This window comes from Arachis ipaensis, chromosome B1 (assembly GCF_059453495.1).
Source record: "Arachis ipaensis isolate K30076 ecotype BB chromosome B1, ASM5945349v1, whole genome shotgun sequence".
NCBI classification, from domain to species: domain Eukaryota; kingdom Viridiplantae; phylum Streptophyta; class Magnoliopsida; order Fabales; family Fabaceae; genus Arachis; species Arachis ipaensis.
In genome coordinates this window covers 46,422,330-46,494,418 of record NC_142436.1, presented here as the reverse complement: position 1 = coordinate 46,494,418, position 72,089 = coordinate 46,422,330, and the positions used below count along the sequence as shown (strand labels likewise).

The 72,089-nt window shown below is 35.1% G+C and overlaps 2 protein-coding genes, 1 non-coding gene and 1 pseudogene across 5 annotated transcripts; 2 read left to right on the top strand and 2 right to left on the bottom strand.

Annotated features, from left to right (window-relative positions):
- The first annotated feature begins 25,231 nt into the window (after positions 1-25,231).
- On the top strand, positions 25,232-31,930 carry LOC107629702 (asparagine synthetase [glutamine-hydrolyzing] 2-like). 2 transcript variants are annotated; one of them, XM_088501403.1, is made up of 15 exons: positions 25,232-25,684; positions 26,191-26,251; positions 26,504-26,641; positions 27,164-27,259; positions 27,386-27,527; positions 28,155-28,250; positions 28,355-28,446; positions 29,149-29,310; positions 29,423-29,503; positions 29,606-29,827; positions 29,969-30,103; positions 30,409-30,489; positions 30,579-30,665; positions 30,779-30,886; positions 31,272-31,930. In XM_088501403.1, the coding sequence occupies exons 5-15, from the start codon at positions 27,416-27,418 to the stop codon at positions 31,470-31,472; spliced, it is 1,377 nt and encodes a 458-aa protein (XP_088357529.1). In that variant the 5' UTR covers positions 25,232-25,684; positions 26,191-26,251; positions 26,504-26,641; positions 27,164-27,259; positions 27,386-27,415; the 3' UTR covers positions 31,473-31,930. The 2 variants fall into 2 exon arrangements, with proteins under 2 accessions (XP_088357529.1, XP_016188052.2); XM_016332566.3 differs by having other exon boundaries at positions 25,366-25,684; positions 26,167-26,251.
- Positions 31,931-32,983: 1,053 nt separating this feature from the next.
- Positions 32,984-35,284, bottom strand: LOC107629710 (uncharacterized; annotated as a pseudogene). Its single transcript, XR_015902336.1, has 5 exons — positions 35,037-35,284; positions 34,330-34,831; positions 33,833-33,910; positions 33,688-33,749; positions 32,984-33,059 (listed from the first exon to the last, which is right to left on the bottom strand). The product of XR_015902336.1 is annotated as an uncharacterized LOC107629710 (transcript).
- A 151-nt stretch (positions 35,285-35,435) lies between these two features.
- TRNAR-ACG (transfer RNA arginine (anticodon ACG)) lies at positions 35,436-35,508 on the top strand. The gene has a single exon. It is a non-coding gene; the product is annotated as a tRNA-Arg (tRNA).
- A 24,956-nt stretch (positions 35,509-60,464) lies between these two features.
- Positions 60,465-61,234, bottom strand: LOC107606243 (uridylate kinase PUMPKIN, chloroplastic-like). The gene is made up of 3 exons (XM_016308273.3): positions 61,095-61,234; positions 60,919-60,972; positions 60,465-60,567 (listed from the first exon to the last, which is right to left on the bottom strand). The coding sequence occupies exons 1-3, from the start codon at positions 61,215-61,217 to the stop codon at positions 60,472-60,474; spliced, it is 273 nt and encodes a 90-aa protein (XP_016163759.1). The 5' UTR covers positions 61,218-61,234; the 3' UTR covers positions 60,465-60,471.
- Between the last annotated feature and the right edge of the window lie 10,855 nt (positions 61,235-72,089).

Sequence of the window (72,089 nt, the reverse complement as noted above, 5' to 3'; positions counted from 1 at the left end):
CGCAACCCCTATCCTAAACACACACACATGGTTCTCTGAAAGAAAGGAAAAGAAAGAAAGAAACAAACAAATAAAGAGAAGGGGAAAGCAGAATCAGGGAAGAGGAAAAGAGGGGGAGATTCTGCCTGTTGCTGCCGTTGGAGAACAGAACTGTTGCGGAGGGAGCGCCAGGGGAGGAGGGGCTCGCCGTCGCCACTGCACCTTGATGCATGCGCCGCCGCTGTCGTCCAGGGAGCTGCCACCTCTGTTCGTCGTCGCCATTCGTCCTCACCACGTCGCCGCCATCCTTGAGTTCACGAAGAGAGAGATTGACGGGAGGAAGTGGCGCGCACGGGAGAGGAAGAAACTGCCTCACCGGAGTCTGGTCGCCGCTGCCGCTTGAGGTGGCTGCCAGGGCCGCTGCCAAACTGGTTTAAAGCCCGCCGCTGTTTCATTTTGCTAGTTCAGTAAGTATTCTTGTTTCGAAAGCCCTGCGTTAGTGTTCTATTTTGTGTAATAAAGTATTTGCAATGTTAATGGTTTTAGGAGTTAGAATCCAAGTTTTCTTATGGCATTTGAAGCTGTTTCTGCTTTTGAAAGAGCAAGCGGAGCCGAGATTTTGGTTGCCGTCAATTTGGGTTGAGGCGAAAGGAACTCTGTGAGGCGTTTGGGCTATGGTTTCATGTATCGAGGTAGGGGCCTTTTTCATAAAACTAAACTTATTCATCTGGAATTGTTATATATGGATACTGATGTGAGAAATGTACCTTTGGTGATTGTATAAGTCTTGTGTATTATTTGATTGTCTTGGATGGATGTGAATGCTTGTTTGACTGGATTATTGTTGGGTCTTGTTAAATGGACTATTTTGAAGTGTTTCTTTAAAGTTGTTTCTTTAAATTTTTGGAATCGAGTTTAATCCGTTGGAAATTGATTTGAGTTTGAATTGGTTTTCTGGAAATATGAAAATGGTACGCACTTTTGGATCCAGCTTAATTTTGAACTGATTTTGGGTTTTGGACCGTTGAAAAGGATTGTGGAATGGTTTGGTTGGGACCCAAAAAGGGTGGCAAAGTCTAAGTTTTAGGGGAGGTGCTGCCAAAATTTCTATAAAAATCTTAGACTTTGCTTGAAAAGTTATTTAGAAAGGTTTGGATTTGAGAAATTGTATTATTTTATTTATTAAGAAAATAGTTATGTTTTCGAGTTTAATTTTATTTAAGTAAACTATATGTCTTGATTCGATTTATTTAGAAAGGAATTATTTTACCATTTTGAATCACTGAAGGAAAGTATTATGTTCTAATATTGATTTTTAATATAAAAAGGGATTTTGCTTTTAGTTAGACTTAAGAATTTCGTTCAAAGGAGCTTTTAGTGATTTTAAAGAAAATTAGACTTTTGATTAAATAATTGCATTTGTGACATTTTGGGAGAAGTCAGAGAATTGGTTTTAAGGAGGAACCTGAAAGTGGCTTTGATTTAAATGGATTGGCTCCGTTTCAAGTGAATTGGTTTTGGATTGGGTTGGGACTTGTGGCTCTATATGATTCGGTTTTATAATAAATTCTGTTTCTATTTACTTAAACCAAGAATCTATGATTTCAAGAGTTTCAATAAACTTTTAAGAGATTGAGATAGGTTGTCCTTCCCTAAAGTCTTGAGACTCTGCTGAGAAATTTCTATTACCAAATTCTGTTGTTGGATGATTGATTTTTGGATCTTTCAAAAGAGATTTTTAATTTGGCTTAATTGCTGAATCGTTTGGAAGCCTTAGAAGGATATTATGGAAATGTGGCTTGTTTTCAAAGAGGAAATTTTCTTTTGAGAAAGATGGCTTATAAGGTAGAAGTGATTTGAGAAATGTGGATTTTTGAAGTTAAGACTGGGATGAATTGAATTTGATTTCAAAGAAAAGTGATTTGAGAAAAGCGATTTATGGCTTGAATGATGATTTTATGAGTTTTATGATGTTGGATGGTGGAAGTGCTATTATGTTATGAGCCGGAATGGCTGTATATGATAATGAATTATGGCTGATTGTGGATTATGTTATGAGTCGGAATGGCTATATATGATAATGAATTATGGCTGATTGTGGAATATGTATGAGCCGGATGGCTAAGTATGAATATGGATGATTATTGAGCTAATAAAGTGATTGTTGAACTTCCAATTAGTTGAGATACGAGTTTTCCTGGGTAAAAGCAGTGGCTAGCCACGACGTGCTCCAAGTTGAGACTCGATACTCTGCTGACCCTATGTCGTAAGTGTGGCCGGACACTGTGAAAGTTCCGGATGAGCTCGCCCCCGTGGATAAACACCAGTGTGGGTGTTGTGTGATTATGATTATGATTGTAAATAACTCGAGTTGGGGATGCACGACAGATGGACAATCCAATGGTTAGCTACTAGGACTTGTCAGGTTGGCTTTATAACCGACAGATGAGACTCATCAGCCACTAGGACAGACATTCATCATATGCATCTATGTGACATTTTTTGAGTGTGCATATTGTACTTGGTTTGCCTATGTGATTAATTATGTTTAATTGCTAATTGCCCTACTTGAAGTAACTGCTTGATTGTGCTTGAACCTTTTACTTGTGTTTGTGACTGAAAAATTGGTTGTATTGTGGTAGATTGGCTGCTGTTTGGATTGTCTGGGACTAGGGCCGTGGTTGATTATGAGATTGGCCGAAGGTTGTGTTTGGTTTTGTGTTCTTGGTTTAGAAAAGTATAAAAAACTAAACTTGTTCAGCATAGACTTAATGAACCTATGCTTGGAACAGCTTGGTCGTTCATACTGTGTAAGGAAAACTTTCAAAAAGGCTTTTGGTTTATTTTATTAAGGAATTAACAGTTTTCTCTTTCAGAGAGGATTTTGGATTTTTGATATTAAACCTTTGGTTTTGGAAAGAAGCATAAGACGGTTATTAATCACTGTAACTGTTTTACCTTCACGTATCCTATTATAGTAATTCTCAAAAACCCTCTACTGAGAACCCTTTCGAGGATGATGTTCTCACCCCCTTACAAATTTTCCTTTTTAGAATATGGACGCAGAAGTCATGAAGAGTTTACCTAGTTGTTGTTGTCGTGATGTTTTGTATTGCGTTAGTTATTATTTATTATTCCCTCGCCTTTATCTTTCACAATCTGTAAGAGGGATAGGATTTTGACATGAAATGCTTGTAAATTAATATATATATATATATATATATATATATATATATATATATATATATATGTATGTATGTATGTATGTAAGTATGTATTCTTTTTGAGTTTTGTAAGTTGTATTGTATGTATGGATATATGTTACCTATCAAAAAGTATTTTGGAGCGGTAATACGGTTTAAAGATTTAAACAGGCTCATATTTTACTATTAAATACTCTGAAAGTCGTCGTAACACCAGAGCTATCAGAGTGGCGCAGCCGGAAGCGTAAGCTTTGATAGTTAGGGTGTTACACAACACATGCATTAAACTTAAGGTTCATTCAGGCATTATATCAAACACATAGTATGCAGTACACATATTCAACAATTTCAAGCCAAAAATTCAAGAATCAACAATCCATAAATAAAAAATTGAACACTTGCAATCAACAACAACTAATTAAGCAAAACGTTAGCTAGATTATCATAATTAAATAAAGAAAATGAAAATTAAGCAAGCAAGTAAACAAAACAAGGAAGAGTAAAAAGAGAGAAGTAGAAGAAGAAAGAAGAAGAAAAGAGAAGGAAGAAGGAGAGAGAGGGGTGGGGGCACAGTGGTGGCGGCTCCGGCGGCAGGGTTGCCGGAAGGATGGGTGGGGTGGGTTGTGGCAGATGAAGAAGAAGAAGATTGGCTTGGGGGTGAGGCTGGCGCGACTGGGTTCTGATTCTAATTATTGCCCAGAATGCGACCTGTGCGTACGCACAATATAGTGTGCGCACGTGCAAAAGGGAAAAACAAAAGGGGATGCGAACGCACAAGGTGTGCGAGCGCTCCTAGCAGGAAGGGTGTCAAGAAGTGTGCGTGCGCACAGGGCTGTGCGCACGCACAGAAGACTCTTTCTTTTATATAAAACAAGGCAAAAGGATCATGTGTGGGTACGCACAAAGCAGTGTGCGTACGCACAGAATGAAAAATTGCTGGGGTGCGCTCGCACAAGGAGCTGCGAGCGCTATGAACAGAGCGTGTGTAAACAAGTGTGCGTATGCACAAGTGTCGAAAATCAAGAGAAGTGTGCGTGCGCACAGGGTTGTGTGTACGCACAATGCTCTATTTCTGCAACATTTTTAATGTCTCTAAGGCACCAAACATGATATCAATCAAAGGTTTTCAACCCCAAAATATATCATTCTTTAAAAACACATGATCAAACTAAAATGAAACTAAATTAAACCTAGAATCCAATCAAACTAAGCTAATCAAAGAGACAAAATTTCAATAAGCAAAAGGTAAAAGAAGAGAAAGGTTGGAAAGATGTTACCATGGTGGGGTGTCTCCCACCTAGCACTTTGGTTTAAAGTCCTTAAGTTGGACTTTTGGTTGAAGCTCACATCAAGGAGGCTTGTGCTTCCATCTATCCTTGAGTTACCAACCATGTTTTCTCTTCCAAAATCCTCCATGATCCCAAACAAAGTACATTAAGCTTACAAGCAACCTCAAGCAAGCAATTGGGATCCAAAATCGTTGATCATTGGAACTTATACTGGGATCCCATACTTTAGTTTCCCTATCATCCTCTTGTTGATTCTTGCTTTTGCACTTGGATGAACAACCTCCCCAAGCACCTTTGAAGCACCCAAATAAACCTTGGAATCCTCCTAATTGAGCCTTACACCACTTATACCTTGAACTCCTTTGGCAACCAACACCCATGTCTTCATTGTTGAACACCTCAAGAAAGATCTTAAGTTGGTGATCCGTTTCCAAGAAAGCAAATTGATGTGGGCCTATGAAGCTCATTGAAGAAATTGTTACCCACTCAAATTGCCCTTGGAATAGAATTGATCTCTTGGACTCTTGCATGAATACCTTCACTTCTTGGGTGACCACCTCTTCCTCACCACCTTTTTCTAGCTCTTCCTCACCAACCTCATCTAAGTTTTCTCTACTATCATTCAATCCAAACTTAGGAGGTTGTGTGAGGTCTACTTCCATATCTCTCTCAAACTCAAAGGAGAAGGATTCTTCAAGATCGTTGAGGAGATTGACCAAGGTGGACAAAAAATCATGGATGATGGAATCCACTTCTTGACCAAATTACCTCAATTCTCCATTCACCTCTTCCGGTTCAATTGTTTTACCTTTCTCCTCTTACGACTCAAGCTTTAACTCCACTCCTTCTACCTTGGACTCCATGTTCTCCTCCTCACTACACTCCTTAGTTGATCCTCCACATTTCTCAAGGAAAATGTCTTGATTGCTTGAGTGTAGTAAGGCTAAGCGGTTCACCGCTTCGGCTATAATAGCCATGAATTCCCCTTGCTTCTTTCGGAACCCTTCTTGCTCTTGGAAGAATGCTTGAAGGTCTTGTTGCTCTTGGGACAAGGGTTGAAAAACTTCACAATTAGGCGAAAAAGAAGGTTCAATGGTGGGGAGAATGGTTGTATAGTTGGAAGGTATGTTAGGTGGGTGAGGGTATTGAGGTGGTGTGTAAGGAGGTGATGGTTCATATGGTTGGTGGCAAGGTGTATAGACATTTTGATTCCATGGAGGTGGATGGTGTGGTGCTTGAAGGTTTGGTGTTTGAGGGTTGTGTATAGACTTTTTGATTCCATGCTATCATTCATACCTTTGGGTTTGGTATGCACATAGGGGAGGGTTGGGCTCGTTATAGCATGGGGGAAATGGTTGCCATGAGTGTTGCTCATACGTAATTGGTTCCTCCCTCAATTGATTCTCCCACTCCAATATGCAATTTCAATTTGAATTCATCATACCTTACAATACAATCACAACCAAACTCCAAGCAACAAGGGTGATAACTCATAGAGAAAGTAGAAAATAAAAGCAAAAGACATTAATAAACAAGAAAAACAAACACCTAATTATTGTTGGTTTTGAATTTCACAAAATAGAATCTCTTCGTTGCAAGCATAGCCGAAATAACCGAGAGTAATTAAACCTCGGATCGTTCTCTCTCGGAATGCAATTAAGATGTCACACTCTTAGTTGTGAGGAAAATGGAATTTTCAATCAAGGAACGAAAGATTAAAAGAACTAAAAAATAAAAGAACTAAGAAATGATCAAAAGGGGAATTAATGCAATTAAAAGAGAAATAAGGTCAAAACTAGTGAAAATGCTATAAATGCATACAAAGCCTTGACTTGGGAATGAGAATTAAGGAATCCTATCATCGTCATAACCACAAATATGACAACTATGATGAATCAATCTCGCTTCGTCAATCCCTAATATCGAGGAGTAAGTCAAGCAAGCATACTTGACCTTAATCCATAAGTCCTAGCTAACTTACTAATTTCTTAGTAAAAAGCTAGCGTCAATGGAAACAAGAGCCAACTAACTACCCAAGAATTACCACTAAATGTTGGACATTACGACTTTAATATCCTAAGAACTCATTTCCCAAGCCAAGGTGTGGAAATCTACTCACAATTACCAAGTGGCATTTTCACAAACACTTGGTGGGCATAAAACCAAAACATAGGAAATTGCAAAGCAAAATAAAAATTATAACCAAACTATTCACAAAATCAACAATAAATATGTAATCAAGCAAATAGAAATCATAAAATATTAAATTCATCAATCAAAACTTCAAAAAACCAAAAATTGCATATATTAACAAAGTAACTTGAACCATAGGAAAATGTAACAAAAGTAGTGAGATTAAAGAGGAAATTAAGGAGTACTTACAATGAGATAAGCAAAATCCAAAATCAAATTTGAAACTATAAAATGCTACAATAGAAATTAAGTAAACTCTAAGAGAGAATTTCTATACTACACTACTCCTACTCCTAATAATGCTTTCTATGTAATCTAACCTAATGAAAACCTAATGCCTTCATATGTGATGTTTTCCCCTTCATATAGCACTTCAAACCAGCCTTCAGCCTTCCAAAAATGGGCCAAGAGGGCCCCAAAATCGCGAGTCACGTGACATTTTAATGAAGTCACGCGCTGGGGCTTGTGCGTACGCACAGAGGATTGTGCGTACGCACACTTGCTGATTGCTTCACTTGTGCGTACGCACAGAAGGTTGTGTGTACGCACACTTGGCTGTGTGCTTCTCCTTTGTCTTCTTCATGTGTTCTCCTTTCTTACATGCTTTCTTCCACTTCTCCCAAACCATTCTTGCCTAATGTACCTGAAATCACTCACAAAACATATCACGGCATCAAATAGAATAAAAGTGAAATTAAAATGCTCAATTTAAGCACAAAAACGCATGTTTTCACATTTATATCCAAATTAGGGAGAAATCACAAAAGTATGCTATTTTGGTGATTAAGTGTGAGTTTATATGATGAAATTCATCTAATTTAAGCCAAAATTTACCGTCAAATATGGACTCATCAGCTGCCGTCTACCTCGACATTTGGTGGTAGGCTCAGGTCCAGACCAGTCGCCATGTGGGATTACTCTCTTGTGGCCGGCGATGGTCGGTCTCTCATCTGTGGCCATCCAGAGTACCCCCTACCTCTGTAGCCAACTCAGTGATCAAGCATGAAAAGGCTAAGTTGCCAATATAGTGAGCCCGCCCCATGTTTCATCTGATATGCCTTGGAAGATACAGTTGTTTACCTTCCAGGACACACCAGACTAAGACCGCCATATCAGAAGTAATCTTGGTCTCATGGGTGCTCGGCATCACATAATTGGACAGAATTTGTTGCCAAATACGAGCCTCATCAGTCAGAGTGTGGACTGAGATACCCTGAGGAGTCGTCTTATCAGCTTCAAACATCCACGAACTCTCAGGTTTGGCAATCACAACCAATACCTTGTCCCAGTCAAAAGTTTTCAGTTTCCTTTCACTTTCTGCCTCTTCATATGCATCCTTCTCAATGACCTCTTTAGTGATCTGAATCTTCTTGCCTCGAAAGTGAACTGCATCGAGGGCCCCAGTGTAGTAGTTTGCATAGAATTTTGGGACCCACAATGCATTCATCGTAGGAAGTTCCATTCCTAGGAAACCCCAACCCCGCTGAGCGATTATGTCATCAGTGTACTTGCTTAGCTCATCTGGGATTTGGAGCTTCCTCTCGACATGCAAGTTCCTCTCTAAGAACTTAGGAAACCTTTGCTCCGAGTACAGGCAGCTAAACTTGTACGGATTAGTGGGAAGTGTATTCTAATCAACTCTGTCTCTCCCACTAATCCGTCTCTCATAGAATGCAGCATTTGTTGCCTTAGCGGACTATGAGGTCCGTTTCCTTTTTTTAGACCCTATGGCCTTGCCCTTTCCTTTTTTGTGAGCCATCCTGAAAAACAACAGAGGAAATGGGAATATGAAACATGATCCTAGGGCACACAAAGCAGGGATATGTAACAAACAGGCAAGAAGCAAAAAACTGAATTACATCACAGCATATATATGAAGTGAATGGATAATATAAAATTGAATGAAAGCATGCATGAAATTCAAGGTAAAAGTAAACAGAAGTAACTTCCAATCAATCAAATAAATCCAAGATATCTAACTTGCTTGTTTATCACAAATAAAAAAAAAAAAAGAAATAAGTGTTGTTGCTATGCACGAAGAAAAGGAAAACAGTTAGTTGAAAAAGAAAAGAAAAGTCAAAGGTTATGTGCATAGTAAAAACGTTCCTTAGTTCTGAAAAGTTTCAAAACAAGCAAGCTCATATTCAGTTCTCAACAATGCAATATGCCAAAACAGGTGATGTTAATGTATGTTTAGAGCACATATTCAGCAATTTAGGTTCATCACATCATTAAAGTATAGCATAGCCCTTGGTAATGAAATAGTCAAGAATAATATTGAACACAGCAAGTATAGTATTTCAAATGCCAAAAGACTTTCCAATACCAAATTCACAAGCTTGGTGTCAAAAGGTGAGTGTAATGCTTAAGACAACTCAAACCAAGACAATGTATAATGAAAACAAAGTGGTGAGTTACATAAGACTTATATGTCTCAAACTTGTAGAATTTTGTAAAGGAAACCTCCTTCAATCAAATTTTATGAATTTTTGGTCAACTAGAAATCAATCCAGCCCGTTTCAATGCATAGGAGTGAATTAAAATGGAACCAGGTATGGAAGTCAAAAGTGGACCAAAATTGTTCATTAAAAAGCTCACTGAGGTAGATTTGAAATAAGTTGGGCAACAAAGTCTTATTGACACAGAAAACCGTCAATAAGGCTTAGTTACACCAAATCACAGAACGCAGCTTAAAGAAATAAAACAGCATAAACCTCATCTTTCAGCAATAAAATAGTGAAGTAATTAGCCGGATGATTGAATAATTGAGCTTAGCGACGTTTCAAAGCAAAAGTGACATGATGCCAATCCCAATTACTCAATTGCATCAAGAATGAACAATTACAACCAAACCAAATAACTTCTGGTAGCATTTTAGCAGTAAACTAATACAATTCTCAAATTTACTCAATAAAAAAATTTACAAATGAATCCAACAGACAACAAACACAATTTACAATTCAGTTCATAGGAAATAAGCAACCAAGCAAAGTTGAGTGAGTAAACAGCAGCATTTCACAATTCAATCAATAACTAAGAAATTTATCATCACTCAACAAGTAGTATTCAGAAAATGATTCATTCCAAACAGCAGCAGCAAAGTTAACAAAGTTAACAGACCTAGCAATCCACTACAAACTAAATTCTAACTACCTGACCACCTAAATCAACTAAACATGCATAATCTAACAAACTCTAATTAGCAAAATTAACCAACTGACAAAACTAACAAACGAAATTAAGCTAAACAGAAATTAAAATGAAAATGGAAAAACCTGCAATCAGAGTGGTGAACTGGGATGAAAAGGGGAGGGATGGTAGAAGTGAAATGGCTGGAATAGTAGTGCCACGGCATCAAATTCCCCAATCCAGAGGCGGCACTGGTAGCAGAAGGTGGAGGGAGAGGAGAACAGGGCAAAGCACTGTTTTGTTTGTGCTGAAATGGGGAAAGGAGGAGAATGGGGGAGGATGAAGAAGAAGAATGGGTTAATGGAAGAGGGGAGAAATGTAGGTGGTTGCGGTTGCGTGGGTGGCCGCCGGTGGCTGCCCGCTGTGTTGTGGTAGTGACGGCAAGGAAGAGGGAGGGGTATGAAACAGCGGAAGGAAAAGGAATGGAAGGATGAGAAAGAAAGAAGAGAGAAGGAAGAAGAATGGCTGACGGCGCTGACAGTGAGGTGGTCGCCGGTGATTAGGGCTTCGCGCATAAAGAGGGGATGGAATTTGAATTCGTGCGTACGCATGAAATACCTATGCGTACACGATTTGGGAATAATTGGGCTTGTGCGTACGCACCACCGGGAGATGGGCCAATTTTTTGGTTATGCATACCCACTATTGACTATGCGTACGCATAATTCTAAATTCAACTATGCAATTCAAAATCAAAATTAAATTAGAAGCAAAATTCATAATCCAAAATCAAAGTCTAAAAATTATGCAATTTTACGATGCAATTCAACTATGTAACTATGCACATTCTAAAACAGATCAAAATCCAAAAATTGACTAGATTTCTAACATCCAAAAATTTATTCAATTATTCTATTCAAACTAAAATCTATCAAATCAATCTAACAATTAAGAGATATATTCACAAGAATGAAATAAAGAAGGGAAGTTGGAAGGTTTTACCATAGTGGAGTATCTCCCACCTAACACTTTTATTTAAAGTCTTTGAGTTGGACTTATTTTAGGAGATCTTTTGTCAATGTGGCTTATGCTTCCATTCCTCCTTGAATCTCTACTCATGTTTGCATTCCTACTGTCCTTTGGGATCCCAAATAAAGCACATAAAGCTCTCAAGAAATTCCAAACAAGTGACAAGACCCCAAAAAGTGTTGATTGTTGAAGTGAATTTTAGAGTCTCAAATCTTGTTTTTGCACCCATCTACTAATTGATCACGATGATTCCATCTGGGCGAAAAGGTTACAGAATCCTCATTCAAGCACCCAAACAACTTCCTAGATCCTTCTAATTTAGCACTACACCAACCATGGAGACCAAACCTTGAAGTTTCAACCTCAATGAACCTTGATTTACAATACCAACCACTAACCATCTCCCTTTTTCTCAGAGCCACAAAGAGCGCTAAGTTGACCATCCGTCTCGATCAAACCATATTCAAGCGGAATAAGAAAGCTATGGGATATGAAGTTTATCTACTTGAATGAAAGAATAGATGGTGATTCATTAGGGAGAGATATCTCCAACGGTCTTGACAATGCAATCTCTACTCCCATTCATCCTTTTTGAGGAACTTCAACCACTTGATAAGCTTCTTCGAATTCAACCTCTTCCTCACCAATTTCTTCTAACTCTTTGCCATCACTTAAGTCATAAATCGGAGATTTAGTGAAATCTACATCAACATCCAATTCCAATTCAACAGGAGAAAATTCAATAGATTCAAGAAAATCAAGCGTTGATGCAAAATCTTCATCACTAATAGAACTTCTTGCTTGCTCTATTTCTTCCATTTCTTCATTAACAATATGCCTTGAGGTAGTGTACTATCCTTCTCAACATCAATTTCAAACTTCATGGAAGAAAGCTCTACAACTTTGGATTCCTCTTTACATTCAACATCTCCTAAGTCTTCGACCACTTCTTCTTCAATAATTTCCGCTTCCTCCACTTGTTCCAATACACAAATCCACTCCTCATTCTTCACTTGAGTTTCTAACCTCTCTTTCATACTACGCTCTTCAATTGATTCTCTACATTTGGCAATGGGAGTGCTTTGAGTGCATAGGTGTCATGAGGCTAAGTTGCTTACTACCTTGGTTAAGGCAGTCATGAATTTTTCGTGCCTCCTTTGAGCTTCACGTTGTTCTTGAAGAAATGAAATAAGAGTGTCATCCATGAGTGTTTGAGGTGGGGAGGAGAGTTCATTATTTGGGAGAAAAGGTTCATAGTTAGAAAGTAGTTCATATTGGTGGGAGTATTAAGGTAGTGTATATAGAATTGGTGGTTCTTGGGGGTATTGATGTTGGAATGGGAGTGATTCTATAGGTCTTTGTTCATAATGGTCACAAGGGTGAGGCATATAAGGTTGGTGACATGGTGGATGTGGGTTATGGGAAGGTGTTTAGTAGGATGGGGCTTGTGAGTAAGGTTGTGGCCTATGTTGAAGATGTGCACATTGGTGTGCATTATGGGGTAGATCGTAGCTATATTAAACCGGAAGAGGTTTCCGCCAAGAAGGTTGTCCATATGCTTGAGGTTCCTCCCATCTTTGATTTTCCAATCCTTGATGCAAATCCTCATTGAAATTCCTATTTCCTACAAGATAGTTATAACCAAACTCATAGCCAAAAGGGTGAGAATTCATAGTAACAAGGGAAAATCAAAACAAAAGCTAATAAGAAACAAAGTAAACAAACTCCTAAAACTAGCAAAAACTAGCAAACAAACAAAAAGTAAACTATTCACAATATTAACATATATACAGTAACCGATAACAAGCACACATTGCAAGTCTCCAGCAACGGCGCCAAAAACTTGACGGAGAGAAATCGTCGATTCAGAATTTTCACCAAAATAATCACGTTGCAAGTATAGTTCCAAATCGACAGATAACTCTCAATCAAAGTTTAATTTATTTGTCACTTAGGTCAAACCAATAAAAATACAGAGAGTATTAGATCTCGGGTCGTCTCTCAAAGGAATTGCAGGGAAGTATGCATATTATTGGTTATGAGAAATTGGGAGTTTGATAGTAAAAAACAAAAAATATAAATAACAAGAAATTAAAGAGCCAAATAATAACTAAATACCAAAAGCAATTAAATTAAAACAATTAAAGAGATCAACTAAAAAAGATCTTGGGAAGGGTTGTAAATCAATTATCACTATCTTTATTACTAACCACAACATGATTATCATAAAGAGCACTCCCACTTTGTCATCCCCTACATCGGAGGAAAGTCAATTGGCTTAATTAATCCTAATCCATAAGTCTTAGCCAACTCACTAATTAATTTAGTGAAAGGCTAGAGTCAATGGAGACAAGACCAATTAAGATCTCCAAATTATCAATCAACTTGGACATTAATAACTCAATATCACCTAAGTTACCAACCTAAATCAAGAATACAAAAATCTACTCTAAAATCAAAGGAGACATTTCATCAAATACTTAGTATGCATAAAAGGAAAAATAACATAAATTGCAATAATGATAAAACTTAAAGCTACCAAAACATAAAAACATAAAAACATTAATTATCATTAATAGAACTCAAAAGTAACAAGAAGGTTCATAAGCTAAAAGTGACATAAATGAGAATTTATCAAAATAAACTAAGAGAATCAAGGCAATTAAACAAGGAAAGGCAATTGAAACTAGATTGAAACAAGAATTAAAACCTAAATCTAAGAGGGAATTAACTAAATCTATCCTAATTCTAGAGAGAAGATAGAGCTTCTCTCTCTAGAATATAACCTAAAACATGTTGTAAACTCAATCTAATTGCTCTCCCCTTGTTTCTTCTTAAAATTAGCTTCAAATACCTTAGAAATGAGTTAGATTGGGCTTTGAGAGGCTAGAAATCGTGACCCACGTGTTTGCATTAAATGAACTCACGTGATTGCATTTGTGCGTACGCATGGTACACATGCCTGACCATGCGTACGCATGGTTGTAAAAATTGCAAACGTGCGTACGCATGAATGCTTGTGCGTACACATGATTGTAAAATGTTCCAAACTCCATTTTCTCATGAATTCTTTACTTTTGCATACTTTTTGTAACACCCTACCACACAGAACTTTACGCTTAAGCCGTAAAACAGAGGTGGTGTGGTATTACGACCTCTAAAATAAAACATATATACGTATAATAATTGAAAGAATATAATATTCGAGGAGTCTTGAAGGATAGTTAAAGCAAAATCGTGAAATTAAAAGTGCAACATTCGGAAATAACATTTACTTGCGTACGAAGAAAGCATAGGTACATATATATATATATATATATATATATATATAAAGAACAGAGTGTTAAGGAATACAAAATAATCAAGCTCCGAACTTAGCCTGCGAAGTTAAGACTGGCCGAAGAATATTTACATAGATACATATAAAATCTGAGTCCCAAAATATTCAAAAGAAATCTTAGTTCTCCATAAAACCTCTATGAGGTGCAAAAGTAAAACATATATATAAGAAGAGTTTTATACATATAGATATCTCTAAACAGAACAAAATATACATCCCAAAAGTCCCACTTCGCTACATAGAACTCCAGACGCCTAGCGAGGTGCCTCTCAACCTGCATCTAAAAAATACAAATATCCGTATGGAATGAGAACCAGGGGTTCTTAGCATGATAAAGGTGCCCACATATATAAGATATAAGGTCCCGGAATAACTAGAGAGAATCCTAGAACTCCAATATTCAGATTATAAAACTTAAAGATTTAAAATGGAAACCATAAACAAGGGTGGTTCTCTAAGGTTCTTAAACTTAACCAAACTCTAACCAAACCCTTAATCCTCTGCCTTCCTCCAAACTTCAAACTCTGGGGGAACCACACAGATAAACAAACAGACAAAGGCAAACACAATTAGAGTACAAGTAATGTAGGTAGCATGTATAGCAATTAGGCATACTAATTCACAAAGGAACTCCCAATTAATGCACAAACAAGCAAATCAAACATATGTATATGATGTATGCCTGCCCTGTGGCTGATGAGTCTCATCTGTCGATTATAAAGCTAACTCGACATGTCCAGTTACTAAACCCTGGACAGTGTAACTCCCTACCACACAGAGCTACCTAGGATGTAAAACAGAGGTTGAGAGGCGTTATGACCTCTAAAAGTAAAATTATATATAATATAGGGGAGGGATTGTTTTATCTAGGAGCCTTTGAAGAAAAGTTTAAAACAAAGTGTTAAACAGAAAAGCACATCACTCACGTAAGCGATAAACATAAAACCGACGTGATACGAGTGAAAAGACATATACATAGGAAAGGAATTTCAAAGATACAGATAACAAAGCTCCTTATCCAGCTCGCGAAGTTAAAAATGGCCATGGGTATATAAACGTACATAAATACATACATACATACATACATACATGCATGTGAAATCCAAAAGACCCAAAATACTGTTTACAGAACCTGTTTCTCCAAGTCAACCTCTAAGAGGGACAAAACATGATATATATATATACAGTGGAGATATATAACTATGTACATATGCATCTAAAACCAAAATAAAACCCCAAAACGGGTAGAGTTCTTGCTTGTAGACAGCTTCGAGTATGCCTCAGCGAGGTACCCCCACGTCCTGTATCTGAAAACCACAAAATATGTATGAGATGAGAACCGGAGGTTCTCAGCATAGTAACGGTTCCCACATAACTAACATATAAGGTCCCAGAAAAGCCGAAGGCGATCCTAGAACTTCTGACAAGAGATTCAGACTTAAAACTAAAATTGATAATCATAAATAAGGTGAGGCATCTAAAGATTCTTGATTCTATCTCAATTCTAACTTAATCCCTAAATTCATCGCCTTCCCTCCAATCCTTCGAAACTGGTGGAACTGCCTTTGTCACTCCTCCTCCAGACAAGAGGCATCTCAATTACACAGACAAACAATGGATACAAGGAAAACACAGGTAGTTTACATATACAGCAAATAGAACATAGAGCAGTTAAGCATGAATATCAAATAGCCAAATACAAGAATGCAAACCAAAGCAAATAACCAAATGCATATGATGTATGCCTGTCCTATGGCTGATGATATCATCTATCGATTATATAGCCAACCCGACATGTCCTGGTAGCTAACCATGGACAGAAACACTCATTGCGAAGCAAGTGGGTTTGAGCTACAACCCCCTTGCTATTAGCCACTTAACCCAGAGCAAGTGGAATAACCACTACTACTGCTACTACCCAGGCGGGTGTTTAAAATCTCAACCTGGAGCAAGCGAGACGAACCACAATCCTTGTTACTTGTCCAGGTATCTCAAATATACATTCATTCAGTCTAAAACAATCATCATTATTATCAAATCTCAAACATTGACTCGGAGCAAGCGAGACGAACCACAATTCTTGCTACTACCCAGGTATCTCAATGAAGAATTTATCCAATCTCAGTTCAATCATTAATCATCGTATCATTATACATCATGAATTTAGCCACCACTCACAGGATACATAACACTACAGCACTTCCTTAATCATCATCATCATCTACTTTACCTTTTTCTTCATCAACAAGTTACCTTCCTCACAGTCCTAATTATACTCCACTACCCACAATCCACCTACCAGGCTTTAAACAAGAGTTACAAGGATTTTGAAAGCTAGAGGAACGCTTTTAAAAACAAAAATTAATATTTTGGAAAAATAGGGGTCTGCATACGCGGCCCCTTTCCCATATGCAACCCCTCGAAAATCCACTTTCCTCACGTTGCATGTTAGCCTTCGCATATGCAACCCCTCGAAAATCCACTTCTCGTGCATGTGTATACCTGCTCACGTACACGAGACACCAAACCCGTAGAGAATGGCCGCGTCGCATGCGAGGGTCGTGTACGCGAATTCTGCAGGAGAGGCAAAAATGTTTAAGTGCTGCAGAATTTTAATTTTGCACACCGAACTTTCAACAGACATAAATTTTTTGTTTTAAAATATTTTTCATCCATTCTTCGAACGAAGTGTAAATATCTCAGACCAAATTTTCATTCTAGACAAGTTTTATAAAAATCGGAGGTTCGAAGGTCAAGTTATAGCTCGTTAAAATTGGTCAAAAATTTAAGATTTCATTAAAATTCCAAACCTCAACTTTCAAAACATACCAATTTTAAACTTTTCAAAACCAAATCAAATCTTACCATAACAGCCTCAAACCCTCCCAAATCATAATTCAATCCTCCTTATTCACCCCACAATCTATCAATTCACCACTTCCATCAATTTCAATTCAAATAATTCAAGTTTAAAACAATATTTCAACATACATAATCAATTATCTCTATCAAATACAATATCAACATCACAACCAATATGGCACCAACAATAACCTCAAATTTAATAATTCCTCATGTATATCAACCAATCTCAATCATCAACAACATCAATATTTCAATCCTATCTTACAGTTAACTAGAATAAGTTTTCACGACACATTATATTTTAGCTATGAGAAACCGAAACCATACCTTGGCCGATTCTTCCCTAAACTCGGAATGCCTCAAATATCCACCATTAACAAATATCCACAGCCCCAAATTTCAAGCTCAAGCTCCCAATTTGCCAATTTGCCTCCAATATTACCAAATTGTTTCCAAATACATAATTCAATCTAAATTTTCATGCACCAACACTAGAATTACCTTAGGATTCACAAATTAAATAATTTGACAAGGGTTAGGATTTTCTTACCATTACCCACGAGTCAAATGGACAAAATCTGGTGATTATCCACCGCTAGAGTTCACATAACCTATCAAAACACCAAAATCCTCAACATCCAAAACCCAAAAATCACGAATTGAAGAGGGAAGAACTGAACACGAAATTAGTGTTAAAATTCATATTTTAATTATTTCTACTTCTTTAAACTATAAAATTTAAGTTTCTAATTTCTTTAAATAATAATTAATTTATTGGTTAATTATTTACTAATTACCCGGGGTTTACAGACAGTCCCTCGTGCATGCATCTCCAAGAGTCTATGTATAGCTTTTTCTCATTCATAAATAAATTCTGCTCATTGGAGGACTTTTCGGGGCGTTAAAGTGTCCGGCCACCTCTTGCGATGTAGGGTCAACAGAGTATCGAGTCTTAATACATAGCACTTGAAGGACTTGTGTCAATCAAGAGAGACTTAAAGCTTGAAGATTAGTAAAGCGTGCCCTTGGCGTGTTGAACACTAAGAGTGCTCACCCCCAAGACCTCATTAAGGAATGGCATGTTATATGCCAGAATGAAGAAACGTGTGTCTTAAACACGCCAGAGAAGAAGCAAGTCATCAAGGAGGGGCGTGTTACACGCCAACATCATGAAGAGTGTATGTCAAATACACCAGGAAGGAAGCCTTCAAATTCACACTATTGAAGCGTGTGACACGCCCCAACTATGAAGCATGTTCACCACACGCGCCTTTAATAACTTCATCCCCTAGAAGCCCCAAATACATGGCGTGTGACACGCTAGGAGTATTGATGCGTGAGCATCTTTCTTATCTTTTCCTAGTGAATTTTCATTTAAAATTGTAAGTTTAATCAAGATTTAAGTATTTTTGAGCCACTATGAATGCTACTTTAAGTCGTGTACAATTTGGTTTATTTCAGGTAGCATTCGGACGGATTTGACAGGGTCTATATAGAAGAAAAAGAAGAAAGTGGATGATGCTGTGAACCCTGACCTTCTTGCACTCCAACGGACATAACTTGAGTTACAGAGGTCCAATTGATGCCGTTTTAGTGGCATTGGAAAGCTAACTTCCACAGCTTTCCAACGATATATAATAGTTTATACTTTTTTGATGAGTTTGGAAAACTCCAACTTAAAATTAATGATGATCAAACATTATTAACTGCAAAATTATTAATTTGATCTTCAATTCACATTTACTAATTAATAATTTTGTTGTGCAGATTCTGCTGTTGGGCCGAAAAATTGGCTAGCCCAACATGAAGTCAAACATTTAGCTTTGCCCAAATTTTACAATATAATGTGTGGCTGAATCATTGTTTTGTTTATTGGGCCAGATTCATCTAAACAAGCCCAAGAACTATTATTTGCTACAAGACCAAAAAGGTTGGTCCGAAAGCAAAGAAAAGAAAATGGGGCATAATACTTTCTTTACTCATTTAACTTAATGAAATCCATTTCCTTTAATAAAAATGCTACATGCTCCAACGGATTCCACACCCTTTGCTTGATGGAATTCAAATTTTTATTAAGAATAGTTAATGCAGACATTGGAACAATGAGAGAGAAATTAGCAATTGATTTGATTGTCCTCATCAATGCTACACGCTACCTAAAGCAAAAAAAAAGGGAAGTAAATTAATTCATTTTAATTTCTTTATTCAAATCCACTAAAGTTCTCTCTCTTCTCTCTCATCCCTCTTCTTCATTCGGTCACTTCACAGAGAAAGCATGGAAGTTATGGCAAGCTACTGAAAAGAAGAAGAAGTAAGTAACAAGACCATTGTAATGATGGCAAGAAAAAAAACAAAAAGTATGTTGTGGCTGAGATCTTCACCAAAGGAGGTAAGATTTGGTGAAGTAAGCTCATGCTCTCCATACCAAAAATGGAAGAAGAAGATTTCGGTAAGAGGAAGAAGATCTCAGAGGCATGACTCGTCTCTGCTTTGTGTTCACTCATCACAGAAGGTAGCTAGGAAGGCTACGTGAAAGAGGAAGCAAAAGTGGAGCAGGAGGAGCTGTCATACATCAAGAAGCATCAAGGGCTAGGGATCCTTCTTAGAGTGCAAGTCAAGATGAATGGCTCGGATTGGTGAAGCTTGGTGTAAAGGGAAGACACAGAGGTAATTGCATGTTGGGTTTTACATTCAATTTCCTCTCCTCTCTCTCTGGCCGAACCGGTTTTGGTTTGAAAAAGAAGAAGTTTAGCTTGGTTCAACAGTTTCAACCGTGAACGCTTCTCCTTTTATAAATAAGGGAGAACATTCAGGGTTTGAAGCAAGGAAAAGAATGAGCACAGAGTTCCTATAGCTCCCCAAGCTAACAGAAGTTCTTCTCCTTTAATGTTCTTCATTTTGTATTTTTCTATTTAATTTTGTCTGTCTTGAGTCTTATGGAAAAAGGCAAACAGTGAGGTTTGTAAGAAAAAGCCATAGAGCGAAAAAAGACAGAGTATACAAAATTAAAAGAAAAAGCCATAGATGTCCTAGAGGTCCTTTGTACATCTGTATTGTGTTTCATGATTCTGTGAGAATTCCCTTGCAAGTTGGGTTAGCACTTAGCAGTTGAAAGCTTGGTAGTGATAAAGTCAAGTTCAGGATTGGGGTATTAGATTTTGGACTTGTTCCGGATAGGAAAGGTAGTTCCTAAGGAGAATTGGTGTATGTAATCATGAAGATTATAGTGAAATTCCATCATTGTTGTGATGGAGACTGGATGTAGGCTGCATTGCACTTGGCAGCTGAACCAGGATATATCGTGGTGTGATTCTCTCCCTTTCTTCTACTCCATTTCTGTTTCTGCTGCATAGGAGATAAAACCGAAAAATATCTCGTGCCGGGTTACGAGATAAAAAGAAAAAGTCTCGTGGCTGGGTACGAGACAAAAATAAAAAAGTCTCCAGAAGTTGTTTCAAAGACCAGCAAGTTTAATAAGCGAAAAAGGGGCTAAGATTCAACACCCCCCTTCTCTTAGCCACTGAAAACCATCATTTTTTTCTAGAATCATTGCCTTGGTGGTGCCAAACTTGGGATTTTCTAAGTTTGGCATCACACTCACTCTAATCTCCAAGAACTCACTGCCTTGATGGCGCCAAACTTGGGATTCTCCAAGTTTGGCACCAAGATGAAGAACAAGGAAGATGGCATTGCGTTGAAGTGGCGCCAAACTTGGGATTCTCCAAGTTTGGCGCCAACCTTAAGGAATTTGGTGGTCCCCACATCCTTCAGGAGCCAGCTCGAAGATCTTTTATATTTTGATTAAACTTTATTTTGTTTTACAAATAGAAAAAGATATTATTTAGTTTTAGAAAATATATTTTCCATTTATTAGGTTAGATATAAAAGGAAAAAGATTCAGCCCTTCGGGCTCTCTTCTCTTTTATGCACCTCATTCTACAGTTTACAATTTTTTTGAATCCTAGTTTTCTCTCTAAGCCATGAGCAACTAAACCTCCACAGTTAAGGTTTCAGAGTTGTTTATCTTCTGGATTTCTATTTCTTACCAACTATTTTAATCATGCAAGATTTAATTCATGGCAAACCATAAGTGACTAAACCCTAATTCCTTAGTAATTTACCCAGTGTACTTGCCGGTTAGTTTGTGGACAATTGAATTCCGCACCAAGTATGAAGCGTGTTACACACACACGCCTTCGATTTTGAGCATCTCACTAGAGCTTCAATTCACACTAAAGGAGTGGCGCGGCATGTTACACGCCAAACATCATGAAGCGTGTATGGCACACACGCCAGTGACCTTGGCCACTTTCTAAAGCTCCAATTTTCATCAAATGTGTGGCCTGTGACACGCCACAAATGAAAAGAGTGTCCCTCATACACGCCCTCAAGCTTCCAAATTAGCCCAGCTATAAAGCGTGCAACACGCCTCAATTAGGAAGCATGCTTTAGACACATGCCAGCGGTTTCAATTCAGCTCCTGGAAGCTCTAATTCACACCAATATTGAAGCGTGTAACCCGCCACAAAGGTGAAGAGTGTATGACACACATGCCTTCACCTCCTGGAGCTCCATATTGGCCCAAATGTAAAGCGCGTAACACGCTAAATTACTGAAGATTGCATGGCCAAACACGCCCTCAACTTGTCACTTCCTGGACTCTTCAATTTGGTCTAAAAAACTCACATCGAGTTCACTCCAACTTTCATGCAAGCAAAGTCCACAACTGAAAATCAATCAAGGCCACAAAGGACCCATTAGCAAGCAAGAATCATCTAGAGATAGTTAGTTAGAATTTGATGTAATTTGAATTTAATTTGAATTTAATTTGAATTTAGTTTGCATTTGAATTGGAGAGTAATATAAAAGCTATAGAAAACACTTTGTTAGGGGGCTTTACTTCATACAATTTTCTTCTTCTTTTTGAATTATAGCTTTGTAGCATGAGTCACTAATTTCTCTCCATTAAAGGGAGGAGCTCTGTTGAATCATAATGAATTGATGTTATCTTTCTCTTCTTCTTGATTCATGCATTGCTGTTTTAAGAGAGAGTTTTGTTCTTCATAACAAAGATTCAAATCTATTGAAAAATAGTTTGAATCTCACTTGAATCTATGATTAACTTGAAAAATGATCATAGTAATTGGACTTGAAACTTCTCTCTCACAATTCTTATGATTTTAGATCTAGAATTTGATAAGTGACATTGAATCAATCTTAATCTAGATCTTAAGAATTGTGTGGTTTTGAATCAGAGATCACACTTCACCTCTTTTCATGAGTAATTGATCAAGAAATTGACAATTGATTAAGTCAAGAGAAATTGAATCACCAAGAAATCGGGGTTCAATTACTTACGATTTGCTAGAGATCTAGCTTGCATGATTGAGAAGAAAGTGAGAATATTTAATCATGAAGATTCAACATCTCCAATCCTTAATGTTTTAATTCGAATTACTCTCTCCGTCATTTCATTGCTTTCTAATTCAAGTCACTTAATAACTCTCTTTTTATTCCAGCAATTTACTACTTTTCTTTAATATTTGTCATTTGATTTCCCATTTTTAATTCTCCGCTTTCACTTAATAACTTTCAGTTTAATTCTTGTTATTTACAGCTTCCTCTAATTCTTGTCAATTAATTGTTTCCTTTTAATTTCTAGCATTCATTTAATTACTCTTATTTTACTGCTTCAATTTACTGCTTCATTTACTTATGCTCATTTATTTGCCTTAGTTTAATTTCATCAGTATTGCTTTCATTCTAAATTTTGAATCTCAACCTATAGTTTGAATCGTTTAACTAGAATAGTCAATTAATCATGTTACTTGATCCGTAAATCCTCGTGGGAACAATAACCCACTCACCGTAGTATTACTTGATATGATTCGGTGCACTTGACGAATTATGAGGTTGCTATAGCTCGCATCAGTGAGCCAGTCGAATACCTGATCGAGTCGCTCCCAAATTTGAAACCAAGCCAACGCTCTGCCTTCTAAGCTGACAGCCACTAAATCCATCTTTTATTCCTCTGGGATGTCATAGATCTGGAAGAACCTCTCCGCCCGAAAAATTCACTGAATAACATCTTCGGTGCCTGAAAAACGCAGAAAATTGACCTTCATGTGCCACTGCAAAAAATCCTCAAGCCCCTGGGGCGAGTTGGACTTGTATCAACACCAATGACTGTGTAATAGCAGTGAGTTGCTCCTCGGCTAAACGGTTAATAGCCGCCTGCATTGATTGCATTCTCGTGTTCTCAGCCATTCTCTCGGCAAGAGCACCAATTGATACATAGGTGTTACTGCTTACTTAGGGAATAAATCAAAATGAAAAATAATTATATATAGTAAAAGCAATAACGGGTTCTAAGGTTCAATGCGTAAGGATGGAAATATATCAAGTATAATAAGAAGAAAATGAAAAGACAAAAAATAAATAAATAAATAAAGAGTACATAGAAAGTATAGAAAATAAACAGAAAAAAATAAAAAATAACAAGAAGAAGAAGACTCACATTCCATAATACTTTTTGTTTTGCCCTTTTCTCACTATTTTTACTCTTTCTCCCATTAATTAGTGATTCTTCAGGATTATGTCTCTTCTCAGTTTTCACTATGACCCATTTTCTAATCGTTTTGTCTTTAGGTAGCGTTTGGTGGAGAGACAGAGACGGAAAGACTGAGACTGAGAGACAGAGACTAAGAGACAGAGATTGAGTATTCTGTTTGGTGCAAAATGGGAGACAGGAATTGAACAAGAATGAAACTCTAATTTAATTTGCACAAAGGGTAAAATTGAAATTAATTAATTAAAATAAAAATATTTTAGGTATAAAATGTTATTAAAGTTTCAGTCTCCATCTCTAAAAATTTCAGTCCCTGTGTCCCTACTGTTTGGAGGTACTGAAATACTGAAATTTTAGAGACAGAGACAGAAATTTTAGTACCAGTCTCTGAACTAACAAACACGATACTAAGTCTCAGTCTCTCAGTCTTTATCTCAGTACCTCAAAACAAACGCTACCTTAATAATAATAATAATAATTCAATTTTATTAATAAATATTTTAAATAAAACTAAAATAAAAAAAACATATGCTAAAAATTAGTAATAATAATTCTGTTTTTAAAATAAATTATTGAAATTCAAGACAAAAATCTAAAAATATGTACTAACAATTCATAATAATTCAATTTTACTAATAAATATTTTAAATAAAACTAAAATAAATAAAAAAATAAATTAAAAATAGTTGCAACTTCTAATATTTTATATAAAATACCAAAATATCTAAAACTAATTCTACTCATTAATAATAAAAAATATTTTATGTAAAATAACAAAATATTTAAAACTAAATACTAATCATTAGTAATAAAAGCTAATCATGTGTGACATGTGGAAAACAAAATTACAGACGGTAATGTCGTTTTTCGTCTAATAAGTTGACGTTTTACAACGTTAAGATTGCTGCATCTCACACCCGCGTAATATATGTTTTATGGATAATTTTGGGTGAGTTTTACACCACTTTGGGCCCAATATATGCATATAAAAAAATATTGGATAGTCATCAGAATTTATCATTTTTGATTATCAATTAGCAATTAATATTTAAAAATATGAAATAAAATATATTGTTAAATTACTAGATTAAGTATTTATTTAAGTGCTATTAAATTGATAAAAAAAAATTTTTCAATAAAAAATCTTTTTATTTTTTAATTTTTTAACGTATTTAATAAATTTTTAGTACTAAGAATAAAGACACTAGAAAAATAAAAAACATTTAAAAAGTTATAATTTATATCTTTTTAAAAAGATCTTTTTCTTAAAAAAATATTTTTACATAACAAATAAATAAAAAAATATTTTTATATTATTATATTTAAACATAATTGATAAAAAATATTTTTATATAAAATATTTAAATTTAAAATTATTTTTATTTTTTATAAAATTTTTTAAAAAAATAACTTAAATTTTTTTTATAAACTCACTTAAACAAATCCTAAAATATTTATAAATTAAATTAATAATTAAGCAACGGCCAAAATCAAATAATTTTTGATAGTCCGTAACATTTATAAAATAAAATTCATATATATACCGTGTGCAGTGTCTTAGGATTTTCCCACCAAATTTGACTCTATAATAAAAGGTAAAGCATAAAGCATATAACAAAACCAAAAACGAATATTTGGAGCTGGAGTGGAATTTGGTTTTGACACCAATCTTTATTCGCCGAATTAAATTGTTAAAACCTTCAAAAAATTGGTGTCCTCTTTTTTTTTTAAAGGTTATTTTAGTAATTTTACAGAAGATATAAATACAAATTAGGTTTCACACGAACACTGAACCCAGTTACCCGGCCTCACCCTGACCCTGAGCTCCCTCCTCCCTGACCCTGAGCGGCTGGGCTCCCTGCTTCCCTCTTCACTCTCCTCTCTCAAGCTCTCTCGCATTTTCAGAGCACCGGCGGCGGCAGCGGGATTCCCTCACACATACGCGGCGGCACTCGTCTCTCCTCTCTCACAGCTCTGCCTCTCTGCGGCGGCAAGTCTCCCCACATTCGCGGCGGCGCGCTCGTCTCTCCTCTCTCACGGATCATCTCTAGCTCTCTCGGCGGCGGCAAGCTCCTCCTCTTGGTAACTGGTACGCTATTTGTTTATTTTGTTTATTTTTGTGTTTGTGGGAGGGATGTTTAATAATTGTGTTTGATTATGTATTTGATTACTGATTCTGTTTGATTACTGTTATTCATTTTGTTTGAACATTTTCTTACTGTTATGTTGTAATTGATTTAGCTATTGATGATGTAGTTAGTAGTTACCGTCGCCGAAGATTCAATAAATCAGATACCCACTTTTTCAATTTTTGCTATTATTGTATTATTTTAAATGAGTATCTTCCGAAATCACATGTGAATTATCACATTATAAAAAGGAAGAGAATGATAATAGAATATTATAAAATAACTAAATAAGTAATAAAATTAGGAAAATAAATACTAACTTGTACTAAGATATCTAGTGAATCAGTGGTACATCATATTCACATTTTAATTTATTTTACCTTCTTGTGTTTTCCTCCGGACACTCTTTTTCTGCTGCTGCTTCTTCTTCTTCCCTTGACAGCCACCATGTGTGGGATTCTTGCAGTGTTAGGTTGTGTTGACAACTCTCAGGCCAAACGTGCTCGCATCATCGAGTTATCTCGCAGGTTCGATTTTCCATCATGCACTCACATTTCTCGAAACTTGTTTCTTTTCATTTTAATTAGTAATAAACTTTAAATATTTTCAATTTATTTAACAAAAACATTGAAAATTACAATTTTCTAATTGCGTTAGTGTGCGCGCTTTTGAAAGATTCCCTGATGCTTGGCATTTAAGCGACATAGGAGTTCAGTAATTTTTTAATTATTTTTGTGATTTGGTTCCGATTGATTATAAAATGGAATCGGAGAATGCAGATTGAAGCATAGAGGACCTGATTGGAGTGGATTGCATTGCCATGGAGATTGTTATCTTGCTCATCAAAGGCTTGCTATTGTTGACCCCACTTAAGGGATCAACCTCTTTATAACGAAGACAAGACTGTTGTTGTCACAGTATGCACCAGTTACCTATGATTACATTATTATTATAATTATATATTTGTATCATTTGAATGTTCTTTAGAAGAATGCTTTATTTATTTCTTTTAATTCTAAAAGTCAGATGAATGTGGTAATATGGAGCTTTTAAGTCTACAGTCGATGCCTATTGATAGTAATGTATATTTCTATTTATTTTCTCCCAATAATTTTTGGATTAGGTGATATTGCACAAAACATAATACAAATATGCATTGTGTCATATAATCTAATTCTGAAAGATGTTAGTATATATGATTTACGAATAAAGAGGTGTTGTGTGTTATACTATTTAGACAAGAGGCTCTAGTAACGTGTACTTTTTTGAGCATGTATAAGAGTTGACATTAAAAATCAGTTGTCGAAAAATGGAGTTCAAATATACTCATGTGTGCAATCCTTTTTATTGAACTAATTTTGATGATATGTATGTTTAGTAAAGTTTCCAAATGTTTTAGCCTTATATATTTTCTTTTCTTGTTGAAACTGTGCCATTAGGTAAATGGGGAGATATATAACCATAAGGAACTGAGACAGAAATTGAGTTCCCACCAGTTTCGAACTGGAAGCGACTGTGAAGTCATTGCTCATCTTGTAAGTGTTAAGAAATCTTTTATATTTACTGATTATTGATCAACTTCCCCCCATGAGTTATATGTATTATCTGTAAAATGTACTTTTGTTTCGTTTCATCTTTATCATAACATGGTTATCATGCAGTACGAAGAGTATGGAGAAGAATTTATTGATATGCTGGATGGGATGTTCTCCTTTGTGCTTCTTGACACAAGAGATAAAAGCTTCATTGCTGCTCGTGATGCTATAGGCATTACCCCTCTTTACTTGGGATGGGGGCTTGATGGTTTGTGGCTTCCTCTTCTTGTTTTTGATATTATGAGACATTTTTGAATTTTTCACCTTGAGCTTAATGATGTCCCACATCTCAAAGGTTGTGTTTGGTTACTATTCTGAGATAAAGGAAACACATACACCGGGGGATAGAAATAAATTTGTAGAAGGGAACAAAGACAAAAACTTGAAAATCGTCCCTATACCAGGAAAAATCTTTAGATAGTGTCTCTACTTCTAAAATAGAGAGACACTAAAAACATGTCTTAGGAATATTTTTAAACTAATTTGTGTATCTTCTAAAAGAAGGGATGTTGGAGACGTATCTCTATCATCCTTCGTCTCTTGGTACGAACCAAATGCTGGTGAGCTATCTATTGTCCAATTTAAGTCAATTCGAAATATTTACAGAATGGTTTTAGTGGCTCTAAAAAGTGAAATAAATCACGAGCTGGTTGCCATCTGAGTGTTTCCAGCAGTTGAAACATTTTGAGTGTCTAAACCAATACATACCCTTGTGTTTTAAGTATAATTAACACTACACAACATATTGGTTTTCAAACACAGTTTAATCCTCTCAGTATTTGGCTTGTTTGTTTATGCTTTTGTGTCACCTATGGAAGGGATGATTTATTTGCAGGATCGACATGGTTTGCGTCTGAAATGAAAGCTTTAAGTGATGATTGTGAGAGATTCATATCTTTTCCGCCAGGGCATATATATTCCAGCAAACAGGGTATAGACATGTTCATGCCTTGTATTCTTGTTCTTTAAATTATAATTTTTTTTTTTATATATTATGTAATCCATGAACATTGTTGAAATATGTTGTGCTTGTAGGAGGATTAAGATGGTACAATCCACCATGGTTCACAGAGCAAATTCCATCAACACCCTATGATCCTCAGATCCTACGTCAAGCCTTTGAAAAGGTATGATACTATTTGGTCGTCACAATGTAATTCATTTTCCACTTTGAAATGATTCTTCCTCATTTTAAAATTTCAATTATTCTGCATATATATGCTTAGAGAGTGGTTCAGATACTCTTCAAAACTTTAGATAGCCTGGCATGCCGTATTTGTGACTATTGTACGCTTTGTTTAGGAATCTGAAACCATTAGTTTCGATCGGCAAACTACTTAGGTGGAAGAAGCGTGACAGTAAATTTTGGGGGAAAAACAAAGAAATTAAAAAGGGACTGTCAAATTTCTATGTGCTTTCTTAGGAAATGGATGTATCAGTTTGAATAAATTTCTATATGAACTCAACCGGATATTAATTATTTTTTTTAATTATTATTATTATTTTATTTAGGTGGATAGAGTTAAATCAAGGTGGAATCGAGTTACCTCTTTTTTATTTTTTCTTTCTCAGATATACACTTTAAAAGTTTATTCGAGTTCAGATGCACCCGATATAATTACCCTATGAAAAATATATTTGCATTTCATGAATATTGCATCACTAATATGTTGAATCCAATGGCTTGGTACCCGAATTATGGGGTTACATATATAGTTTAAGAAGATTTCAAACATTAAATTATTTGATACACTACTAATGTGTGTGCTGCATGGACAATAATTTGAGGAGTCAGGATTGATTTTTCCAATGTCTATGCTATCATTTAGGCTGTGCTTAAGAGGTTGATGACTGATGTACCTTTTGGCGTTCTTTTGTCGGGAGGACTTGACTCATCGCTTGTCGCTGCCGTGACCAATCGTTTTGTGGCTCAATCTGCAGCTGCACAACAGTGGGGATCGCAGTTGCATACTTTCTGTATTGGTTTAAAGGTTAGAATTCATTCTTCAATATAGGTGAAAATAAGCCTCATTATCCTTCTTTAAAAAAATAAATTGGTGTATTAGATTGTACATGCTTCATTTGAATTTTGTCACCGTTCAGGGCTCTCCAGATTTGAAATTTGCAAAAGAGGTAGCAGATTATCTTGGTACTCGACATCATGAACTTTATTTCACAGTTCAGGTGATTGTTTATCATCATTGCTCTATTTTTGAAAAACATTAATCTTGTCCTGGCATTTCAATTTTTTGTTCTTTTTTCTTTTGTACTTTTGTTCCATAACAGGAAGGTATAGATGCACTTGAAGAAGTCATTTACCACATTGAAACATATGATGTAACGACTATCAGAGCAAGTACTCCAATGTTCCTTATGTCCAGAAAAATCAAATCCATGGGAGTGAAAATGGTTCTTTCGGGAGAAGGTTCAGATGAAATATTTGGAGGTTACCTATATTTCCATAAAGCACCTAATAAGGAAGAGTTTCATGAAGAAACATGTCGAAAAGTAATAGCAAATTGTTACATCATCATGTTTGATTCAATGCAATTTGAAAATTTAATGCGCTTAACCTATTAAATTTTCTTCCTTTTCATTCCTAGTGTACTTTACCTTTTCATTCAAGATTTTGGTTTCCTGATCTCACAGATCAAAGCTCTTCATCTTTATGACTGCCTAAGAGCCAATAAATCAACTTCAGCATGGGGTATAGAGGCACGTGTACCATTCTTGGATAAAGAATTTATCAACACAGCCATGAGTATTGATCCAGAGTGGAAAATGGTATTTTATGTTCACTTTTTTCTGTGTTCCTCTTGGTTTGATCGCCTGCAATGTTGATTGAATTTCTCTTGCTTCAGTTTAACTGTTAAGGTCTTATTCTTTTGATCATTGTTCATCATCATAACTCTTCTGTTGCATCAACTTCTTATCTACTCTTTAAGGTGTTACGGTGTAGCTTACTGGATAAGGCATGTCTTGACACTACTAACAAGAAACCTTTGTGAATTTGATTCAATGGTCATGTGAAGTTAATCTTTTTAGCTAAGTTTTTTAATCACATAATGAGATATATGACCATTTCACAGATACGACCTGATCTCGGAAGGATAGAGAAGTGGGTATTGCGCAATGCATTTGATGACGAAACAAATCCATATTTACCGAAGGTTTGTAAAAAATTTCCAGCTCACACTGATTGTTATCATCTCACATGGTGAAGGCTATCTGAAACGTTGTATTGCTTTGCCATTTTTAGCACATTTTGTACAGGCAGAAGGAACAGTTCAGTGATGGTGTAGGGTACAGCTGGATTGATGGCTTGAAGGAGCATGCTAACCAACAAGTAAGCTCTTACTTGCAGCTTCTTGTGTTGCAAACTATCAGTAATTAACTTTTATAGAGTTCCATTGATGCCATCCCATGGTTTCTGCTCTTTTTCACTTTACAAACTGACAGGTCACAGATGGAATGCTGTTGCATGCTAACTATGTTTACCCTGAAAACACTCCCACAACAAAAGAAGCATACCTCTACAGGACAATTTTTGAGAAGCACTTTCCGAAGGTGGGTTTTCTAAGTTTCTTTTTAAAATAAACATCCCCCCATTTCTTTTTTTGTGCTCAAGAAATTTTGTTGAAAATAATGGATGTTAATGAATGCAGTTAGCAGTGTGATAATTGATAAGTATTTAGAATAATAGGATGTGATAATATTGTGGAAAATAGTGAAGTTATGGCATTTTTATTATTGTTCTTTAAATTTCCGTCCGAAATAACATAAAGATATGGCTGAAAGGGCAGTTATAAACACTTAAGTAGTTTTTATTATCGAGCTAGCTTTTGATATAGAGTTAGATTCGCAGTTTTTGAAGACAAATCAAATTGACTTTGCTTACAAACTTATATCTTGCCGAAACCCATCTCTAATTATGTTGCAACCATTTTAACAGAATGCTGCAAGGTCAACCGTTCCAGGAGGTCCTAGTGTTGCGTGCAGCTCCGCAAAAGCTGTGGAATGGGATGCCGAATGGTCAAAGAATCCTGACCCTTCTGGCCGTGCTGCTCTTGGTGTTCATGCAGCGGCATACGAGGCTGCAGCGGATGCAAAATCAGCCGAGCAACGGGACCCTCTAAAAGGCCCTTTATTCTGACTTCGAAGAACAAAAAAATGCAAAGCTTTGTCTAGTGAGGCTTATTTTCAGGTAGATGAAAAATTAAACTCTTGAAGAAGATTGTGGTTGCTCATTTGTATTTCGCACGGTTAGCACAGCATTTTAAGCTGTTTTGACACTAGCAGAGTAAGATAACCTTTAATGTATACTGTTCGCAATCTTTCTTACATTGTGTTTGAGTAAGATTCATTTAACTGGAGTTGCAATGGCAACTCAAATTCATAAATAACAACAATCAAGAATTCCTGTAAAGTGAACAAAAGATAAGAACTTTGCTCTTTGGTTTGCTATAGTACTTGAGGCTCTGAGGGTACCCTCAAGCTGCCAAGGGCACTTTGATGGCGTTCTGTGTCTCAACTCTCAATAGTCTTTCAACTTGGGACATCATGCAAAATAAATAAATAAACTTTCTCAGGATAGCTTGCCTTTGAGAAGCACACTATTGATTCTTTTCTATTTTGGTTATTTTAACGTGTTCCTCTTCCAAAAATTCAAAAACAAGACTCAATTCTTTGGAATATCCAATTACTCCTATATGCTATTCTCTTTGTGCAATACTATTTGTTAGATCAATAGATTTTCTCAATTTTTTTAAATCTTAATTGATGTTGTATAGTGTAATTTCAATCCAACACCACACAAGATTTAAGTGGAAAAAAAAACATGCATGAGAAAATTTTGTACGTGCGAAATCACCCTTGCACCCTTTACAAAATCAATTGAGAAAACAAAAAAAAATTAAAAAGAATCCATTTCTACCTGAAAATTGCTTAAAAACATAAATTTGCTCCAATTTGTATCCTGAACAAAATCGACTGACTTTTTCATGTGTACGGATTCCATATATACAGGCTTTGGTATTTACATGCGTTCGTTAGTTGTAACATTTTTTTTTAACATGAACTTCGCATTGCTCAAGAGGGAAAGTGAACATTATTCCACCATGAAATGCAGCTCCAAAGTCCAAACCTCTTTGATTTATTCACATCAGGTAAATATTCCGCGAAATTTAGGTGCCTCTGTTCTGCTAAATGCAAGTACTTCTTCATATTTTGAAGCATACACAAAGCCCCATAACTGTGTATATGAGAGAAAGACCAGTTAGTTCTTCAGCTATAAATGTCTCTTGAAACTAGCAACCAGAAAAGATGAAAAAGAAAGGATGAAGGAGTGTGTAACATTGTGTGCCAAGTGAGAAGATTCGAAGAAGTTGCATGAGCACCTCTACTTCCTTCACTTCGAAATCTTGAGAATTTGCAAGGCAAGGATTTCCGTAGGTTTCCGAGACCGAGCTTGAGCCATTCAATCTTCAAGAATATTGCAAGAGTTTGAAAGGGATTAAATAAAAACACAAGGTGATGATATATGATTGAAGACATGTTCACATTTCTTCCTTTTTATATTTTTCAATTTTTTTCTTTTGGCAGTGTGAAAACAATTTAAGCAGAGAGATAGCGACGGAAGTAGAAAGTTCTTACAGATCACCATCCAAATAAAGCGCAAAATGACTTCCCCCTCCAATTGCTAAGAACTCACTGTTGCATAGTGTGAAATAGCGGTTTAACCCTGCAATGTTGTGGTTAGTTTAGGGTTTAGCATTTAGAATTCTAAACCAAACAAAAGAAAAGAAAGGGAAAAAAAAGAGAGAAAAGGAAAACCAAACAAACAAAAGTATTCCAAAATTTGAGAAAAGCCTCATGCTGAGGCTGAAGACTAGCAATAGATTTCAAGGTTCCAAGATTCTACTAGAGGCAACTATTGAGCATGATAGTATTTTTATTATTTTTAACGATTCATAGATATTCGGATGAATGTGAAATTATGATGGAGCAAATTCAACTCTCATTGACGAACTAATCATTGAATGTAGCAGACGACATTCTCACATTTCTGAATAAAAGTAAACTCAAGCATTCCTCATTGGCTCATAGGAAATGGTTCTTATATATAGTTGAAAGACGACATTATGTTCACCATATGTCACACAATTCCTGAAATTTAACCTTTTAATGATTTTCATGGGCATAATTTCTAAGGTTTGCACCATAGATTCAAATATCAATGCACCACATAACAAGAAAAACTAACACCAATTCATTAATCTTGGATTTTGATTGTTAGATAAGCACCGTATAATTATGACAGCAAAAAGGATGAAAGAGTAACATGTTCAAACTCGGACGGAAGAAGATACCTGTTGGACGATATATAACAGGATGGCCAGAAATATTTGTGAAAACAAATGTACTTTGTTCCCTGTACCAAATATTTGTCATCAATAATACAATTACAGATACAATCTATCGGATAATCCTTGGATAAATGAGTTTTGGTTTGACCTGGTATTTCTTGTTGGATGGTCTAAGAGGCGCTTCAACTAAGCTTCCAAACACTGCTCCTCTTCGGTCTCCGACAACCTGAAATGGAATAACTAACATTTGGAACCAATCCATGATAGAAACGAAGAGAAATTAACCTTACAAGTTACAAATAAAAGATTCCAATACTGAATATATCTTTGATAATTCAAAAGGTATTAAGAGTTTTCAATCCATAGCAAAGAACTCAAATGTCATGTAGGACTTGCAGGCTTCCAAACTGGGACTTGAATTTGTAGAAAACATGAACTATCCCATTCTACAACTAATGCTAGTGTTGAAACTCCATAGAGAAGTGTGTGCTTATGGTTAAAATTTGCTCAGGGAAAGTTATAGGGTACCAGGCCAAAGCTTGCTTCTTCGATAAAGGGTTGAAAGTGATATACCGTTCCTCCAAGTGAAATAAAAATCATAATAAAATATCAATAGCTTTGGAATGAATCTTCATCTCTTGATACCTGTACAGCAACAGCCACTTCCTTCCATGAACAAGAGCAGGAAGAGAAACATAGAGAGTACTTCTCATCGCCTCCGAAAGGAGCATCGACGGCTCAACCAAAGACACAGACTCTGATTCTTTCCCTTTCACAGTTGCAAGATGATTCATCTCAACACCATTCAATCCAGAACCATTTAGACAATCAGAATTCATTTCGGAATTATTATCCTTCCGCCCCTGATGGCGAAATCCACCGATCCTAGCAGCTTGGCGAATAGCTCTACCAAGTGATTGCTTACTCCTAGAGAACAAGCTTTTCTTTCCACCATTATTCTCCTTCAACGATGAATCGGGTAAAGGGTTATTACCTTTGCATTATCTCCTCCAGCATCTGATGAAGACAACAAAGAATATAGAAATGCACTGAAAGATGAGGTGTCAGGGCCATCAACTAAATCATTGCTACCCTCTTCAGTTTTCTCTGATCCACTTGTTGTTCCTCCAAATCCCCCTACCTCATCCTTAGAAGGAAAAACAATCAATCATCTTCAACTTTACTCTTAAGCCAGAAAACAAAAAACGAAAAATAACCTTCAAAACTTAATTAAAGGGCAAGAAAAGGAACAATAACTAAAAAAGCGTAAACCTCGTACTTGGAGACCTGAATTTTAGCCAAGAAGCAAAGAGAAACATCAGAAAACAATAATATGAAAAGGGGAAACTTACAGAAGGTGGTGGAGGTGAGTGTTTGAGAGTGTCAGAGTTAGATATTGGATTCAGGATAACAGATACAATCTGGGTAGCTTTGCTACGCAAAGATTGCTTCTTTCCCATTCTTTTTTTTCCCCCTTTTTTATGTATAGAATTGGAATAATTTCGGATTCTGATTCATTCCCTGTAGCTGCTTCTACAAAAGCAACAACAACAACAATAATAATAATAATAGTGTTGTTGCTTTTGTTGGTTATGGTGGTGATGGGGTGCTGGCTTTGAAGTTCTAGTGTTACCAAACTATGGATGATGAAGACTAGGATATGCAGCAGAAGCTTCAATGGGGATTGATAATACACTATATTGAATTGAACGAAAGGCTGAATAAATTGAATCAGCTAAACTCTTTTGAAAGACTCCATGGCCCAATGGATAAGGCGCTGGTCTACGGAACCAGAGATTCTGGGTTCGATCCCCAGTGGAGTCGTAATTTTTAAGTTGAAACTTTTTATTTTTGCTATATTTGGCCTCAACATTACGCAATTGATTTTCCTTTTAGTAATCTTTAACAAGGAAATTTTTTTTCCCTTTTGTTTATGGGTCTCCTCAATACTCTTTTTTGTCTTATAACATGAGATGTTAAATATAATGAGAAAAAATAGCAAAATAGTTATTAAAAAAATATAGTAGTGAGTTTCGGGTAATGATTTTTGTCGGTTCATCCTTAAACAAATTTTATTAAGTAATGGTTGATATCTAAAAGTGTGATCTACTGATTTACGTTAATCATATTTTTTTAAATTTTCAAATGGGGTACCTATATTTTTCTACCAACAGAAAAAAAAAAAAAAAATTAAAGTTTATAACTTGCTACTGTGTTTTATCTCTAATAATATTTTCTAAAAAATGTTATACTTATTATTTTGGCCATATTCCTTACTCCAATATTTTTGTAGGAGTATCATTAACTTTCATAAAAATAATTACTAAATGTACCCCTTTTTTTTTTGAAAAAGTTACTAATTGCATTTTGATTCTTCTAATTATTGGTTTTTTAACTTTATCTCCATTCCCTTTTTTTAGGTACGAAAAACTGACAGAGATTAGAGTTCTTGGAGAGTATCATCGAGATTGAAGCAATCTCCTTCCGAAATAGAGTGCGAATTGGAAAACCCTAACTCTGCCCTCCCCTTTCTTTTTGATTTTAGATACAGAGGCATTCAGAAAAGAGAAGCAGTTAGTGTTTTCATCCAACTTCAATCCCTACCATTCTCATCCTCTTCCTCTACTGCAAGTTTCGTACTCCTCCGCCGCCGCCGCAACACGCCTCCTCCGCTGCCACTCCCTGCTTCCGCCGCCGCGCCCTGCTTCTTTTCATTCTCACATTAGAAGCATTCAGAGAAGAAAAGGTCCGCTAGGGTTTTCATACAATTTCAATTCCTGCATTTCTCTCTTCCTTTTCATCTGTTGCACATCTCACTAGCATCTTTCAGTTAATGATTTTTTTTTATTTGCATGGTATGAAAAGTTTTTTATTTGTGAAATTTATCATCACGATGTGAAATTGTGGATCATATAAAACTTTTCAAATACACCGGTGGATTTTAAAAGAAATATGCTAATCCCCTTTTTTCATGTTAATATGCTTGTATTGCTTAGGTTCCACTTAGAGGTTTTGCATAGTTCTTTGTCATTTATTGGTCAAAGGACAATATTAGTCCATGAATTGAGGGAATTCCCCGTATCTATATACTAGTTAGTCGTGTTCTGCTGTTTGGTCAATAACTCTTGTTTTTCTGCAGTACGAGTTAGGCCACACTGGTATATTGATCATTCAGATAGCATATGAGAATATATTAGCTTTTGGAGCTAATTTATAAGGGTTCTAATCTTTTAAATATCAAATAGGTGTTCTACTCTGACTTAATTATGCCGTGGATTTAATCTATTCGTGAATGACAAAATTCTATTCACAGAAAATTTTTGAAAAGCTCATGAGCAATACTGTTGATACCTAGGAACTGCACTTAAAAGGAGTTGTGTATGTAGCAATACCTGAAGTGCTTTTATGATTTTAGTATCTAATTTATAATTGAGGCTTGGTGTTTTGATGAGTTATTGTCTGCTTAATGCTATTAATTAATATTTTTGCATTAGGAGGTTGGTGCTCGCCTTGTATCCATTGGTCGGACACAAGAGCTTGAAAAGAAACAATTTGCTACTCGTGTAAAGAAATTGGAAATGTAACTATGTAAGGTTAAGTTTATTTCTGGATTTAATTTTTTTTCTGATGGTAACTTTTAAGATACTGCATTATATTCATGTTACTATCTTCACTTGGTGCAAAAAGACTTACTTATTTGTAATTAAAATTTACTAAAAGACATTTTTCGGGATAAAATTATGCTTGGCATAGTAACAATTTACAAGGAATAGTAGCAAAGATACAAATTATGCCAAGTTGTCACAATTTAGCAAGGTTCAGAGAGTTATATAAAATTAAAATTATTGCTGACTACAACAATTTATATAAATTTAAAAAAGACAAAAATGTAATCAAATTTCTCATTTAGAATAATTAGGTAATACTAGAGTTAGATTAATTTATTTATATAATTTATCCTTAGAATTACATACATGTCAAAATCAATATCTTTTAGTTTTGATGTAACTTTGTATATATTGTATACATGTATGATGAAGATGATAAACTAACAAATCATAAATCCTAAATGAATTATCATGGTTTATCATATGTAAGTGAAAAATGAAAAGTGAAAACCGGTCATCAATATTTGATTTAATTATACTAGTAATACATTACAATGTTAAAAGCTATAATGTTAACTTAGATTTTAGTACTTTATCTTTCCAGTAAAATTGATTCTTAACTACAAGAATTTAACAAATTAGCAACGAATTTTTGCGAGAAATATGTTAGGTCACTAATTCGTCACTAACTTGTGAGGAATTAGTGATGCACTAACGACAAAATTAATGAGCGGTCACAAAATACCTGAACTTGAGAAAAGCGACTGATTAGCGAGAAATTTACGAATAAGTTTGTTTCTCGCAGATTGACTTTTGTGGCTAAAAAAAGAGCGGAAAAAATTTCCTCACTAATTTGTCACAAATTAATTAGCGAGTGACAATGTTCTAGCAAATCAATCACTTAGGGGTTCAATCGAATAAAAGTAAAGTAACGAGTGATATTATTGTCACTATTCCGTCGCAAGTGTTTGATATACAATTAGCGAGAAACAATTCACACACTAGTTCGTCGCTAAATTAACTTTGTGCGAAATGGCTAATTAGTAAGGAACAACGTTCCTAGCTAATCCGTCACGAAGAATTGAAATACATTTTGCGATGGATAATTTCCTAGCTAATTTGTCACCAAAGTTTTTATTTTTTAGCGAGCAACTAGTTTCTTGCTAATTTGTCGCATAATATTGTAAAATTCAAAATAAAAGTAGCGACAGAAAATAGTCGTCGCTAACTCGTCGAAACAGATAAATCATTTAGCTAAGGAACTGTTCCTCGCTAATTAGTCGCTAAAGTGGAAATACGGATATTGAGCGCCTAGGACATAAGTAGTGAGAAATTTGCGACCATTTAACAACTGACACAGTTTGTTCGCTGATTTCAAGTCGCTGATTAGCGGGCAAAATACATTTGTCGCTAAGTTGTCGCAAGTTTAATTTAGCGAGCGACTTGGCAACTGCAATCTTGTCGCAAAGTAAAAGCTATATCCTACCTATTTTGTAGCAAATTACTCGCTAATCTCGTTGGAAATCCGTCGCAGAGTTATAACAAATCCAAAGCTGATCAAGAAAATTTTATAAGTAACTGGTCGCAACGGAGTCACTAATCAAAAGCTTATTTAGTGAGGAATTAGCGACCGTTTAACAACTGATATACTTTTCTCGCTTATTTGATGTTGTTACTAATTTGTCAGAAAAATATTAGTCCCATGTTGCTACTAATCACTAACCACTATATACATCCATGGAAAATTCATGAAAAAAATCGTTAAAAAAATAATACAAATTATTTTAATTTATTTATTTTAATATAAGATCATTGATATTTACATAAATATTTTCGTATTTTTTTAAAAAAATTTTATCTACCTTATAAAATATTTTTTAAAATTTAAATTCTTTTTAAAAAAAATCAAAATGAAAATTTGAAAACAAAAGAAAAAAAAAAGTAACTCAAAAAACAAAAAAGCATTTAATTTCAAAAATTTAAAACGTACCTATAAGAACTTTTTTTTTAATTATTTCAAATAAAAAATTGCGTATAAGCATTATTTCTAATGCTTTAAATCAAAATTTGAAAATTCTATTATCGTTACATGAAAAAACTAAAATGAGCCCTATTATATATACTATATATGAGATTTGAGATTGAGGATTTGAGATTTTGTTATACATTGATGCAAGACGTAATCAATACCTATGCATATGAATAGATTCATATATATATATATATAATACTAACAAACTTGATTTACACATATAATCAAACTTTATAAATAACATATTCAAATTTATAATCATAACACACATATACAAATGTACACTTGCTATCATAGTTGTAAAAATCGAATCGGACCGGTCGGTTCGACAAAAAACCGGTGAACTGGACCCTAATCCAACTCGGTTTACTCCTTGAACCGTTTAAGAAAAAAACCGGTATGATCCGGTAAGAATCGGATCAAACCGGCAAGAACCGGTGCAAACTGGTCTAACCGAACCGGACTGCGTGAAATTTTTTTTAAAATGTCTCCACCAGGTCTCGAACCAAGAACCTTGGAGCAAAAGCAACCTCCACTTGCCACTTAGCCATTGCACTTCTAATTATTTTTTAAATCCAGTTCGGTTTACTCCTTGAACTGTTTAAGAAAAAAACCGGTATAACCTGGTAAGAATTGGATCAAACCGGCAAGAACCGGCACAAACCGGTCTAACCGAACCGGTCTGCGTGAAAATTTTTTTAAAATGTCTCCACCAGATCTCAAACCAAGAACCTTGGAGCAAAAGTAACCTCCACTTACCACTCAGCCATTGCACTTCTAATTATTATATTTGACAAATACTAATTATATAGTATACAAAAATATAATTTGCACTACTTCCATTTTGTTCCTTAGTCTTTTTCTGTTCTGGTAAGGAAAACACATGTCTCTGTTTAACACTCCTGCTCTGCCTTTTCTGTTTGCTGATGGAACTATCATAGGAGATAGTATTGATGATAATAAAGAACTGTTAGAGTTGCTGCTGTTGCTGCTAGTTTGATTCGAGTCTGTTGCTGCTACAAACTAAAACAAAAGAGGGGTTTGCTGCACTTAATTATCGAATTTTGGCTAATCGAGGTAGGGAGTTTAATTTAAACGATTTTAATTTAAGAATGTCGACAAAGTTTATTGGATAACTGCAAATAGGTATAATAGTTGTGAGTGATTGATTGATTATATGAATGTTGAATTGTGGCTGAGATTGTGATTGGAATGATTGAGATTTTGGTTGGAACTTTGATTGAATTCGTTGATTTTGTGAAATTGATCATGCGTGGTTTATGAATTGTTTGATGAGAGATTGTTGTGAATTTTGTACTTTGATGGATTAAATTGAAATTTTTGTTATTAAACTGGTTATATGATTATTGTAATGGACTTAGTTGGTGATTGATTGGAGTTGGGTTTAGAGAATATTTGGAGGAATGAATCTTGAAATGTTGAATTGATTGTTGAGAATCTGAGTTTTGAAAATAAATGGAAACTTTGGAAGTAAATCAGATATTCAACAGTAATCAAAATGATAAGAGAGTAAAAGCTAAGTAAAGTAGGATGAAATTCGTTGTTGGAATTTAATTTTGAGAAGTTTGAATTAACTGGAGAATTAGTTGTGATTTTCAAAATTAAACTGAAAAATCTGATTTCCTGCATTATCTTTAAATGATATCGGTAACTTTGAAAAGCTATAAATAATTCTGTGATGATCAGAATTGTGTGAGACCAAGTCTGGATTAAGCTTGGGAATATAAGGAGCTGGGCTGGGGAATTTAAGACCTTTTTGTTAAGTATATGATTTATGGTGAATTTTTGAGTTATGGTTGTGGAATCTGATTTTTACTGCAGAATTTTTAGAACAGCAGTAACTTGTTGGCTCTGCTGTGAGTGTTTCGAATTGAATTTTGAAATGGAACCAATTTTAAATGAAACTTTAGTCCTATTATTTTAATTTTGTAAAATTTCAGAACGGTTGGACTTGTAGTTTTAAAGATATGAATTTTTGAAAGATGATGCATTTTGAAGTAAAAGCCAGATTCTGTTTCCTTAAATAAGTAACTTTGAGAGTTTATAACTTTGGATTTTGGATAGATATTGAGATGGAACCAATTGAAGGTGAAATTTAAGTATGTTTATCATATGTGATTTAAATTTCAGGACTTTCAATGTTTTAATGAGTAAGTTATGGGATTTGAAAGAGGATATGTTCATTAACTTTTAAAACAGAATTCTGCAGAAAATTACTCAACTTCTAAATTATATAACTCCTTCATTAAAAACGATATTGATCTGGAACCAATTTTAAAAGAAACCTGGATGAGTGAAGTTGAACCACATTAATTTTTAAGGTCGTTGGATTTAACTTGGATTTTATATTGAATTTTGAATATCACATGCTGCTGCTATTTTCTGATTTTAAGACACTGCAGAGCAGTCACGGTTTTGCTTCTATTCTCAAAGTTAGAGTAAGTAAAAAATTATAATTTTTCATTTAATTTAAAGTTTAATCCGAGACGGTCATATGGATATAAATTTTGTGCAATTCCAAATTCATTTGATATTTTAAAAACAAAATTGAAATTAGGCTACCAATGTTGTTTTGGTAACTACCCTGGGTATAGGGTTTAAAATTTGATTTTTACACTATTATTAAGTATTTTGAGAATATATTGTTGTGGTACTTGTTGATAAAAGGTTGGTGAAATGTTGAGAAAGAGGGAACCCGTATGGGTGGCTAAGTTCTATTTTTAGAGGAGGTTATGTTCGAATTTTTATAAAAGTATAAGGTTGTAATTAAAACGAATATTTAAGACTTGTTTAAAGACGATAACTTTGCTGATTCTTTCGAGAAAAGATTATTTGGTTTATGAGGTTGTTGGCAAGGGCGTGGAAAGAAGGTTAACATCCTCTGCTGATTTAGTTGGTTAAACTTGCACAAATTACTACTGTAGAGTGATGTTATTGAACCTGTTTTCTGATGCAATCTCTTTTAATGGGAATCAATTGTTTGATTTTTGGTCAGTGTTAAATAGTCAATTATTGTACTCTCTTTTTTCAACGTCTCTTATCAATCATTCAGCTATTTGTTGGCTCATGCTATTTTCGACTCACCTTGTTCTCTTCTGTTGAGAGGAGCTGAAAATGAATCCTGTTTGTGTTTCTTGGTAAAGTTTCTACTTTAATTTCTCATCTTGCTTTCTTCTATTTGATTCTGTTGTTTATCTTGATTAATTTTTTTGCGTGCAAACAAGAATCACATGATGTTGTGTAGTGTAGTACAGTGCCTTTGATTTTGACTGTTGTTGGATTCTTTATAATTATGAAAATTCTTTTCTTTTCTTTTTTGTTGAATTTCTTGCTACTTCTTTGGTGATCATCTTCTATAAATCCATTTATGGAATTTTTCATCATAGGTTAGTTTGGCTTATAGTTCTATGACCTCATGTATGGACACAAAATTTTCCATTTTTTTATTGATTCGTGTTGCTTTTCTGTAATCTGCAGAACTGATGAGGTAATCAACACTCAATTGATGGTTTCTCGGTAAATTTTCCAAAAATGACTCAAGCATTTTTCTCCATATTTCAGCTGGAAACAAAGAGGTTGTTATGGCTTATTGGCATTACATTTGCAGTATGTAAATTAAATTATTAGTTTTATTATAGAATTGTAATTTTTTAATTATAATTATAGCATGTAAATAATTCATGTAAATCAATAAAAAAATAAATTCTTTTTATACTTTTTTATTTTCTCCCTTCAAAAGCGTGGCTATGTCTCCCATTGGCACGCTTTCGAAGTGTAGCTAACACTAACTCAATTGGCACGTTTCTAAAAAAGCGTGGTGAAAAGATATCGCTACACTTTTTGCAAATTTGGAATGCTTTAAAAGCATAGCAAAAGCCAGTTTTTCTTGTAGTGCGAGATACTTATCGATTTGTTACTAGTTTAAAAGGAATTTGCGATGACATTTTGCGATAGTATTACAACTAATTGACTACAGATTATTTCCTAGCAAATTAGCGACTATTTCATAACTCTACTTTCTCATTTCGAATAGATTTGGTTTAGCAACAAAATTTTTACAAATTTGATTAAGAATTTTTAAAGATTAGCTATAGATTTGCTACAAAATGTGACAGATTTGCGATCATATTAGCGGACAACTTGCGACGAGTTAGGTTCGGAAAAATTCCTCTCGAATTAGCGTCAACTAATCATTCTATTTCGTCTACGAAGTTAGCTTGCATTTAGCGATGAGTCTGCTGCAATAGAGTTTGTCGCTAATTAGCGACTACCGTTTAGTCTATTTCTTCTATGGAATTAGCTTTTACTTTAGTGATGGATTTGCGACTATCTATTCGGTAGCTAAAAAATTTTCCGATGAATTAGCGACTGTTGTGTTTGCCTCACTAATTTGCGACTTGTAATCAGCGAGGAAAGCATTAGTTGCTAGGTGGTAGCTAATCCGTCACAAATTATATTTTGCGTCGGATTAGCGACGATTTTACGACTCTTTTTGTGGTAACTAATCAGTCATATTCTTGTAGTCAAGAGAATGGTACTCTTATATGAGTGGTTTTGTTTTGTGAATATAACATTAAAAAAGTATAAAAAGAATTTAATCTCATAATTAGCTACTTTTGTGAATATATCAAGTGTACCCTTATGACTCTATTGAATCTTATATCAATTGCTGCTCTAAAAAAATTAAGACTGTTGAAATTAAAGTTTTATCAAATTGAATTTAAGATTTCTGTTGTGATTGAATTTGTTTGTTTGCCATGCACAGAGGTGACCACATAGTAAAGATAATTGATTGTGAAATTGGAAGTTGCGTAAAGGTGCTAGGTGGTCATAGAAGGACGCCTTGGGTGGTAAGCTTGTAATCTAGCTTTCCATAGTAATTTATTGGATCTATGCCATTACTTTCTTTTGGTGCCTATTGTATAGAATGAATCCTCCAGCATGAATTTTGATAAGATATGCATTTAGGAAGTGACAATTCTATGAAATTCAGCACCAAGTTTTCATTATTATCCATCAAAACCATTGGCTGCTGTTCAAATTGTGTGGTTTTTTAATGTTTTGTTATTTGCTTACTGTATCCTAAATTGGTATTTGAATAATTTGTTCAAGTGGTTAGTAGTTGAGTTCAAGTTGTTAGTATCTGAATACTGTATTATGAAAGTGTGGGTTGAATCGAAAAAGAGATTTCTTTCAATTCAGTGTAGACATCTAAAATTAAATTGTATTCATTATAATTAAGAACTCAACTACTTTTCATAATATTTTCGATTTGCTTGATATATCTGATACATATCTTAACTAGAGATACTTGATGTGCTTGTGCTAAACAAAAAGAGCATTCTTTTTATGATAATGCATAAAGGGCTAAAGGGCAGATTGATGCAAATGAAACGAGTCCTAGATGATTGTTGAAGCAAGAAGTTGTTCTGCTAGTATGGATAGAGTACTACTATAAAAGCAACTGTATGGACCATGAGTTTATGCAACATATGAGCTTATACTATTATGGACCAAGAGTGTTGCCATGTAATTAGAGTATCCTATGTGACACTAAAATGGGACGTTTTGCAAAACATGTTTGAATGCTAGCAATTTGTGTTCTAAAGAGATTTCAGGAATCAGTGGCTATGCAGTACATAAAAGATTAAAAATGGAATAGGACCTTGTTGAATATATAAAAGGGATCCTTTCTAAGTCTTTCGCTCTCCATTATGGGCAAGAATTTTGTATATGGTGTGGAAGGTACCTGTTACATAACAATCAAACTAATATATCAAAAACAAAACACACAAATCTCCAATCCATGATATATATATATATATATATATATATATATATATTTTTGCCTGGTATTTCTTTTTTCAATTTGTTTAATATTATCTTATGACACTACTATTTTATATTTATTTTTTCCTGCTTCTTTTATATTATATGTTGCTATTCTATTTCTACCTTTTAGGTTTGCAATCTTTACAAGTAATTCGGGTGTAGTTTTATAGAATTAAATTAAGAAAAATTAAAAAAAAAAACAGGATAATAGCAATCTTTACAAGTAATTCACCTTCTCCTTCCATCGCATCATTGAGTTTCTTTACAGCAGCAATTCTTTGATCCGACAAAATAGCTTTGTATACAATGCCTCCTGCACCCCTTTCAATCTCTTGGCTGAATCCTTTTTCGCCCTTTTTAGCTCAGAATAGTTAAATTTTCTAAATCCCACTGTTGCAAGATAATGGCCATGTAGATCTATGCTAGAATTCTGCTGGCTCTTGATTAAGAACAAAACAACAAAGACGCAAGTCATTTCAAGAACTCCAATTGCAGTAGCAAAACACAAAAGGAACTCACAAAATGGCTTACATGCTTTTTCTGTTTTAGTACTCTTCTAGTTCCACCATTAGATTTTGGATTCATGCTTTTTCATTTTCCCCCCTTAATACAATAAATGAAACTCGTGTCCAATTCCATGATTCATAAGATTGACACTATTGGATTGATTTTAATTTTAAAAGATTGTCATTTGTGATGGCTGGTACTCGGTGTGCGGACAATATCAAGTTCAATGGTTCTACTTCTACTGTTACTATTTGGTCGCTATTTTACTAAAATATTTGTTCTTATCATATTTGGCAATTTATATACAAACTTTAGTTTCATTTTGAATTGTGTATTGGTGTTTAGGAAGTTATGGGTCAGGAACTTTCTCATGAAGGGGTTAATAGCGAGCATATATCATATGATCACTATGAGCAGGAGGAAGAAAAACATGAGGAAGTTGACGTGGATTATATGGATGAGGATGACACAAATGTGGAACCAATGTTCGAGTATCACGGCTTCGATGAAAGGTATAACATTGACTCACTCGAAGACATTGGGATGATTGAATTTTGGAACATCAGGGACGAAGATGTATGTCATTTTCACTTTGCTGATGTCAACATTGCATTTGAGTTCTACAATAGATATGCAAGGACAAGAGGCTTTAGTGCTCGGAAGAACAGGACTAGGAAGAGTCGTGTGTGCGTACTTAATTTGAAAAATTTTGTATGTCATCGCGAAGAATTTAGACCGCAAAATAATTATGGCATTGGAAACTCTAAGAGAAAACCTACTCCCGAGACAAGGTGTGGCTGCAGTGCAATGATGGAGATTCGTCTAGATGCACCTAGTGGTCGTTGGTTTATTTCTTATTTTTCTGATGAACACAATCATCCGTGATGAGCGGATAATTTATACGCTTTTTGGCATTGTTTTTAGGTAGTTTTTAATATGTTTTAATCACTTTTTATTATATTTTTATTAGTTTTTAAATAAAAATCACATTTCTAGACTTTACTATGAGTTTGTGTGTTTTTCTATGATTTCAGGTATTTTCTGACTGAAATTTAGGGAGCTGAGCAAAAATCTGATTAAGGCTGAAAAGGATTGCAGATGCTGTTGGATTCTGACCTCCCTGCACTCGAAATGGATTTTCTGGAGCTACAAGAGTCCAAATGGCGCGCTCTCAATTGCGTTGGAAAGTAGACATCCAGGGCTTTCCAGAAATATATAATAGTCCATACTTTGCTCAAGGATAAATGACGTAAACTGGCATTCAACGCCAGTTCCATGTTGCATTCTGGCGTTAAACACCAGAAACAGGTTACAAGTTGGAGTTAAACGCCAGAAACAGGTTACAACCTAGCGTTTAACTCTGGAAACAGCCTAGGCACGTGTAAAGCTCAAGTCTCAGCCCCAGCACACACCAAGTGGGCCCCAGAAGTGAATTTCTGCACTATCTATCTTAGTTTACTCATTTTCTGTAAACCTATGTTACTAGTTTAGTATTTAAACAACTTTTAGAGATTTATTTTGTACCTCATGACAATTTAGATCTGAACTTTGTACTCTTTGACGGCATGAGTCTCTAAACTCTATTGTTGTGGGTGAGGAGCTCTGCTGTGTCTCGATGGATTAATGCAATTATTTCTGTTTTCTATTCAAACACGTTTGTTTCTATCTAAGATATTCATTCGCACTTCAATATAAAGAAGGTGATGATCCGTGACACTCATCACCATTCTCAACCTATGAATGCGTGCCTGACAACCACCTCCGTTCTACCTTCGATTGAATGAGTATCTCTTGGATTCCTTAATCAGAATCTTTGTGGTATAAGCTAGAATCCATTGGCAGCATTCTTGAGAATCCGGAAAGTCTAAACCTTGTCTGTGGTATTTTGAGTAGGATTCAAGGATTGAATGACTGTGACGAGCTTCAAACTCACGAGTGTTGGGCATAGTGACAGACGCAAAAGGATCAATGGATCCTATTCTGACATGATCGAGAACCGACAGATGATTAGCCGTGCGGTGACAGCGCACCTGGACCATTTTCACTGAGAGGACGGATGGTAGCCATTGACAACGGTGATCCACCAACATACAACTTGCCATAGGAGGAACCTTGTGTGCATGAAGAAGAAGACAGGGGAAAAGCAGAGATTCAGAAGACAAAGCATCTCCAAAACTCCAACATATTCTCCATTACTGCATAACAAGTATTTATTTCATGCTCTTTTATTTTTCGCAATTCAAACTGATAATCATAATTAATCTCCTGACTAAGATTTACAAGGTAACCATAGATTGCTTCAAGCCAACAATCTCCGTGGGATCGACCCTTACTCACGTAAGGTATTACTTGGACGACCCAGTGCACTTGCTGGTTAGTTGTGCGGAGTTGTGAAAAGTGTGAATCCCAATTTCGTGCACCAAGTTTTTGGCGCCGTTGCCGGGGATTGTTCGAGTTTGGACAAATGACGGTTATTTTGTTGCTTAGATTTGGAAAAATTTTTCTTTTTGGTTTAGAGTCTTCTATTATTATTTTTTGGTTGAATTTTTTTTAAATCTTTATTTTCTCTTTTTAATTTTTTTCAAAAATTTTTATAAACTAATAATTGAGTTTTTCTGTTTGAGTTTAGTTTCATATTTTAAGTTTGGTGTCAATTGCATGTTTTTATTTTCTTTTAAATTTTCGAATTTGTGTTTATTATTCTTTCTTAATCTTCAAGTTGTTCTTGTCCAATTTTCTTGTTTGATCTTTAGTTTTTCTTGTTCTGTGTCTTTTCTTGTTTTTCTTGTGCTTTTTCAAAATATCAATTTTCAAAAAAAATTTATTTGTTAAATACCTTTTTAAAACACGTTAAATTTATAGCTCAGTTGACTAGAACGTTGTGCTTATGTTCTTGGTAATTGGGTATCTTCGTTTTAAAACTTTTCAAAAATAATTTTTCTTTGATTAAATCTTGTGTCAAGTTTTAAGTTTGGTGTTTTCTTGTCAGTTTTTATTTAATTTTCGAAAATTTATTTTTGGTTTTCTAAAAATTTTAAGTTTGGTGTTCTTTTTATGTTCTTGAGTCTTTGAATTTTTGTTCTTCGTGTTCTTGTGAATCTTCAAGGTGTTCTTGAGTCTTGCTTATGTTTTGATCTTAAAATTTTTATGTTTGGTGTTCCTTGGTGTTTTTCCTCAAAATTTTCGAAAACAAGGAGCATTAGATCTAAAAAATTTTAAATTTTGTGTCTTTTTATTGTTTTTCTCTTTCTTCATTAAATTCCAAAATATTTTCCCTTTTTATTCTAATTGATTTTCGAAATTTTCCTTTAAAAATTCAGATTTTTATTTTAAAATTTCTATTTTATCTTATATTAGTTTTAAAAATTTTGAAATTCAAATTTTTTTCAAAAAAAAAATCATATCTTTTTCAAAAATTTATCTTATCTTATTTCAAATTTCAAAATTCAAAATTCAAAATTTAATTTTCAAATTTAAAATTTAAATTTCAAAACTTTTTAATTTAAATTTCTTATCTTCTCTTACCTAGCTTATCTTATCTTTTTCTAATCTCAAATCTTAAAATCAAATCTTTTTCACATTTTTTCTTTTTTTATTTATTTTATTTTATTTTCTTACAAGTATCTTTAATTTTAGGACATATCTTTTTCAAAACTTCCTAACCAGTTTCTCTCTCTTCATTTTTTTCGAAAATCCTCACCCACATCTTTTTCAAATCTTTTTAATTAATTAATTAATTTAGTTTTCAATTTTATTTTATTTATATTTCTTCAAATTTTCGAAATTATAGTCAATTTTTTAATTATTTTATTTTATTTTATTTTAATTTCGGTTTTAAAAAAAAAATTTATTTGCAATCCGCATCATCTCCCTTTCTCCATCATGGACCTAAGTGGAAATGAACAGTCCAGAAGGACTCTGGGGTCATATGCTAACCCCACTACTGCTGCATATGGGAGTAGCATCTGTATACCTCCCATCAAAACAGGCAGTTTTGAGTTGAATTCTCAGCTCATTATCATGGTGCAGCAAAGTTGCCAGTATTCCGGTCTTCCACAGGAAGAACCTACAGGGTTTCTGGCACAGTTTTTACAAATTGCTGACACAGTACATGATAAAGAAGTAGATCAGGATGTCTACAGATTATTATTGTTTCCATTTGCTGTAAAAGACTAAGCTAATAGGTGGTTAAATAACCAACCTAAGGCTAGCATAAGGACATGGAAACAGCTGTCAGAAAAATTCCTGAATCAATACTTCCCTCCAAAACAGATGACACAGCTAAGGCTGGACATCCAAGGCTTTAAACAAGGAGATAATGAATCTCTTTATGATGCCTGGGAGAGATACAGAGAGATGCTAATAAAATGCCCCTCTGAAATATTTTCAGAATGGGTGCAGTTAGACATCTTCTATTATGGGCTTACAGAGAAAGTTCAAATTTCTCTAGATCACTCAGTTGGTGGATCTATACACATGAGAAAGACAATTGAAGAGGCTCAAGAGCTTATTGATACAGTTGCCAGAAATCAGCATCTGTACCTAAGCAGTGAATCTTCCATGAAAAAAGAGGCTAAAACAGTAACTGCTGAACTCAGTCCTGCAAAACAAATTACTGAATTCAATCAGCAATTAGACTTTCTAACAAAACAGCTGGCCGAATTCAAGGAGATACTACAAGACACAAGAATGGCTAATCTAAATATGGAAGTACAGTTGAAGCAAACAAAACAGCAGTTATCAAAACAAATAACGGAAGAGTGCCAAGCAATTCAATTAAGAAATGGGAAAACATTAAATACCTCACTTCAAGGCAGCAGGAAGCCAAGAAATGAACAACCTGCTATCCAAAATCCCTCTAAGGACAGTAAGAGCCCAGAGAGGAATAACTCTGGCGTTCAAACGCCAGAAACGGCCAAGGATTTGGCGTCAAACGCCCAATGGAAGCTCAGTTCTGGCGTTCAAACGCCAGGAACAAGTAAGGAGTTGGCATCCAACGCCACTCTAGCTTATAACCCTGGCATTCAAATGCCAGTGAGGGATCAGACACACACAAGTGCTGATAACAACCCCTCTAAAAAGGCTTCTCCAACCACCTCTGTAGGAAATAAACCTGCAGCAACTAAGGTTGAGGAATACAAAGCCAAGATGCCTTATCCTCAAAAACTCCGCCAAGAGGAGCAGGATAAGCAATTTGCCTGCTTTGCAGACTATCTCAGGACTCTTGAAATAAAGATTCCGTTTGCAGAGGCACTTGAGCAAATACCCTCTTATGCCAAGTTCATGAAAGATATCTTGAGTCATAAGAAGGATTGGAGAGAAACTGAAAGAGTTCTTCTCACTGAAGAATGCAGTGCAGTCATTCTGAAAAGCTTCCCAGAAAAGCTTAAAGATCCCGGGAGCTTTATGATACCATGCATATTAGAGGGAAATTGCACCAAGACAGCTTTATGTGATCTTGGGGCAAGCATCAACCTAATACCTGCATCCACTATCAGAAAGCTTGGTTTAACTGAAGAAGTCAAACCAACCCGGATATGTCTCCAACTTGCTGATGGCTCCATTAAATACCCATCAGGCATAATTGAGGACATGATTGTCAAGGTTAGACCATTTGCCTTCCCTACTGACTTTGTAGTGCTGGAAATGGAAGAGCACAAGAGTGCAACTCTCATTCTAGGAAGACCATTCCTAGCAACTGGACGAACCCTCATTGACGTCCAAAAAGGGGAGATAACCCTGAGAGTCAATGAGGATGAGTTTAAGTTGAATGTTGTCAAAGCTATGCAACATCCAGACACATCAGAAGACTGCCTGAGCATTGATATTATTGACTCCCTGGTGGAAGAGGTCAATATGACTGAGAGTCTCGAATCAGAGCTAGAGGACATTTTTAAAGATGTTCAGCCTGATTTGGAGGAACCAGAGGAAATAAAAGAACCTCTGAAAACTCCTCAGGAAGAGGAGAAACCTCCTAAACCCGAGCTCAAACCACTACCACCATCCCTGAAATATGAATTTTTGGGAGAAGGTGACACTTTTCTTGTAATCATAAGCTCTGCTTTAGAGCCACAGGAAGAGAAAGCACTAATTTAGGTGCTAAGGACACACAAGACAGCTCTTGGGTGATCTATAAGTGATCTTAAGGGCATTAGCCCATCCAGATACATGCACAAGATCCTATTGGAGGATGATGCTAAGCCAGTGGTTCAACCACAGAGGCGGCTAAATCCAACTATGAAGGAAGTGGTGCAGAAAGAGGTCACCAAATTACTGGAGGCTGGGATTATTTATCCTATTTTTGATAGCCCCTGGGTGAGCCCTGTTCAATTTGTTCCCAAGAAGGGAGGCATGACAGTGGTTCATAATGAAAAAAATAAACTGGTTCTTACAAGAACAGTTACAGGGTGGCGCATGTGTATTGACTACAGAAGGCTCAACACAGCCACCAGAAAGGATCATTTTCCTTTACCATTCATAGACCAGATGCTAGAGAGACTAACAGGTCATGAATATTACTGCTTTTTGGATGGCTATTCAGGTTACAACCAAATTGCAGTAGATCCTCAGGACCAAGAGAAAACAGCATTCACATGTCCTTTTGGAGTATTTGCTTACAGAAGAATGCCTTTTGGTCTGTGTAATGCACCTGCAACCTTTCAGAGGTGTATGCTCTCTATCTTCTCTGATATGATAGAGAAGTTTCTGGAAGTCTTCATGGATGACTTTTCAGTATTTGGAGACTCATTCAGCTCCTGCTTTGACCATTTAGCACTTGTTCTGAAAAGATGCCAAGAGACCAACCTAGTTTTAAACTGGGAAAATGTCACTTTATGGTGACTGAAGGAATTGTCCTTGGGCATAAAATTTCAAACAAGGGAATAGAGGTGGATCAAGCTAAAGTGGAAGTAATTGAAAAATTACCACCACCTGCTAATGTTAAGGCAATCAGAAGCTTTCTGGGGCATGCAGTATTCTATAGGAGGTTTATAAAGGATTTTTCAAAAATTGCAAAACCCCTTAGCAATCTGCTAGTTGCTGACACGCCATTTGTTTTTGACACAGAGTGTCTGCAGACGTTTGAGACTCTGAAAGCTAAGCTGGTCACAGCACCAGTTATTTCTGCACCAGACTGGACTTTACCATTTGAACTAATGTGTGTGACCACGCCATTGGTGCAGTACTAGGGCAGGGGCATGACAAGCTTCTGCATGTCATTTATTATGCTAGCCGTGTTTTAAATGATGCCCAGAAAAATTACACAACCACAGAAAAAGAATTGCTTGCAGTGGTTTATGCCATTGACAAGTTTAGATCATACTTAGTAGGATCAAAAGTGATTGTGTACACTGATCATGCTGCTCTTAAATATCTATTCACAAAGCAGGATTCAAAACCCAGGCTCATAAGATGGGTGTTGCTTCTGCAAGAGTTTGATATAGAAATAAGAGACAGAAAAGGGACAGAGAATCAAGTAGCTGATCACCTGTCCCGGATAGAACCAGTAGCAAGAGCATCCCTCCCTCCTACTGAGATCTCTGAAACCTTTCCGGATGAGCAATTGTTTGCTATTCAGGAAGCTCTGTGGTTTACAGACATTGTAAACTATAAGACTCAAGGTTCACCTTCTGTAACCATGGAGAGGAAGCATGAAAAGCTTCTCTCACTATAGAGTCAAACAAAATCCCCACATTCAAACTCTAAGTTTGGTGTTGGGAGGCCACAACCAAACTTTAAGTTTGGTGTTGAGAGGCCCCAACCTTGCTCTGGCTATCTGTGAGGCTCCATGAGAGCTCACTGTCAAGCTATTGACATTAAAGAAGCGCTTGTTGGGAGGCAACCCAATGTTATTTAATTATATCTATTTATTTTCCATTGCTATTTTATGTTTTCTTTAGGTTGATGATCGTGTGAAGTCACAAAAACTACTGAAAAATCAAAAACAGAATGAAAAATAGCACACCCTGGAGAAAGAGCATTCTGGCATTTAAACACCAGAAACAAGCATCTGTCTGGCATTTAACGCCAGAAACAAGCACCAAGCTGGCATTTAACGCCAGAAACAAGCATCAACCTGGCGTTAAACGCCAGAAACAGGCTACATTTGGGCGTTTAACGCCAAATACAGGCAGCAGTCTGGCGTTAAATGCCAGTATTGCAGACAAAGGGCATTTTGCACGCCTAATTGGAGTAGGGATGCTAAGTCCTTGACCCCTCAGGATCTGTGGATCCCACAGGATTTGTGGACCCCACAGGATCCCTACCTTTTCTTCTCTCCTCTTCACACCTTTTCATAACTCTCTTCCCCAAAATAACCTCCACCAATCACCTCCATTACTCCTCCAAAACCATCATACAACCACCACTTCTCCCCCTTAGCCGAATACACCTTCTCCCTCAATCTCCTCCATTTTCTTCTTCTTCTACTACTTCCTTTCTTCTTTTGCTCGGGGACGAGCAAACCTTTTAAGTTTGGTGTGGTAAAAGCATTTGTTTTTTGTTTTTCCATGACCATTTATGGCACCTAAGGACAGAGAAACCTCAGGGGATGCACTTTCCTCCACAAAACTATTGGGAGCAAATCAACACCTCCCTAGAAGAATTAAGTTCCAACATGGGACAACTAAGGATGGAACACCAAGAGCACTCCATCATTATCCATGAGATTAGAGAAGATCAAAGAGCTATGAGGGAGGAGCAACAAAGACAAGGAAGATACATAGAGGATCTCAAGAGCACCATTGGTTCTTCAAGAAGAGGAAGACGCCACCCTCATTAAGGTGGACCCATTCCTTAATCTCCTTGTTCTTATTTTCCTGTTTTTCGTTTACTATGCTTCATGTTTAATTATGTTTGTGTCTTTACTATATGATCACTAGTATCTAAGTGTCTATGTCTTAAAGATATGAATGTCCTATGAATCCATCACCTTTCTTAAATGAAAATTATTTTCTGAAAAAGAAAAAGAAGTACATGAATTTTGAATTTTAAAATAGTTTAATTATTTTGATGTGGTGGCAATACTTTTTGTTTTCTGAATGAATGCTTGAACAGTGCATATGTCTTTTGAATTTATTGTTTATGAATGTTAAAATTGTTGGCTCTTGAAAGAATGATGAAAAAGGAGAAATGTTATTTGATAATCTGAAAAGTCATAAAAATGATTCTTGAAGCAAGAAAAAGCAGTGAAGAACAAAGCTTGTAGAAAAAAATGCGAAAAAAAAGAGAGCAAGAAAAAGAAAAAGCAAGCAGAAAAAGCCAAAAGCTCTTTAAACCAAAAGGCAAGAGCAAAAAGCCAATAGCCCTTAAAACCAAAAGGCAAGGGTAATAAAAAGGATCCAAGGCTTTGAGCATCAATGGATAGGAGGGCCTAAAGGAATAAAATCCTGGCCTAAGCAGCTAAACCAAGCTGTCCCTAACCATGTGCTTGTGACGTGAAGGTGTCAAGTGAAAACTTGAGACTGAGCGGTTAAAGTCGAGGTCCAAAGCAAAAACAGAGTGTGCTTAAGAACCCTGGACACCTCTAATTGGGGACTTTAGCAAAGCTGAGTCACAATCTGAAAAGGTTCACCCAGTTATGTGTCTGTGGCATGTATGTATCCGGTGGTAATACTGGAAAACAGAGTGCTTAGGGCCACGACCAAGACTCATAAAGTAGCTGTGTTCAAGAATCAACATACTGAACTAGGAGAATCAACAACACTATCTGAATTCTGAGTTCCTATAGATACCAATCATTTTGAACTTCAAAGGATAAAGTGAGATGCCAAAACTGTTCAGAAGCAAAAAGCTAATAGCCCCGCTCATCTAACTAAGACTGATCTTCATAGATGTTTTTGGAATTCATTGTATATTCTCTTCTTTTTATCCTACTTTGTTTTTAGTTGCTTGGGGACAAGCAACAATTTAAGTTTGGTGTTGTGATGAGCGGATAATTTATACGCTTTTTGGCATTATTTTTAGGTAGTTTTTAATATGTTTTGGTCACTTTTTATTATATTTTTATTAGTTTTTAAATAAAAATCACATTTCTGGACTTTACTATGAGTTTGTGTGTTTTTCTGTGATTTCAGGTATTTTCTGGCTGAAATTGAGGGAGCTGAGCAAAAATCTGATTCAGGCTGAAAAGGACTGCAGATGCTGTTGGATTCTGACCTCCCTGCACTCGAAATGGATTTTCTGGAGCTACAAGAGTCCAAATGGTGCGCTCTCAATTGTGTTGAAAAATAGACATCCAGGGATTTTCCAGCAATATATAATAGTCTATACTATACGAGTATCTCTCTTTCACGCAAAGGGACATGAATAAAGGTGGCAGGTGTGATTAATATTTTTGTCTAATAGTTTGAGTGGATATACTAATTTATAAGGAAGTTATTTTTTCTAGACTAAACCATGCTATGTACTCACACGAGTAAAGTGTATAATTAAATTATCAATTCAAAAATAGTTGTTAAATTGAAGGCATATTTTCATTTAACAATTTTTTTTGTATGCAGCGATATGCTTTAAGCGACAAATACACACCGGCTGAGGTTATCTTTGATTTCCTTGGAGCATATATGTCACTGATAATTAGCCACATCGTTAGGGTACAAGTGACCAATTTGTTTCCCATTAATATACTGTTATATTTTTTAGTGTTTATAATGGTTTAAGGTTTATCGCAGGTTTTTATCCCTATCTGTGAGGAACTACATTGGTATTTGGTTATTGTTGACTTTACGAGTCGTCGCCTAATCATATTAGATTCACTGCCTTGTGTCGGAAAAAATCAACAACGCAAAAGGAACGCAATTAAAGTGGTAATTATTTGTTCTAAATCAGTACTCAATCTTCTGGAATCACTTAACAATTTAAATAACCATTTGTTGTAACTAGTACTCTTAGTCAATTTAAATCATTTACAATTCACTCTTCTTGTTTTTTTTTTGTCATGAATTCACTCTTGTACAGACAACTTATTTAGAAGCGATGTTAGATGATCATATTTTTTATGATGATAAGTCTAAAGTTGTAGATTGCTCCACTTTTTGGCCTATGACACCTTTTGGCCTACCCACTCAAAAAAATAGATCGCAAGTCTAATATTAAATTTTTTTTAATATCATAACTCGTTCAATAGACTATATCTTATTTGTATATAATAACTATTTGTTAAATACTTTTTATCATAGGAATGATAGCGGAATTTGGGTGACCAGTTGGATGAGAGAATGTACTTTACAAGATGACTTCAATATTCAAGTCATATTTATAAGAAAGTATTTTTAAAATAATTTTTCCAACACACTTCTAATTAGAATTATATTGTTGTTGCTCTAAACAGATTAACGACTCCACACGAATGAGACTTGCCGTGGATCTGGTTTTAGAGGAGTACAATGATTTATGTCTCGTAATACAAGAAAATGCTCGGAAATATAGGACCAAGGTGGAAGCAGAGCATGAAGACATCTGGGAATGAGGAATTATCTTTGTAGATATTTTAAATATTTTCTTTGAAAGACAAATTACTAAGCTATGTTTCATTTGTTTTTACACTAATTTATCCTTCTATATATTACAATTCTATATTACTAATTTCCTTTACTTTATCGATTAATATAAATTATTCATAACATATATATTCCCGTAAATAACGATGAAATCAGTCACATGACCCAGGAGACTTCGGTTTTGAACATTATGGTATCCTTATGTATTGGAATTATTATTGTAGGCCATAAAATATAGGTCAGTGGTAACTCCGTACAATTAATTATTTACCAATATAAACATAGATACCTAAAAGATAGTTTATTTTGAAACATCTGCCAAATGTAACATATGAATTTGAAGCATCTAGAAAAAATATTATCTTTCATTCAATCAATATAACAATCTACGAAGTTACAATGTCAAAGACATGATGACATCACAATAATAATTTGGTGTAAAGGCTATTAAGTGTTACAGCTTTTTCCTTTTTCATTTGTGTGTGTGTGTGTGTGTGTGTGTGTGTGCGCTTGTGTGAAGGGGGGAAGGGCACAATGAAGGAAGGAAAGGAACCATGATGGGGATGGAACTCTGAAATCAGTTCAAGCACACAGGGCAGATAAAGTAAAATGGTAAAAATCCTAACAAGTCACTGGATATTGCCAACTTTCAACTAATCCTAAATCCTTACCATGACTATCCGTATAATCTACTCACCAAATCCTAACAAGTCACTGGATATTGCCAACTCGCCACTCCAATTCACTTCTTTGTACAATATCAACACACGCTCAATATTCAACCTAGTGCATTGTGTTGTCAAAATCCAGAATTGCTTAAAACTCTGAAAAATTTAACGTATAAACCAAAATTCATCTACAGTAACAAAAGAGTGTAGAGCACAAGAACAACTAATTCAAAGAAGATACCTTGCAGTACCAGAAAGTAAAAGATCAACTTCTTTGTCCCTAATGGAGTATGCCCTCAACGTATTTCCTCTAATGTGAGATCCAGGTGCAGTGTTCATAGAGCCCGGTTCATGGGCAACCAACAGCAACCCTTTAGGAAGAATCAACTCATCCCCTTCCTTGACTGAATCTAGTGTACGTAAAGCAGGCCCAAATTCTCTCAATAAAAGGCAAAAGAATTTTTCAAAAAGAAAAAGTAGGAAAAAGAACTTTGTAACAAATTTGTAAAACAACTCAAAACAGAAATCATGAGTTTATGTTTCATCAGATCTGTCAAAGTCTCACTTTGTTTAAGGATATGACTGAGATAGCCTTTATAAACGTTCGAGGGATCTTGCCCAATGAGCTTAGGCTCACCTAATTCTTAAGAGTGATATTTACATGCTATAAAATATATCAAAAAACTATAGATGTAAAAGATGTTATAGGTTCATTAGAAATATGACCAGCAAAACTTTTTTCCACTAGATGGGGTTATATATGTTCACTAGATATGCGGCCAACAAAACACTTTTTCCCCTAGATATGGTTGGCTATATAGATTAAATGAAACATTTGTCCTATCTGTAGAAAAATTTAATCAATAATTTCTAAAAGAAACTTCTTATGTCACATTTTAGATAACTGGCATTAGAAATAAAAAGTGTATTTAATAATTACCTTCTCCAGAAGATAAGCTATCTTGTTGCTGTAAAGATCTAGGATATTCTGCTAAGGCCCTTAGATTCTCTGGAGCTCTGAAATGTAATCCTAGTAGAAGGCTATAATCAATTATGTGTTGAAACTCCAAGAAAGTGCAGTCTAAAAAAATTTGTCTGCACCAGAAAAATGAAATCCAGTCATAAATAGAAGGTAAGTTAATAATCCCGAGTCAATGAGAGGTTGAATGCAGTTGCCACTGATAAATAGTTCAGTTCATAGTTCATACACACTGACACTACTAGTCACAATCAAAACTCAATGCTACCACAGGCCACAGCCAGGTATCCATATGAAAGTAAATCTATCATAACTTACTATATATGAATAGATACTACTTGTTAGAGTCCCATATCACCTAGAGATAACAAGACCTAGATAACCTTTATATGAGCTTTGGCATCCCTCACTTTATAAGCTAACTTTTGGGCTTTATGGCCATTATATGAGATTGAAATTTTTCACAAGTACTCCTTAATTATTCAAGAAAAATGTGTTACTTATCATTTCACTTCAACAGAGATACCTCTCAAAAAGTATGAACTTACTTGAATAGAGATTCTCGCAATTTTTTATCCATATGAAATTCGTATTTTAGATCAAGATCTTTTAATGTTGTATGGCTGCTAATTTATCCTTTTCCGTAAATCTTCCATGAGAAGACCCCTTCAAATCATAACGACGGTGGATATGCAATTCTGTGCAAAAAATATTTTCCATGACCACAAAATGAACCTAATTGAGAAAATAAGAAAATTTCTATAGCTTTGCCATTTAACAAACAAGGAAGAAAAAAGAGCTAGAGAAAGATATTTGGTGTACCTTTTTCCCACCCCTTAGTTTTATTCGATGTACCCAAAAAATTTTGTAATAAGAGTATTCTCATGATGTCCTACATGGTAATAGTATTTAGGAAGCATATTGAGATAAACCTACAAGAAGATAACCAAAAGTCCATTATCATGGACATTTAAATACGCAAATCAATTCATTATTGATTGCCATAGAGATAATAACATAAATGTATCATCTACTTCTCTCTCTTTAACATAAAAGGAACTTCTAATGTTGGACTTCATGAACCTTGCCTTAAAAATTGTCAACAGATTAGTGCATCTTTTAAGAGAATAGTGGCCCACCTAAATAGGAACTTATGCAATCAATTATTTCTCCCTAAAAATGCATGTTTGTTAAAATCATAAAATAAATGTATTTCTCCTGAAAATCACTATTCAATTGGGGTCCTAGTTAGCCACTTGGCATTAGATTTCATGTAGTTTGTCCCTCAAATTTGTCACACTCTATTGTATCACTCTGCAGCATAGTTGTCAGAACCGAACCGGTGATCGAACCGGTCAGGCTACTGGGTCACTGGGTCACTGGTTTAACCAGTGATCCACTGGTTGAATCGGTTAACCCGATCCCACATAAGTAAAACGTATAAAATAGCTAAAAACTTAAAAATTAACAGTTAAAAAATATATCTCCAATAACATTTTAGAGGTCCATAAGAACATAACATATCAGAATTTCAAGTGAACAAGTATCACATTGGAACTGCGAAATTGACCCCATGGAATAAATTTATAACAACAGAGTTTTGATGGAACACCAAAAGCTTAATTAAGAGAGAGTAAGGTAACTACCCAATATAATCAGCAGATGACCGGTCCAGGCCACTGCATCCAGCCCAAGATGATCCACGGAAGATGTTACCCCCACCAACTACTATTGCAACCTGAAATATCAGCCTAATCAGTAATCATCTAAAACTTAACTTTGTAACAAGTGAAAAGCTTAAACAGTTTCTACTTTCATTCTTTCAAGTAATACCCTTTACCTTGCAATAATATTATGAACTCTAACAAAATTGCCATTGGCACCGAAATACCGGAATCCAGATCTTTGTGGTGCTAGAATTTTCTGTATTTTGGGCTTCTATTGATTGTAGATTGTTTTGGTTTTGGTAAAACTGGTTGAATGGAACATAAAAGATTAACAAGGCGGCGATGCAACATAAAAAAAAACTACAACAATAAAGATAACAAGATTATAGCATACAAAGAACAAATCAATAAACTATAGTCACCTCAATGCCAAGACGAGTCACAGCTGCTACCTCCCTTGCAATAGCCATAGTTATCTATAAAGAAAAATTAAGAAACAATGTTGAGGACAAGAAGGAACATATCAATGTTATATTTTTATCCATCTATTCATGATGCTTTTGAATAGAGCATAAAGATGTGATTTTGGATTGGAGACCTTGGGGTCAATATTCTGGGAGTGATCTCCGGCAAGAGCTTCTCCACTGACTTTGAGCAATACCCTTTGCCACTTGATGGGTTGGTTGCTGGATTCATTCATTGACAGTGCAAACGGAGACATGGATGGAATTTCAGGCTTCCTGACAACAACAACAATAAATTCCAGGGTCCAGGACTAAATGACTAATCTCCAAGAATAATACACAACAACAATCCACTAACTACTAAGAATAATATACAACAGCAACCAACAATGAATAATCAACAAACTGAACAGAAATAAAAAATAAATCAAGAAACAAGAGAGATCAAATAGAAAAATATGTGGAAGTGTTCATGTTCTCATTTGCCCGCATACAAAAATCAAACAGAAATCAAAGTATCAAACATATGTGAACAACCAACAATCTAAATTCTAATAGAAATCAAACAGAAACCAACATACATAATCAATCTACAATAATCAATTAACTTCAAAAAATTAAAAAATTAAAAATACTTACCTGGACGGCTGGACCCTGGACCTGGAGGGATGGAACGACGAGCAGAGAAGAGGGAGACTGGAGGTGGCGACTGACGACTGACGACCAGGAGGCAGTAGGCGACGATGGACCGTGGACGTGCTTCTTGGCGGTGGTGAGTGGCGCACTGCTCTGGATGCGGTGGTGAGGTGAGTGCCGCGCTGGTTGAAGCTGAACGGGGCGACGAGGTGGATGAAAGCCTGAAACTGAAGCAGAATAGCAGACTCTCTATCTCTCAGCTCTCAGCTTTCATGGAGTCATGGTGCCATGATGATGGTGGTCTCTCAAACCGTTTGGGAATGGGAAGGGAAAGTGGGAAACAGGGGATGGAGGCTAGGGTTACAATGTTTCAGCAGCAGCTTTTGTTTTTTGTTTTTTTTTTCAAAGAAACGACGCTGTTTCAAAAAGGGCAGAAACAAAAAAAAATCTCGAACCGGTTCGGGTTAAACGAAACTCGCCGGTTCACCGGTTTTGATCAAACCCGACCGGTTCAATATGGGTCTTTTCGATTTGACTCCTTGTTCGGTTAGATGCCTCATCCGGACCGGTTATGGCACCGATTCACCGGTTTTCCGGTCCGACCGGCTGAGTCAGTCCGGTTCTGACAACACTGTTCTACAGTCTATGTGCTATCTAATATGATTAGTACACAGGGAAGTGCTGAAACAATCTGAAAGGGTAAGTCATGAGGATGTATAATGGGAGGTGTTGGACAAATTCATTCCGCAATATATTGAAAAGATATCCTGAAGTTAGTATCTATTAAATTCCAGGGATAGCCTAAAATACTACAAATTTTAAGAAAATCCTATCAGACTAGCCACGAAAAAATTTAAATAAATAAAATACCAAAAACAGTAATAAAGATTCAGCAGTCGATCATCCATATTTTAAACAAGGGCTAATTGGGGAAGGCTGCAAAAGTAAGGAGACGGGAAAACAGATTATCAGCAAAGCATTTGCTATGCAGCCAAAAAACTGGAGAACATACAGAGTTAGAATTGCTGTCATCCTTGAGAATGTCTGTCAGCATTCTTGCGCGGCGGGGGCAGCGTCTTGCGCGGAGGCGGCGTCTTGCCCGACGGCGGCGTCTTGCGCGGCGGCAGTCGCAGGTTACGGCGTATTGCGGCGGCGAGAATATGCTAGTGAGATGTGCAGCAGAGGAAGAGGAAGAGAGAAATGCAAGAATTTAAATTGTATGAAAACCCTATCGGACCTTTTATTCTCTGAATGCTTCTAATGTGAGAATGAAAAGAAACAGGGAGCGGCGGCGGCAGAAGCAGGGCGCGGCAGCGGTGGAGGCGTACGAAATTTGCAGCAGAGGAAGAGGATGAGAATGCCAGGGATCGAAGTTGGATGAAAACCCTAGCTGCTTCTCTTCTCTGAATGCCTCTGTATCTGAAATAAAAAAGAAAGGGGATGGCAGAGTTAGGATTTTTCAATCCGCACTCTATATCGGAAGGAAATTGCTTCAATCTCGTTAATGCTCTCCAAGAATTCTAATCTCTCTCAGTTTCTCGTACCCAAAAAAATGGAAAGGAAAAAACGTTAAAAATCAATAATTTAAGGGTCAAAATCTAATTAGTAAATTTTTCAAAAAAAAAAAAAACGGGATATGTTTTGTAATTATTTTTATGAAGGTTAATCATACTCCTAAAAAAATGTGAGAGTAAAGAATCCATGGCCTATTATTTTATCTGAAATGTTGCATTTTCTACTTAAAAGTACACTACACGTTATGTTGTTTTTTTTTTTTTTAATAAAGAAACATATGAAAAAAGAAAGAGATATGTAACAAAAAAAACAACTTTGTTCTATAAAAAAAAATGTGTCCAAATATTCATCACTAGTGTGTTTTCTGTTTTTATAAATGACTATTATCTTATTATGAAAAGAAAATTCTATTTTTCTAAAAGAGACAGTGGTGGTTTTAAGAAATAATTTGTCCACATTTTAATTTAAAAACTAAAACTAATATTATCTCATCATGAAAAGAAAAAAAAAATTATAATAAAACATATGAGGATCTCTAATATTGATTTTAATTATAATTTTAATTTAAATTTAAATCTCACAAAATACTATATTAATATTTGTAAAACCATATATAATAAATAGTATTTTGAGATTAAATATAAAATTTATCATTTCAATACTTAATTTGTAATCAATTTGAATTTTGTATTATTTTTAATTATTCCAAAAATAGTTATACAAGGTAAAACAATTTAATTGATTTTCTATTAAAATATTATCATTTCTTTAAACAATTTTTATTTTTAAAACAGTCCACTTCTTATAAATCTCAAAAGTGATACCCGAAAAATACTATTTTAAAATTGTTCTAAGTAGCTACTTTGGACCCTTTAATTCTAAACCCCTATATCAAAATTATTTGAAAATTTTTAATTGTACCAAAAATGTTCCGGCAATTAGCCAATGAGTCCCATGGTTATTTTGACGTAAACAATTATTATCATGCCTTACAATATGATTTGGTCATGTATAATCAAGTGATGACGTGTTTGTAGTGGTCATGTTGAAATGGTCGATGGCGCTTTGTGTCACACTCTTGTTTCTCCACGCCTCCTCCTACATGTTATCCTTTCAAGTTAATCCCAAATGAAAAATGTTAGGATCAACAATTTTTTTTTTCTTTTATCTTTGAATTAATATTAGCCAATTCTCAATATTTTTATTATAAAAGTGTTACCTTTGCTAGAATTTTCCTAATTAAGTTACTCTCTCTATATGTTGCAAATAATTTATTTTAGTGTCTGAAATTAAAAATGAAAAATTATAAACTAAATTAATTTTTGAACCAATCTCACTTATTTTTTGCTTAATAAATTTGAATTTTTAATATTTTAATCAATTATATAATTTTTTATTAAAATAATATATTTACGTACAATTTCTAATCAAACAATCATAAATAATTTGAGCATTGCTAATTTTAACCATAAAAAATATAAATTTTTAAGATGTATATCAAATATTAACTAACAAAATTATTGAATAAACTATTCATTTTGAGTAGTTTCTCAAACTAACTAAATCTTTGATAGGTAACGTTTTATTTTACATATTTTATTATTAGAATTATCATTACTTAAATATTTTATGATTAAAAAAAGATATTTTATTCATATAATTATATATTATTAAATATAAAATATAATTTTAATTTTAACATTTAAAATAAATTTTAATTTCATTTTTAATATTTAAAACATCATATTTTAAGTCACTATAACTACAACTATCACCACGGTCATTATAATTATAATTGTTGCTTCTACAAAAAAAAAAGAAGACAACTGATGATGATGATAATGATGAAAGAAATGTGATATTTTCATGAGAAAAAATTAATTATGACTAGATAATAAAAATACGATAAGATAAAATATTTATAAAATATTTCAAAAACTAGAAATGAAATTTAAAATATATTTTACACTATTATAAAATTTATCATCATTAAATTATTATAAAATATTTCGTATGATCAATTTAAAAACATAAAAAATTTTTGTTCACAATCTTTTATTTTAAACTAAAATAAGTCATTCGTTACAAATTCGGTTGGAGATCAATTTGATTCATTTGCAGTGATGATACATAAACAAATTATGTTGTGACAAATCGAATAATTTAAAAATATGATAAAAATAATTTAATAAATAATATATTTTTATCAGTAATAAAAAAAATTATATTTAATAAATAACTTATACATTTGATTTAAATTTTTATAGTAATATTGAAATAATTATTTAAAAAATACATATAAAAATCAAAACAAAATTTAATCTTTAGAATGTTTTACTTTTTACAAAAAAAATTAGTCACTTATAATGTTTTTTTAAAAATTATTTGACATAAAATTATTAAATTTTAAAGATAAAATTTTTTTCTTTCTTTAATAATATTTACAAAAAATTATAGATTTAATATCTAACTATTTTTATCACAATTTTAATTTTTTTTTAAAACTTAGAGTAATATTTCAAATAGGTCTCCAAGAAATTCACGATCAGATAGATTTGTCCCCTAGAAAAATTAACTAAGATTTTGACCTTGAGGTTTTTAGATATACACCAGATACGTTCCCAAGTCAGTTTGTCCCGGTCAGGACTAACGGTGACGTCCTACGTGGAGGTTAACGGGATAACATATCAAGTAAACTGCGACATGTCACCTCCAGGACATTTTGGTCCCTATCCACCCTGAACAAAACGACGTCGTATTGGAACCAGGGGCGAAACGAGGTCGTTTCGGGAGGACAAATCCGTCCCCATTTGGACAGAGCAACGAAACGGCGCCGTTTTAATGTAGGAGACCAATTCGATGCATAAGTTTTCTCATATTAATGGTGTGGTGAAATTACTCCATACTCCGTTAGCTATTTGCTTGGTTTTGCGAAGAAACCCTTCCAATTCTTCAGCAACGTTGTTCATAGTATTTGCTCTGGTTGATCGTGACAGTGGTTGTGACGGAGCTCGTGATGGCAGTTGGTTCCATACCCCATTGATCAAGGTTAGTCGAAAGTGTTTTTGAATTTTTGATTTTGTGTACATGCATTGTTATGGGTAGTTGTAGTGATTAGTGATAGTGGATAAAATAGGAAATGTATTATAGCTCTTTATTTAGTTAGAATCTCTTTCTACATTCTTTTTGTGAATAAACAAATAAGAGGTGGTACTGATGTTGACATCTGAATTGTTTGTTGGCATTTAGATGTCCGAAGATGTGGTCCCTATGTGTCATCATGATGGAAGCTTTGTTCGAGATAACAAGGGTGACTTGGTCTACATTAATGGAAACGTGAAAAGGTTCCCCCGATGGACGTCGACCTCATTTGCTTCTTTGAGTTGAAGAAACTTTTTCTGGAGTTGGGATACCATGACTACAAAGCTATGTACTGGTATGATCCTACTCTGCAATCTTGGAATATGGTCTACACCGTATTCATGAGGATAAAGAAATCATAAGCCTGCAGAAGAATAAGATACAGAATGAAGATACGGATGAATTTTACATTTATTTTGACCATCCGATATTGGAAGGGGTGGGGGAGATATTATCTGATAGTGATGAGGCTGTTGAGGAGGTAGTTGTTAAGGATGTTGGGTTGGAAAATGATGCAGACAATGAGAGTAGTTCAAGTGATGATGATGGGTATGAATCTACTGAAGATGAGCCATATAAGCCCCCATATTCAGGCTATAGTTTTTCTTATTCAAGTGAGAGTGAAGAGTGTGATAGAAAAAAGAGTGGACGAAAAGGTGATAAACCACAATTTTATTATTTATCTTCTATTGAATTTGGTAGATTTTATCAACTTTTTCCATATTTTTTCATTGAAATACCATGGCTTTGTGAATTCTTCCTAATTGTGCTTAATGATTGAAAACATGCTTTTTAGGCTTTTAATTATCTAAATTTAATCCACTTTGATTTCACTCGATGCCTTGATGTGTTTGTTAGTGATTTCAGGCTTAGGAGGCAAGGATTGGATCAAAGAAGTGAAGAAAAAGCATGTAAGATGGAGAATTCATGGAAAATAAGGATTCGGTGAATGCAAGGCCATGCGTATGCGTAAGGAAGAAATTCTCCAGGCCACGCGTACGCGTGACATGACGCGTACACTTGACAAGCAGCACGTGACCAACTTAAAGAAACATGCTGGGGGCGATTTCTGAGCTCACCCAAGCCCAAATCCAACTCAATTCTGAAGCACTTGAGGCTAAATTCAAGAAGAAACAATGAGAGAGCAATTAGGATAGAATAGAAACATGCTTTAGGTCATATTCTAGAGAGAGAAACTCTCTCTTCTCTCTAGAATTAGGATAGATTAGGTTAGATTTATCTTATATTTAGGTTTAATTCTTGCTTTGATTTAGTTCTCCTTGCAATTTATTATTCTTACATCTTTGTTCTTTTAGTTTTACTTATTATTTCCTTTATTTTGTTGCCTTTATGTTCATGACTCTTGTTGATTTGAATTTCCATTAATGCAATTTATGTTTTATGGTTCTTGTTGTTTAATTGAGTTGTTATTATTGTTTTCTTGCGTTTGGTAGTTTTATATTTCTTGCTATTTTACCATATTTTCCTTTTATGCCTTCCAAGTATTTGATAAAATGTTTGGTTGGATTTTAGAGTAGATTTTCATACTCTTATCTTGTGATTGAGGACTTAGGTCCCTTGAGATCATTGATTTCCAGTTTCATTGGTGATTTAGGATTGTTAGTTGGTTCTTGGACCAATTATGTCCACTTAACTTAACCCTCTGATATTAGAGAAAAACTAAGTGGAATTAATCCTTTTGTAATCAACATGTTGTGGTCAATGGTCTAAGATAGAAAACCTTGACTCTTAATCCTTGTCATGAGTGATTTTTAGCATTTATAATTTCTTAGTTGTTAGTTTTATTTTCTTGTCCATTAACCTCCAAACCCCAAAAGAAACCCGATAACCAATAATATGCACACTTCCCAGCAATGCCTTTGAGAGACGACCCGAGGTTTAAATACTCTCGGTTTTTATTAGTTTGCCTAAGTGACAAACAAATTAAACTTTGATTGAGGGATATTTGTTAGTTTAGATCTATACTTCGATGAGATTATTTTTGTGAAAATTCTATACCGACGATAATCCTCATATCAAGTTTTTGGCGCCGTTGCCGGGGAATTGTAAATGTGCGCTTGTTATTGGTTATTGTATATATGTTGATATTGTAAATAGGTTGATTTTTGGTTTGTTTGCTAGATTTTGCTAGTTTTAGGATTTTGTTTTCATTAGTTCTTATTAGTTTTTGTTTTTATTTTCTCTTCTCACTATGAATTCTCATCACTTTGGCTATGAGTTTGGTTCTAACTATGTTGTAGGAAATGAGAATTTCAACGAGGATATGCATCAAAGATGGGACAATCAAAGGTGAGAGGAGCCTCAAGCATATGATCAACTTTCATGGCAATAACCTCCTCCAATATACTATGAGCATGAACCATACCATGATGCATATCAATCCAATGGATATGGTGGATCTCGTTGTGGTTATCAACCACAACCACCATATGCCTATGAACCCTATCCTCAACATAGCCCTCAACCACCATAATCACAAGTCTCATACCACCAAACACCTTCCTATAACCCCTATTCATCATATCACCAACCTCATTTACCTCACCCTTGTGACTATTATGAGTGAAAACCCTTAGAGCCACCACAATTCCAACATCAATACTCCCAAGAACCACTATTTTTACATATACCACCTCAATACTCCCACAAATATGAACCACCTTCCTATTATGAACCCTTTCTCCCAAACAATGAACCCTCCTATCCACCCCAAACTCCAATGAATGACACTCTCATTTCATTTCTTCAAGAGCGACATGAAACTCAAAGGAAGTAAGAAGATTTCATGGCTACCTTGACCGAGGTAGTAACCGATCTAGCATCATAACGCCTATGCACTCAAGGCGCTCCCATGGTCACATGTGGAGAAGAAAATGAAGAACGAAGTATGAAAGAGAGGTTAGAAACTCCGGTGGAGAATAAGGAGTGGAATTTTGTATTGGAACAAGTGGAGAAGGCCAAAATAATTGAAGAGGAAGAAGTGGTTGAAGACTTAGGAGATGTTGAAAGTCCATGGGAACTGAAAGTTATAGAGCCTCCTTCTGAGAAGCTTGAAATTGATGTTGAGGAGGCTAGTACACAACCTCCAAAGCATATCATGGTTGAAGAATTTGGAGAGGTTAATCAAGAAATTGATTCAACCATCGATGAGTTTTTATCTACACTAACTAATACCTCGATGATTTTGTTGAATCCTCTTCTATTGGACATGAAATAGAGTTCAAAGAAGAATGTGCACAACCTCCAAGTCTCTTGGCAAGCAATGAAGAAAAGATTGAAAGTGAAGAATCGTGTTGTCAAGAGGTGGAAGTCCTTCTAAAAGGATGGACGAGAGTGGAATTCGCTTTGTCAAGATCATTGGAAACTTCTCTACCTAGGTCACCATATATTCCTTCATTTGAATGGGTGAAACTTGTATCCTTAAGCTTTATTGTCCCACTCAAATTTGGTTTGCTTGAAACGGATGGTCAACTTAGGACCCTTTGTAGAATAAAGCGCAAGAGAAGGATGATTAGTGGTTGGAGTTGCAAATCAAGGCTCATTAAAGTTGAGACTTTAAGAATCAAGTGCAAAGATTGGACTAGTACTCAATTGGATGGGTCTAAGAAAAGAGTTTGGTATCTCATTGAGAATTCGGCTTGTTTACCACCCAAATGGAACCACAAGGATCAACTTGAAGACGAGTGTGAAAATAAGATATGGGATCCCGGATTACAAGATGAATATCAACTTTGGGAGCTCATATTTTGTGAAGAACTTTATCGAAGCTTGGTGAAATCGGTTGGAAATTCTGACAACCACTTGAAGACCAAGCATTCTTGGAAGTTCAAGGATGAATAAAAGCACAAGCCACCATGACAAAGAGCTTCCCAATTGTCCAACTTAAGGACAATAAATAAAAGTTCTAGGTGGGAGACACTCTACCATGGTAACCTCTTTTCATTCTCTTGTTTATATAATTAATGAATGAATTGAGTTGCCATTGTTAGGTAATTTCTTGCATTGATATTACTCTTGTATATATTGCCTTATGTGTTAGTTTGTTTGGATAGGTTTATGCCTTAAGTTGTAGGTTAGTTGTTTTGAATTTCATCTTTGTTTGAATTTCATTTTTGTTTGAATTGCATAATAGAGTATTTGAAAATTTTTTTCAAAAAGTTAAAGATTTTGTTAGATTTGAATTCTGGTTGGTTTAGAAATATAAATAGTGGGTAGGATAGTCTTGGTTCTATTTTATATTTCTTAAAAAAAATAAGAGAAAAAAAGAGAGGCCCTGTCATGCGTACGCTTGACCCACGCGTACACGTGACCCCCAGAATCTGAACGTGCTAGGATCGTGCGTGGACTGTACCATCGCACGGTCCCGACAGTGAGTTGTGCACGTAGTGTGTGGGAACTGTGTCTAGCATAATTTCTTTCCACGTGTACATGTGACCCACACGTACACGTCACCCCTCTTTTCTCTTGTGACGCATACGTGTCGCTCACCATTTCGCCCCTGCCATGCTTAGGCGTGACCCACGCATACGTATGGGTTTGAATTGTATTATCCCTGACGCAAGAACCCTATTCTCATTCGCGTCCCAATTCTCTTCTAACATCTCTGTTTTCCTTCTTCACCCCCAATCCTCCATTGACGACCACCACTCACCACCACCGCACCCAACCATCACCGGCGAACCCACACACTACAAGAAAAAGACCCATTCAAGTACACGTGAAAAGTGTAGCCAAAAGTGAAAAAAATGATGCCTTAGGCTACGACTACGCTTTTTGGGCTATTCTCAAAGGCTACACTTTTCTGCACCAAGGGCTACGCTTTTGGCATTTGAGAATAGGGTGCGCTTTTCAAGTGATGCTGTCCAAGATTAAAGGCTACGCTTTTCAGCTTCCATTTTACCAGAATAGGCTACGCTTTTCAATGCTACTGCATCACCTATAAAGCGTAGCCACATTGTATACCATGGCTACCGTTTATAAGTGTAGCCTTAGGTCTCTCATTTTTTTTGTATACTATAGCTACTGTATATAAGTGTAGCCTTAGGTCCCTTATTGTTTTTTTCTGTATATATAATATTCTAATAATTATTAATACAAAATAATATTTAGTAATGAGTTAAATATTATAAAATAAAAATAAATACATAATTATACTAAATAATTTCTTTAAATAATAAAAATTATCTCTAACCAAAATATATTTATAATAATAATCCAAAAGTACTAGAATAAAGTTAATTGTGAATATTCATACATCTCACACTAAAATAAGCATAGCCATATCAAAATAACCATGATACCACTTAGAATTTACAACTAATACTCTACAAAAAATATATCCTACATAAATATCTTCTAATAAAAGTCATTGGTCAACCATACATGTATCCATTAACAACACAACTCTATCTTAGCCAATAAACTACAATAATAATCAACTTAATCTTCATTATTATTCTGCATAATTATATAGAAAAGTAGTTAGAAAAATATTCATAATGACATTCGCAATTATAAAAATTAAAAAATCAAACTCAAAACTATCAATGACTGATATCATTAATTCTTTCTGTACTGTGTACAAGTTTCACCAATACATAGTAGTATTTCATAAATCCAAATTTAGAATTCAAAAATAAAAAAGCATAAGCTATAAACCATGAAATAAAAAGCTATAAATGATTGGGGAACAAGTAGATTCACAAGAAATATTCATGTTGTAGTTTATATCTAATTAATTATTAAGGAGATTAAATTGCACAATATACAATTATTTCATGATTAGGACTAGCAGAGGTCAGACACCTAAAAACTAA

Excerpts from the sequence above, each read along its gene's own strand:
- LOC107629702 (XM_088501403.1), top strand. The coding sequence starts at position 27,416 with ATGCTGGATGGGATGTTCTCCTTTGTGCTTCTTGACACAAGAGATAAA. Across the intron at positions 30,490-30,578 it reads CAAATCCATATTTACCGAAG|CACATTTTGTACAGGCAGAA; the intron begins GTTTGTAAAAAA and ends TGCCATTTTTAG. Across the intron at positions 30,887-31,271 it reads TTGAGAAGCACTTTCCGAAG|AATGCTGCAAGGTCAACCGT; the intron begins GTGGGTTTTCTA and ends CCATTTTAACAG.
- LOC107606243 (XM_016308273.3), bottom strand. The coding sequence starts at position 61,217 with ATGTCTCCGTTTGCACTGTCAATGAATGAATCCAGCAACCAACCCATC. Across the intron at positions 60,973-61,094 it reads CCCAGAATATTGACCCCAAG|ATAACTATGGCTATTGCAAG; the intron begins GTCTCCAATCCA and ends TTTTCTTTATAG. Across the intron at positions 60,568-60,918 it reads TGACTCGTCTTGGCATTGAG|GTTGCAATAGTAGTTGGTGG; the intron begins GTGACTATAGTT and ends CTGATATTTCAG.